At 45.1% G+C, this 72,089-nt stretch overlaps 1 pseudogene; it reads left to right on the top strand.

The window, feature by feature from the left end:
• Nucleotides 1-32,043: 32,043 nt before the first annotated feature.
• On the top strand, nt 32,044-33,850 carry LOC100349696 (60S ribosome subunit biogenesis protein NIP7 homolog pseudogene; annotated as a pseudogene).
• Nucleotides 33,851-72,089: the final 38,239 nt, after the last annotated feature.

Consider the following 72,089-nt stretch of genomic DNA (forward strand, 5'->3'; position numbering starts at 1 on the left):
TTTTTTACCCATTGACCAACACCTTCCCCCTCTCCTCCCTACTGTCCTCAGGCTCTGGTGACCACCACTCTGCTTTCTATTTCCATAAGATCAAGTTTTCACATATGAATGAAATCATTTGATATTTGTCTTCCTGTGCCTAGTTCATTGCACTTAACATAATGTCCTTGAGGTTAATCCATGTTGTTGAAAATGAACAGATCTCCTTTTTGTAGTTGGATAGTATTACATCTTACACCATGTGTTTTTAAAATTCATGCATCCGTTGATGGACCCTTAGGTGGTTTCCATATCTTAGCTAGTGTGCACAATGCTGCAATGAACGTGGGAACGTGGGAGTGCAGGCATCTCTTTGGCCCACCAGTTCCTATCCCTTCAGATACATACCTAATAGTGGGGTTCAAGGGTATTCAATTTCCGAAACTGTGTCCATGACCACCATGAGATCCTGCTTCCACGCCAATATATTAGAGAGACACACAGAGTATGGTGTGGCCCTAAAGTTTTCTACTACTTTCCATTGCCCTATTTCAACCAAGGTATGGGTTAAGTAAGAATTCGGAGCTAGCGGGGTTCCTTAACTGCCATTTATAATATTATTTCTATGGAAAGAAATCATTGCACATTCCAAACAACTGACCTTCAAGTGAAATTTCTGAATCGTCTATTTGCAAGTTGGAGGTTGTCTGTATATTTCACGAGGAAATTGTTGCCAAGGGAAAGACATGTGTTTCCATCCAAAATAAATGTCTGGAACTTATTTGGCCTTTGAATAAACTCAGGCCATCCATCTTCAGCCAGGAGTTTACTCTGAGGGCTCTTCATCAAGTACTAACAACATGAATAAAGACTTTTCAGGATGCTAACAGCAAGTCACAGACGTGGCTCTGGAAGCCTCAGAATTTTCACAGGGGTACACACGTGCTTCTGGAAAGAGTCCTTGTTGGCTGCAGGAAAGGGAAAAGCGGAACATTTCCCAGCCCTTTTAGAAAGAGATGAAAACTGTGGATGGAGAAAAAGAAGGCTGCAGGTTGCATAATTGTTATCGTTTCAAAATATTCTAATATGCGCTTGGAGTTGCCGGCTGGAAGTAGACTACGCAATCAGCGGCTTCCTGAGCTCTTGCAATCCAATTTCTTACTGCAACAGACAGAATCCAAGTTTGACCAAAGGTAAAGCTGTCAGAGAAGTTTATAATTATATAGAAGCAAGAGAGTAATATTATATTGCATCTGTGGAAAAATGCATATTTGATTGACACATGCTCTCTCGCTCTCTCTCTCTCTCTCCTCTGGTAAAAGGGACTAAGGAGGCTCAGAGATAATAGAAGTCTCTCTGAGAATAAAACCAGGAAAACTAAAGATGCCTTTTAAAATTCGATTGCAGCCGGCGCCGTGGCTCAATAGGCTAATCCTCCACCTTGCGGCGCCGGCACACCGGGTTCTAGTCCCGGTCGGGGCGCCGGATTCTGTCCCGGTTGCCCCTCTTCCAGGCCAGCTCTCTGCTATGGCCAGGGAGTGCAGTGGAGGATGGCCCAGGTGCTTGGGCCTTGCACCCCATGGGAGACCAGGAAAAAGCACCTGGCTCCTGGCTCCTGCCATCGGATCAGCGCGGTGTGCCAGCTGCAGCGGCGGCCATTGGAGGGTGAACCAACGGCAAAGGAAGACCTTTCTCTCTGTCTCTCTCTCTCACTGTCCACTCTGCCTGTCAAAAATAAAAAAAAAATAAAAAATAAATAAAAAAAAATTCGATTGCGCAAGGGTCATTGGTGTGGCATAGAGGGTGAAGCCGCCACTTGAGATACCCGCGTCATCTATCTGAGCACTGGTTAGAGTCCTGGTTGCTCCACTTCTGACCCAGCTCCCTGCTGATGTTCCTGGGAAAGCAGGTGAAGATGACCCTGCCACCCACATGGGAGACCCAGATGGAGTTCCAGGTTCCTGGTTAGGTCTGGGTTAGATTTGGCTGTTGTGACTACTGCAAAGGGAGCCAACAGATGGAAGATCAATCTCTCTCTCTCTCTCTTTCTCTCTCTCTCTCTCTCTTCCTCTTTGTTTCTGTGTCTTTCAAATAAATAACTATATCTTTAAAAACATTTTTGTTATGAAAAACTACTTCATGGGGAAAACCCAAGCAAGCTACTGACTCTCCCAAATTGTAAGCCACATTGTTCCAAAACAGAAGTTTTACAAGATTGGGGAAGAACAAAATCAGAATCTGTACTTATGAAAAAAAGCAGTCCCAGTCCTCTGAATTTCCACAGAGAACCCAATCCAGTTTTATTACCCTAAGAAAAAATTCTGAATTAGAAAATAGTAGGGGCCAACATTGTGATACAATGGTTAAACCTCCTCCTACCAACTACGGCATCCCATACAAACACCCATCCAAGTCCCAGCTGCTTCACTTCTGATCCAGCTCCCTGCTAGTGTGCCTGGGAAAGCAGCCAAAGATGGTTCAAGTGCTTGGGTCCCTGCCACCCACGTGGGAGACCCGGATGGAGTTCCAGACTCCTGGATTTGGCCTGGCCCAGTCCCAGGTATTGTGGCCATTTGGGGGAGTGACCTAGCAGATAGAAGATCTCGGTCTCCACCCCCCCTTTCTGTAATTCTGTCTTTCAAATAATAAAATAAATCTTCAAAAAAACAAAAAACACAATGACCTTTTCTGGCCATGAGGAAGCAGCTCATTGTTTATCTGTTGGGAAACGGCTCACTGCAATATAGACATGCCACTTTGTACACGCTTTTATCACGGGTTTGTCTTTTACACATGACATCGGCTGTGGCTGCATCTGTTTCTTAAAGCAGAGAGGTACACAGACAATCTGCCTGCTGTTATCTTCACAATGGGTAACTGGCTCCTTGTGTTCTAGTGAATGAAAAGAAATTGTGTTCTTTTTTAGAAAGAGAAAAAGATCTTTCGGTCACTGATGATTTCCTGAAATATACACTCTAAGTCCAAGAACAGGGCTTAGATTTCCTGGCTACTCTGATGGTGTATCCATGCACAGTTATTCTCTCCCAGTCCATTACTGTATTGCATTGAATTTTTTTATTTCAGCTTCTCTGCTTCATGATACTGATAACAGTGTTACACCTTCCACTAGAATAGCCACCAATCACACCAAGCAAATGAGCACTTGGAATGTAACTGGCCCAAATGGAGATGTACTGGGAATGTAAAACACACATTAGATTCGAAGATTCCTTATCAAAAAAAAAAAAAAGGGTGCAAATTAGGGACTGCTATTGTGGTGCCCCAGGTTAAGACACAGCCTGAAACGCTCTCATCTCATATCGGAGTACAGGTTTGAATCCCAGCTGCTCTGCTCCCTGCTAATGTTCTTGAGAAAACAGTAGAAGGGGACCCCAGTGCTTAGGCCCCTGTTACCCATGTGGGAGACCTGGAAGGAGTTCCAGGCTCCTAGTTGTAGCCTGGCCCAGCCCTGGCTGTTGTGGCCATTTGGGGACTGAACCAGTAGATGGAAGATCTCTCTCTCTCTCTCTCTCTCTCTCTCTCTCTCTCTCTCCCCCTCTCTCTTCCTCTCTCTCCCTCTCTCTCCCTCTCCCTCTCTCCTTTTTCTGTCTCTCCCTCTGTCACTGCCATTGTGCCTTTCAAATAAATAATTCTAAAAAGAATGCAAATCATCATCATAATTTTCATATTGCTCACATGTTGAAATGACACTGTTGAGGGTCTATACGTATTTTTCAAATCAGTTTTGTCCATTTTCTGCTTTGTCCTGTCCCATGCTCCAGGAGCCTGGCCTTAAGAACTGAGCCACTCAGGGTGCCTGGATGGCTGAGTCCAGCCAGTGGGCGGTTCTGAACGAAGATCGAGCTTGAAGATCCGTTCTTTCCTCTTCTCCCTCCCCTGCCTGAGGTCCCCATTTCTAGGAGAAGCTGAGTGTGTCCACGATGGCAGCTTCAGCCTGATGTCTTCCTCCTCCACCACCCACCATCGCTGCTCTCTGACAACACAATGGCCTCACTTAGTCACTCCGGCCCGAGCAAGGTTAAGGGCTTCCTGTTGTGACTGGTCTTCGGGTGCCTTACTATCCCGTGTTGATCCCCTTAGCCTTGCGTCTCTGAAGTTCATGCCTTCACTAATGCTTATTCTCCTCGGGTGAGTTCTGTGTTTTGCTGGGACTCTACCAGATGTACTAGACCCTTATTTTTCTCCCATGTGATAACATAAAAAGCCCAAACCTGGCACCTGCTAGCAAGATGTCTTATGTAAAGACGCACTTGAGGCATTAAAATCAGCATACTCTCCTTTGCTGTATCTGCCTTCCAAGATGACACATTCTGTTCAGTATGATTGAAACCCTGCTTGCAACTGTGAAGGCACTGTGCTGAGCTCTTTGGAGACAAGGAATACTCAAGCCCCCAGTCTCACCTCAAGAATGTGTGCAAATGAGGAAACCCCACAGAAAACAAAAATACACAGCTGGAAGAGTAAGTATTCATAACTCTACAAATATAGCATTTGAGAATTCAGAGGAAGAAGCAATGTGTAAGTGTGGTGTGGGTTTCTCACCCAGTCCTGCAAACATTTCTCTAGCCAAGGGAGCAAATGTAGACGTTGGCTGGAATACAACATCTGGGTAAGGCAGTAGTAAATGGGCATAACAATAAAGACAGCTAATGTGAATCTAGTAGTTCTGACATGCCTGAATTCTGCTAACTATGTAATAATTGCAGCCATCATTTCCACATAGTTTTTTTAAATATTCCAGGGATGTTCCAAGCACTTGATCTATAGTAACTTGCTTAATCTTCATAACAACCTTTGTGGTAGATCCCACTTTACAGCTGTGGAAACTGATGTACAGATTGATTTGGTTAATCTTCTCCAAGGTCCCACAGCCAGTAACTGGTAGAGCTGGGAACCGAGCAACCCAACCCTGAGTCAGCATTCTTAGTTCTGGTGTTCCGCACCCTCTCGCAAGCTGAGTTAATGCATTGGTCCCTATTCAGTTATTATAATGAAAGACCTGAGGCAGTCTCCTTTATATTGAACGGAGATTTATTTTGTCACAGTTTGGCACATCCAAGTTGGCCTGTTGCTGACAGAGTCCCAAGGCAGTGCAGAACATCCCATACAAGGGAAAGGAGATGTGGACATCTGTTTGTATCTGTCTCCCTCTTCTTATAAAGCCACCAGAATCCAATCATGGGACTCCTCTGTAGCGCACTAATCCACGTCCGGTGGCCTCCCCAAGGTCCCACTCTAAACACAATAGTCAGAATAAAGGTCCACCTCCTGGATACCATCAACTATGACTTTGGGGATGAAACTCCTGCAGGAGTTTGGAGGAACAGACCATATTCAAACCATAGAAGCTGCCCTTCACAACACCCAATGGAGTTCTGAGGCAGATAGAGGATCAGAACAGCTCCCGTAACTTGCCCAACATCACATGACTATCCACCAGGACCCTACACTGCCTCCCAGATAGTCCTGGGAGGTAAAGAAGGGCCACACCATGGAGAGCTTTCAGGACAAGGGATTCTGGGGAATCTGTCACTACCCCCCACTGAACCCTTTTCCTTTTCCTGCCCTGGACTTCGAGTTCTGAGCATACCACCCACTCATCATATCTGAGTCCTTTTCCACACTGAATCCCACTTTGCCTTCTTCCTTCTTCCCTCTTTTCTCCTCTTCTACCCCTAACTTTAACAATACTAGACTTTGGACAGTTGTCCTACTGTTACCTATTTCCCCACCCCTATCTTACCTGTGGGGGGATGGAATGGACCCTAACAACTTCAGAGCTCGCCTTCGTAGTCCTGAGCCAATCAGCACAGCTTATCAACCTGTTTACAATAATTGGTTCAGGGATAGGTAGCAGCAGGGTCCTGGAGCCAGTCCCCATGGTCTTTAGGGAGTACTTGGTGTACCTCTTCCTAACTCTAGGTTCAATGACATCACATTGGTAGCTTGAAATCAGCCATAGGAAATCAATGAAATTTTCAATCAATCGATCAATCAATTTTCACCATGAAAATCAAACGCTATAATTAGAGATTTTTTCTTTCTTCTTTCCTCCTTTTTTTTTTTACCTTTTTTGAAAGAGAACAAGGGAGAACCAGTTCTTAAACGTTCACACTCACACTACTTGATGGGCATGGCCTAATTTAAGTCCATGAGCTGTGAAGAGACATTTAATCAGGTTCTGGGGAAACAATTAAAGGAAATTCTATTACTTTGAGTAGAGGGACATAAAGAAATGAAATGTCAGAATACTGAAGCCATTTGGCCCATCAGGAAAGGAGCTCACCAGAAGACAAAGTTGAGGCACAGAGAAGAACAGCTCTGAAAGGACCTCAGAAATCTGGAGTCAGAGCCCTGATGGTGTGGACTTCTGAATCTACCACCTGAAACCCATCTACTTCTTCACTCTTCCTTTAAATGAGCCTTTGAAGTCTATGTTCTCAAACCAGTTTGGGAACTTTTCTTTATCGATCATCAGTTGAAAGATTTTGAGTTGAAACAAACGTAGAGTTATGACATATGAACAGGGCCCCCCATATTGCCCAACCCTAGGGGAGCCATTCACATGGAAGTCTTTGCAAAGAGAAATCCATAGAGAAGGGACAGCCTGTGCATTCAGGTGTAGCAAATGTGGTGACATGCCCAAGAAACAAGCTCACCCCTTCCCCATCATTCAGCAAGAAAGCAACCGTCCCTGCAAGTTCCCCACTGATTTCTTTCGCTGCCCGTTTTCATTAATCTTTTCTTGCTACCCTGCCACCATTGCCCTGTATTTATTTCCTGTATTTATTTCCTGACTTCCTCCAACAGCCAACCTTTCCCACTTTCTACCTTTTTTTTTTTTCATGTTTTCCATGGCCTCTGGGAATTCCTAAAATGAATGAATAGACTCTCTAATCCTGGCTGACTCCATCAATTAATCAAAGTTTTCTTTCCCACAAATCTTGAAAACATTTATCCTATTATTTTGTGTTCTATTCACCCTCTGTTGGCCGAACTAGCATATTCATCATCCTCTGAACACATTCTACAAACACGTGTTTCAGCACCTCCGTGTGTGAGGCTCTTCTTGCCGGGAATTCTACAGCTTCTCTTGATATCCTGTATGTTCAACAACTCCAAGTTCAAATCCCTCTCTTTACAAATAGTCCAATAGTATTATAAGAAACAGGCCTCTTTAGCCCAAAGAGCTAAAAATACGGGATAAAAAAAAACACAGGACCAATTTACAAAACCTAAAGTATCAAATGCAACTAGTTTTCATGTGATACTGGAGTTGGAAGAACCAGAAAATCAAACATGGGAGTTACTCTTCTCCACCTCTGAGGCCCCAAGTTTTCTATTTGTCTCCTTCTCCCTCCATATTCTGTCTCTCTTCACATTGGCCCTCTGTGTTTTATATGTGTTTGATGGTTTGTTTGCCCCCATTAATTCTAGAGTTCAATGGACTCTGGGCACATTCTTGCTGTGTCCCAAGGAATTCCACAGGAGAATCCCAGCTGAGCCAATGGGATGACTTCCCTTTGACCTCATGTCCACCTCGATGTGTGGAGAGCAGGAAGAAGGTACATGATTATGTGGCACCTTTGGCTCTTACCTCCAGGAATATGGGAAGACCTGATTTTCCAAAGAGTAGATTGTCAACATGGAAGAAGTGATTGGCATTTCTAATATACTAATCATTTCACAAAGAGTGACATGAATGCCCACATTGCTTGTGCTTCTTCTTATATCTATCAATACTGTCAAACTGCATTCATATTTCAGTTGCCCAAATAGGGAATGTAGATTATTTTATTTGCATCATATGTAAGAACCACCATTGTTGTTAAATTCTCCAGAATGCAGACTCTGAGGCAAAACAAGTAAAGAATATCCTTGGTGGGCTGGGTGTTTGGGCCTAACAGCTTTGTGCAGGTTAAGACACCCACAACCCATGTCAGAGTTCAGGGGTCCAATTCCAGGCCTCAGTTCCAGATTCCAACTTCCTTCTGATACAAACCCCAGAAGACAACAGATGATGGCTCAAGCCAATGGGTCCCTGCCACCCATGTGAGAGACCTGGATTGAGTTCCCAGATACCAGCTTTGACTCCAGTCCAGCCCTGATCATTGCAGGCATTTAGGGAGTGAACCAAGGAAGGGAATGTATGTCATTCTCTCTCTCTCTCTCTCTCTCTCTCTTTCTCTCTCTACCTCTTGAATAAATTTTAAAAATGTATACCCTTGGTGTCAAGAATCGTGGAAAGCAAGAGATTCATCAAAGGGAAACAAAGAGTTGTCATGATGACCAAATGACAGCCCTGGAGGCTCCTACAGGGAACTCTGCAGCAACCTCACCATTGCCTTAGTTGGACTGAGCTATCCAGGTCTCTACACTCTGCGTCCATCAGTATCTACCAATCATTGTAATGTGAGCTTCCCTGGGAAGGGGTATATCTTGGTGTGAGGGGCTTTTTGCAGCTGAGCTAATCCTAGAGTGGCCAAGAGCTGGAGGCTGTGTGCTGACTACACATCCACAGCTACAACAATAGCTGTTTTATTGAAGGAGGACCTGATGGCCCAGCACGGGGACCACCATGTTGACTGTGGTCGCCGTTGTACCTCACACAATGCATGTGCTTGTCTATCTGACAGCTGCTTCAAAGCACAGAAAGAGACAGAGGGGATAATTGCTGGATGAAATATTAGATGAAGGTACAAAAATAAATCGATTTCCTACAGATCCTATTGGGAAAAAAAAAACAGAATATTTTAAAATCTCAAGACTTGGAATCAGCACATGTGCATAACCCACATCAGCCTCTTACTACAACTTTAAGGGACTCACTAAGCATTTCTTTCTCCCCCTCAGGTGAGAGTAAATATGTTCCATACATGTCTGTACCTAATGTTTGAGTGGAGAAGGGTGAGGAATGGAGGTCCCCACAACATACTTCAGTGTCAGAACCTCAAAACATGCCACTAAGTTCTGTCTACACGTCTTCCCCAACCCTCTCACCAACAGCAGCCCCTTGGTCCAGCAGGAGGCCCTACAGGCTCTGGGAGCAAGCTTGAAGCTATTTGGTTGGGAATTCAGCATCCCAGGTGCCTAAAATGTGCTTGAGAATGGACAGCACAGGCTCTGGGTGATTCTGCCATAGCACCTCCACATCTTTCCACTTCATAAGGAGGATCCTGGAATGAGGAGGTAAAACAGATCTTGAGTTCAGGGTCTGAGGAAGTAGTCTTGATTGCATCAGTCAAATAGTACAAGTGGCCAAGTAGATCATCCCATCTGCCTGTACAATACTGATCCCATGTTGGCCAGCTGTCTGTGTTCCTTGAGTTTTATACAACATATATTAAGACATCCCCATAAGAATCCTCCCTTAAAATCTTTCCTTTCTTTCTCCTCCTTAGGCCTCTATTCTACACATTGCTCCTAGTTGGTGGTTATTGAGATTTTTGAATCACTGAATGGATTCGTTTCACCCAACATGGGGAATTATCGACCACCCCTTCTATGACGCTACAGGAAGTATGAACTGACATAAGCTAAATCATATTACCAGGAATCTAAAGTCATACTGTGGTGTTTTTTATTGAGGGTGCTTGGAGGGGACACCCTAAGGCAAATTTCAGTTATTTCAATCTTTCCTTTGTCCCTAACAAAACACAGGACGTGGTTCCTCCAGCACTCTCTTGACTTTAGGCGACCATGTTGGTATTTTTTCAATGACTCAATGACTCCTTCAAGTTGTCCTCACCCATCGTTGCCATTAAAAAAAGGAGACCTCCCTTCATCTCTTGCTAAAACACGCAGGAAACTGAGCTGTGAGATAGTCCCATGCCACTCCCTGCCCCAGCAGGCTGCATCTGTGCTCAAACACAGACAAGGAGTCCCAGTTTTCATGCATTGGAGGTACACGGAAGTGCATATCCCATTGCTGAGCGCTCAGTGCTTCTCTGTGGCCCCTGTGCAAATGTGCAGACTCCTACAAATCCTGAAGACTGGCAGGAGTTTGAGGTTTTTCTGGAGTTGGTAGGAAGCATTGTATAGCAGCCCATCCTGTAAGGATACTTTAGAATTCAAAGCTCCTTTCATCCACTCCCTGAATCAGAAACTGTGCTTCTACTCAAAATCTCCTGCCTGCTGCGGATGAGGGAAGCCAGTGTCTTGGTTCATTTTATGCTGCTATACCATAATACCACAGACTGGGCAATTTTTAACGAACAGAAATGCATTGGCTCACAGTTATGGAGACTGGAAAGTACAACATCAAGGATCTGGGATCTACCAAGGGCCTTCGTGCTACATCACCACATACAGAAGGCAACGCATGACTGAGGGGTAAAGAGAGAAAGCAGAAAGGTGTAAACCCAGTCCCAAGACAATGAGCCCATAGTTGTGAGAATGGCAGAGCCCTCATAACCTAAGAACCTCTTAGCAATCCCACCTTGCAATACAGTCACATAGGCAATTAAATTTCAACATCGCTTTGGGAGAGGACATCCAAACCATAGCCCCCAAGTAGCCCACTGACCCTCGCACACAGCAGATTCAAATGTGATCAGCACACACAGGCTACACGCACACATACACTCAAGAAAATGCCCAAGCCTGGACGCCCTTGCCCGGGAGGTCTTCAGAATGAGGACGTAAGGATTGATACAGGGCAATCGCAAGTGAGATCAAGAAACCGGGGTCTCCTGGAGAACCAGGATTCATGCTTGGAAACAGCCAGCAGCAAAACCAGGCACCCAGCGCAGCAAAGGCACCCCAGATCCCTTTGTCCCATGGGCCTCCTGTCCTGTGAGTGAAATGGGCTGAACACTTCGGCTTGTCCAGCCTCCCAGGATTGGGACAACTGCCCAACAAAAGCGAATGTGGAAGCAATTTGTGAATTCAAAAGAACTTTGTGATAGCCAACACTATTCATTCCTTATTTTCTCCTCAAAGAGGCGCTTGAGTCATCATGACATCCCGTTTTCAGCAACTCCAGGTCTCTGGTCCTCATTTCCTTGTGCTCTTATCTCACTGAAGACTAAGAACAAATCCACTTACTCGCTGGTGTGAATGCACTCTCCATTTGTCGTCCCCTGGATGCTTTGGAAACAGATGTGAAGTCAGCTCGTAAGCACTGCTTTATAAACCCTTGGAAAATTTAATCTTTATGGTAATTGTACCATTTGATCTTATACAGAAGGAAAGAAGAGAGAGGAAGAAGACAGAGAGGGAAAAGAAGGAGGGAGAAAGAAAAATCCCACCATATCTACTTCCTGTTGTCTTTGACTCCCCATCTGATAATGGAATATGCTTTTTGAAAAAGGTTTTATTTAATAAATATAAATTTCATAGGTACAGCTTTTTGGAGTATAGTGGTTCTTCCTCCCATAGCCACCCTCCCACCCCCACTCCTGTCCCACCTCCTACTCCCTCTCCCACTCGGAATACATTTTAAAATTTGGCTCCTATCCTTATATATGAGGATACTTCAAAAAGTTCGTGGAAAATATGGAATTAAAAAGACGAGTTTATTTTGGCACAAAAATTGTTGAAATGAACACAACATCTCTTCATAATAATAATTTCTCACACACACTTTGAAGATCCCTCTTGTAGAAAAATGAGATTCTGGCTTCCATAAAAGAGTGTTTGTCTTTCTCCATGAAGTCACTGAGACTGTCTCCACAGGACTGTGCTCCTCCAATGATTTCAAGGATGTTGACTGTGTCCCTACTATGGACCGGTGCTATGCTTGACCAATAAGACTGTCCTCAACTTGCATTGGTTCAACTTAGAATTTTTCAGTATTATGGTGGTACAAAAGCTCTATGCCTTCATTGAAATCATACTTCAAATTTTGAATCTGGATATTTTCCCTGGACTAGCACTATGCTGTCCTATCCTCTCTGGTGACACTGGGCAGCAGCCGTGAGCCAGTTGCAGCCCCATGGTCACAGCAGGAATAACCAATGCCCTACAGAGAGTTGTGCCAGCATGTGCAGATGGTCAAGTGGATTCAACGTGTTTTTAAGCCACAGTGGGTTTACTGGGATGTGGCCCCATTATTAAGTCAAGGAGCATCTGCGCTTGATGACCTCAGTCAGTCAACTTGACTCATGCTTTTCTGAGTTTGTCTTCTCTCCAGCTCCCAGGAAAAGCTCCTGGAAAGCATTAAATCCCCGTGAATCCACCAGAATGGCACAGATACCAGAATGCAAGTCAACTGGCTTTGTCACTACCTAGAATGAAGCCCACGTGCCTGATTAGTCTGCACCTCTGCACCACCACACCACATGTGCACAGACTTCGAGAACCATTGCATCCCTTCCTGAGAGCCTCAGGATCTGAGGAGTCTGGGGCCCACAGACAGGTGACTAACCCTGAGCTCATTTAGCAGAGGCTAAAATAATATGGTAGATAGGAAAATAAAATATTAATGTTTACTCTACATTCAACAATTTAAGTTAAAATTACAGCAGTGATCTAAGGAACAAAAAATGAATAGAGTATTGATTAGAAGATTTGGGGGTTAATTTTTCATCAAAAAATCTCAAAGGTATTATGCTAAGACTTCTCAACTCCATGTTTAGCTTTTGCACTTGATTATAAAAGGTTTGGGTTTTATTTGCAAACATTTTCAAGGGCTTCATCAGTTTTCTCAATGATCTACCTCTTCAAATGATTCTCTTATAAAGTCCTTCCATGTTGGGGGCTGGTGCTGTGGTGTAGCAAGTAAAGCTGCCACCTGCAGTGCTGCCATCCCATATGGGCGCCGGTTCGAGTCCCAGCTTATCCACTTCTGATCCAGTTCTCTGCTATGGCCTGGGAAAGCTGTAGAAGATGGCCCAAGTCCTTGGGCCCCTGCACTTGCATGGGAGACCCAGAGGAAGCTCCTGGCTCCTGGCTTCAGATTGGCGCGGCTCTGGCCATTGCAGCCAATTGGGGAGTGAACCAGCAGATGGAAGACCTCTCTCTGCCTTTGCCCTCCTTCTCTCTCTGTGTAACTCTGACTTGCAAATAAATAAATAAATAAAAATCTTTTTTAAAAAGTCCTTCCATGTTAACATCTTTTTTTCCCCATTTTTTCAATTGTTAGCTGTTATAAACCTTGTAGATCCTTGTTTGTCAATGGATTTGCTAGACTCTAACAGTTCTGCATTGATAAAGCCCTGGATATTTTATAAGACTTGCAACTGTGCTTCAGAATACATTTTTTAAAATATTTATTTATTTGAAATACTTATAGAGAGAGACAGAGTTGGAGAGATCTTCCATCCACGGGTCAGTCCCCAAGGCCAAGGCCAAGCCACGCAGAATTCAGGAGCCAGGAGCTTCATCTGGGTCTCCCACATGGGTGGCAGGAGCCCAAACACATGAATCATCTCCTGCTGCTTTTCCAAGGCCATTAGCAAGGAGCTGGGTTGGAAGTGGAGCAGCCGGTACATGAACCAGCACCCATATAGGATGCTGGAGTTGCAGGTGGCAACTTTGCCCACTGTGCCACAATGCCAGCCCCTCAAAATACATTTGTAGAACCTATGACTACAATGTGTTTGATGAGTTATCCCTAATGGATGGGGAGACAGGGTTCGCAGGGTGTGAGTCCATTCCCAAAATTAAAGAGGGAGGAATGCTGGAATGAGAATCGGTCTTACTCGACATAGTAAATGAGTGAAATGTTCTTGTCTTGTGGCCCAATTTTATTTTGTCTTGTGACACATGTAAAGGGCTCCCTCATGGTCCCTTTACATACAGAATCTTGAATATATTCTTCCAGAAGTAGGGAATCTTTTTTTCTGCCAAGGGCCATTTGGATATTTATAATATCATGAATGCATGAGCCATATAAAATTATCAACTTAAAAATTAGCCTGCTAGAGATTTATTGAATGCTGAGTCCTACCTGTAGTTGCCTTGACAGGGCCAGACCAAATGATTTCACCAAGCCTTATATGGGACTTACAGCCTGACATTCCCCACCCCCATGGGCACTTGTGATGCTACCTTTATATGGAGAAACTGGCACTTGGATCAGGACACCCATTCTGGTCCTAAAGACAGAAATTGAATCTCCTTGCGTTAGTTCTAATCAGCTGTCTTTTTTTTTTAAGATTCATTTATTTATTTATTTGAAAGTCAGAGTTACACAGAGAGAGAAGGAGGGCAGAGGGAAAGCGAGGTCTTCCATCTGCTGTTGTTGGCCACAACAGCCAGAGCTGCACTGATCCCGCTGATCTGATGCCAGGATCCAGGAGCTTCCTCCAGATCTCCCACATGGGTGCAGGGGCCCAAGGACTTGGTCCACCTTCTACTGCTTTCCCAGGCCATAGCAGAGAGCTGTACCAGAAGTGGAGCAGCCAGGACATGAACCGGCGCCCATATGGGATGCCAGCACTGCAGGCGACAGCTTTACCCACTATGCCACAGTGCCAGCCCCTCTGCCTGCCTTTTCCAAATAAAGCAGTCATCTGAGATCTTACTGTGTAATCTCTCTCTGGCAGTTTGTCGCTGAGTTTCTCATTCATGGGGGTGCTGGTTCTCCTGTCTATCACCTTAATGATTCTCCTTCATAGTCCGTTGCTTCCTTGTCCGGATTGTGATTCTTCCTCCTGTGACTTCTTCCTGGATGGAGTTGTCATTGCTAAAAATTCCATGTATAACCTAAGTGGTCCCATAGAACAGTCTTCTTTTGTACCAGGATCCCTGGCCCACTTTACGCTACCTTCTCAGCTTGGGATTCTTGAACCTGGCACAGAAATTTAGAAGAAACCAGGAGCTTTTTCTGGGTCTCCCAAGTGAGTGCAGGGACCCAAGAACTTGAGCCATCTTCTACTGCTTTCCTAGGCCACAGCAGAGAGCTGGATCGGAAGTGGAGCAGCCAGGACTCAAACCAGTGCCCATATGGGATGCCGGCACTGCAGGCAGCAGCTTTACCTGTTATGCCACAGCACTGGCCCAAGAAATCAATTTATATCAACTTTGCTGTCATTGGATTAGAAGAAAATCGGTATTGAGATGAAAGTTAGCCCTCCCTATGAGGAATCAAGCATTGATGTTGGTCAGGTACAAGTTTACCGGGCGTCGTTAATTTTCATAGTCAGATACTTCCAGAAATGTTTTCTTGGTTCTTCCGGCGAAGCATTTTTGGACATCTCTCGTTGAGACAGTGCCCTTTCAGGTATTCTCATGCAGTCACTTTCAGAAACCATCTCCAGAAAGCTCCTGCTGCCTATGGCTTTTTGTCTCAGGATCCTAGGCCAACTGCTTTCTAAGTACAATCAGTGACCTACGGGTTGTCCCTGCATCTAAATAGATTAAATACACAAATTCTCCCCCGGAGGTCAGTCTTCTTTCATTCTCAATTTCCAGATCTCTTCATCCAGCCGCAGGACCTCGGACCATCAAGTGGAGATGAGATTGACAGATGTTGATGCTTATTACAACTGCTGCTAAACACTGGGTAGCTTAGAAAAGGAGAGGAAAAACAAACATTGGCATTCCAGGGAACCTCGTGGGGACAGCTTCCCCCACCCCGGGGTTTCTCAAAAATAGTAGAGTAAAAACATCGCCAGTCCTACCCCACTTATCCAGCTGATGTTGCAGCTGCATTTACTGGCAACAGCAAAATAAAGCAGACAATCTCTGCAGAGAAACAAAAGCCAGTGGTTACCAACAGCTCAGAGACCGGAAGCTCCCAGGGTCCTTTAAGAAGCTTTGATTAATGGTTCCCTGATATTAGGTACAAGGACACCCACAACCCACCGTGTTTTCTGTCTTGACCTGTGAAAAATAAATCCATTAACCCTAATTAATCTCCCAGTCTGCAGAGCCGCCTGAAATTCAGCAAGCAAAAGAGCTAACCATTGTCTTTGGTAAGCCGCAGTGGCAAAGAGGGGGACAGATTACTGTCCCGAGTCCCCCGGTGGGGGAGGGGCTGACATCTTTTAATGAGAAAATGCAGGATTGTTTTTGTTTTTAATTGCTGGAGCTAATTAAGGCCTGGGGCTCCTCTGCAGACCTGGAGCCTTGAGGGTTGGTGTTCCCAGCCACCTCTGCCCCGGCATCACACCAGCTGCGGGTAAATCACCTGCCCTGGCTTCCTGCTATAATTAGTAAGGATGTCTATTCCGATGAAGTGCTTTATCAGAGAAGCTAATTATGAAATCTGTAGCTGGTTTGCTGTGCCTGAGGACGGATTTCCTTGTGTTGTATGAAAGGAATTCTAAGGGTGGCTCTTGTTTCACCCTTTAGACACGGAAGAGAATTGGCACATCACACAGATGGTCATGTGTCAACACATCCACAGAAAATAGAAATATTTAAAGTGCACACCAGGAAAACCAAGCAAACAAAGCTTCTTTTTAACTGAGATTCGGAGCAGGGATTGGAGAGAGAATAAATGCTATCATTCTAGGATTTCCCACACAAACCTCAAGTTGAGGAATTAGAATTTTGCCTGACACATGAATCTAGGATGAAATTGTGTAGTAGAAGGTTTTCGGTGGGAACCACATGTTTCTTCCTGTTCATGTGTGTTTTCCCAGAATTTAGTGCGGCATTCCGAAAAACCAACAAACAACAACAACCAAAACGGCAAGTGCTGGGGTAGAATGTAGAAAGATCAGCAACTTGTGACATGTTGAGTTGTCTATTGCATCACTAATCTAAAAGCCCTTTTTATAAAGAGAATTCCCAAGAACATAATCTCTGTAGAGATGAAAGTAGAGGCAGGGGTAGCAATAAGAGTAGACATGGAGATAGAAATAGAGATCGAGATACAGATCAAGAATTGGAGTTAGAGCTACAGCTAGAGATATTAGGGATTGTTGAGATTTTGTGGTGTGTGTGTACATCATATTGAGCACTGAGTCTAACTCCAAACAATAAAAATGTGTGAGTGTAGTTGGGCCATGGGGGTGGGGAGAGTAAGTGATTGACATAACCCAGATGGTCCCTAACATTGACCAGACTTTGGGCAAGAGTAGATTGGAGACTCCTGGACTTCCTTCTCCTGCACTCCTGTGAGCAGCCAGGCTTCAGGCCTGGGATGGGCATGTCTCTAGCACAGCACACCTCTGCAAGGAGGAATCTATGTGGGCCCTGGGCACAGACTCGAGGCTGTTTGAGCAAGTTATTTCCCAATTTCAGGTACTGGGAAATGGTGGGCTGGCAATGAGGCAGGGTTGTCTAGGAGGACACGAACTATCTAGCAGAACGCCTCATTCCAGGAGGAGAATATGAACAAGGGGGTGGACAGACCAAGCCCTTTGTATCCTAGGATTCAAGGCAAGCTCCCAGGTACCCTCCTCTAAGGCAATCCTAGAAATGACGTTAAGCATTATGTGATATAGGTTCAATCATTTATTCATCAAATACAGCCTGACTTTCTACAATGACTTATGAACTTTGCTGGACACCAAGGATATGATGGTGGGTAATTTGCAAGATAATGCAATTGTTTCTTAAATAAATGTATCAGAACTTATACACCCAGTTGAATAGAGCTTTTGTTATTCTGGTTGAAGTAGAATTCTCTGGACTCTTGGGGACTTTTGCTTTATAGTCGAGAATACAGATAAGAAGACTGTATAGCTACGTATTTGTATATATGTCCATGTGAAACTACACTCCTACAAGCAGATAGAAGGTTCAGAGATTGCAAGGGTCTACATCTTCTTGTCACAGATGAAAGAACGCAAGTTCAAGAATGCTGAGTCTCAGATCAAGAGGGGTCAACTGGAGGGGTGACCCAGCCCAAGCATGCAGCCAGTTCATTGGCAACAGAATTGATTGGTTTGCTTGAGTTTCTTGGCTGGGTGTATACAGTGGCCTCCCTCTAACACTGTGCATACAACCTGGTATTCAGGGAAACAACTCCACAAACTGTTTTGTGATTTTGATTGTGTTCAAATCAACCTGGTATAAATCCAAATGTCATCCATGCTGTGGGTTCCAACTTTCTGAGTCTGGGTATTCCATGCCTGAGAAGGGTCCCGTGCCAGGAGGTTTATATCCTCACTGGCTCAAGCTCCAACCTCTCACAAACACCCTCGCAAATGAGTCTGATTTGTATGAGAGAACACTTTCTTTTAAAAAGTGAAAATCATAGACTTCAGTACATCTTTGCAAGTTCAGAACAAGCATGAATAAATAAATCTAGCTTTGCTGGTGACCTCAGTATGGAAAATGACCCATGTAAGCACCGTCATTGAAAAGTGAATAAAACTAGGAGAAATTGCGGCCAGATTTAGTGCACAATGAGTCTGATTTAAGGAAGTACATTTTTTTGATTGATGCCTCCCCCACTGGAAAGCAGGCCTCCCAACGTGGCAAAGAACCTGTCAAAACTTCCCTGGCACATCCTAACCCAGAGCGGGAAGATGGAAGGGAAAGCAAGGAGCCTCAGAACACAAGGTAGAAACCATTGCCCACACCCTACCCCAGCCCAATCCACTATGGAAGTGTCCATTCACTTCAGCCCAGACAGATAACCTCTACACATTGGAGAATTTTCTAGCTGTAGTCACCTAAACTGATCTCTCCATTGACTCGCACTCCTAAGCTACTGAATTCCCAACATAAATGCACAACAAAGCATACGTTTTCTGCTTTCTTGTCATCTGGAACTACAGAAGTTGGATAGGGACCCTCTACCACCACCATTACCAATGTTTGACAGAACATAGTATCATTCTTCATATTTAAATAAGTGCTTAAAACTCCCTCTAAGACAATGAACCTCAAAAGGAACGATCTCAGGACTTAGAAAAAACACTACTTTTCAAAGAAGGGCACTCTGCTGGAAAATTAGAGAAATTCCCTCTCTGTTACGTCAGTTTGCTACAAGAAATTACAAAAGGTTGTGGGAAATTGCATATCAGTCTCTTTAATTTTCAACTGGGTCATCACATTTATCAGTCTTCATTAAGCATTTCTGCTTTTTTATGATTTATTTGTTTATTTGAAAGGCAATTATGTAGAGAGACAGAGACAGAGAGAGACAGAGAGTTCTTCCATGTGCTGTTTCACTCTTCAAATGGCCACAACATCTGGGGCTGGGTGGGTTGGCAGGGCCCCAAGTACTTGGGCCACCTTTCACTGTTTTCCCAAGTCCATTAGTAAAGAACTGGATCAGGTGTGGAGCAGCCAGGACTTGAACTGGCAGTCATATGTGATGCTGGCATCACAGGATGAGGCTGAACCTGCTGCACCACAATGCTGGCCCCTCATTAAGCATTTCAGAGGAGAAAATCACCCATGAGTAAGAGATGATCGTTGGAAGACATCATTTCTGGAACCCCATACAGACACTGCTAGACTTATAAAAGGATTATATCCCAATCAATCCATCCTAAGTTGAAAGCTTTGTAAGTTAACACTGCATTTAATATCCTGATAAACCCATCATAAAGTCAAAAAATAATAAGTTGAACCATCCTAATCTCCATGGTTTATGACAGAGCTATGCCCAGATAAATCCATGGTAAATTAAGCCAAAAGTTGAACCATCCTAAGCCAGAGCCCATTTATATATGCTATGTTTTTCCCCCACATATATACCTATAATAAAGTTTAATTTACAGAGTAGGCACAGGAAGACACTAATAACAATTAACAACACAATAGAACAGTTCTAACAATGTACCATAACAAATGTTACGTGACTATCATCTCTCCCTTGAAAGAATTAGCATAACTGTTAATATGTTTGTAAAGCAGTTGACCACGGGTAATTGAAACCACAGACAGAAAAATCAGAGAGAAGAGGGAACTACTCCACATGACATAGGTCAGACACACCTCCATTTCCTTGTTCTTTCAGCCGAGAGAGTCTAGAAGCACTAACCTCCAGCACCCAGGTCTTGGTTTTTAATCTCATTCACCAATAAAAGAAACAAGGGCTCCTGGAGGAAGCAGCTGATTCTGGGAGTGGGCACAAAACATCCAAGATGAACCTGGAGCATCTGATGGTAGAAGAGAGTAAGGAGGAACAAAAATAAATGAGGGGCCGGTGCTGTGGCGCAGCGGGTTAAAGCCCTGGCCTGAAATACCAGCATCCCATATGGGCGCTGGTTTGAGTCCCAGCTGCTCCTCTTCCAATCCAGCTCTCTGCTATGGCCTGGGATAGCAGTGGAAGATGGCCCAAGTCCTTGAGCCCCTGCACCCATGTGGGAGACCCGGAAGAAGCTCCTGGCTCCTGACTTCAGATCGGCGCAGCTCTGGCCATTGCAGCAGTCTCGGGAATGAACCAGCAAATGGAAGACCTCTCTCTCTGTCACGACCTCTCTCTGTAACTCTGTCTTTCAAAAAATAAATCTTTTTAAAAAAAAATGAAAACACAACAGTGGGAGTTGTATCAGAGGGGAAGTGGAAAGTTCCTTGTAATCAAAGCTGGGGAAATATGAGTAACAAAATAAATAGTAGATCAGAAATCAAAGTATAAGAATGAACACTCATCAGTGCTCATCAGGAAAACTAAGTGATTTGGGAACAATATGGTCTCGTGTGCATAACGGCTTCCAGGAAATTTTGAGGAATTCTCCACCCTAAGGTGGTAAATCCCCCTTTGCTGAACTATGAACCGTGTACAGTGACTGCTCTCCAAAGAGTACAGTATGGAAAAGGAGAAAAAGGAGATAATTTACAATGGAGAAATCAGACAGCTGCTGCCTTAGGCCAGTGATCAAAGCCAATGTCAAGGGGCTGGTGTAGTAGCACAGTAGGTTAATCTTCCACCTGCAGTGCCAGCATCCTCTATGGAGCTCCAGTTCGAGAACCAGCTGCTCCTCTCAGATCCAGCTCTCTGCTGTGGCCTGGGAAAGCAGTAGAAGATGGCCCAAGTGCTTGGGTCCCTGCACCCATACGGGAGATCCAAAAGAAGCTCCTGGCTCTTGGCTTTGGATCGGCCCAACTCTGGCCGTTGTGGTCACTTGGGGAGTGAACCAACAGATGGGAGACCTTTCTCTCTGTCTCTCCCTCTCTCCATCTGCCTCTCGCATACATTGAAAATAAAAATCAATGTCAACAGTGGTCTGACATGATGACAATGGCACTTTCCCTCTGCATTCTTCCTACCTTAATTGCATAACCCCAGTTTGGTAATGACAGAAGTAAAAAAAGTCCAGTTGGAGACCATTCTACAAAATACCAGGACCCTACTCCTCAAGGCAATGAAAACAAGGAAAGCAGGAGAAACTGTCACAGCCAAGATGAGCCCAAGGAGTCAGCCCAGGTAAGGGCAGTGGGGCGCCCTGGATGAGCTCCAACAGCAAAAGACGGGCATTGGGCAAAAGTTAAGGAAATTCAAACACGAGATCGATTTCAGTTAATAATAATGCCCCAGTATTGGTTCATTAATTGTAACAAATATATGCTATTGATGCATGAGGTTAATAACAGAGTGAACACACTGTAAATGTTAGTTAATAATAATGCACCAGTCTTGGTTCATTAATTGTAACGAATATACTATAGTAACGTGAGACATTAATAAGAGAGCAAACTGCGTGCAGGGCATATGGGGACCTAGCAAAATCATCACATTTTAAAGGAAACCTAAAGCTGTTGGAAAATTTCATTTTAAGCTCTTAATTTCATTTTTAATTGAATAAAATAGAAATTAATAAATTGTAAGATTTAAAATATTAATTTAATAAATGTTTTTAATTTTAATTTAACTTTAAGGAAATTGAAAACACTTTAAGTGTTTCAAAAAGAACATATTCTGCAAGGCTCAAAAAAATACTTGCACATAGAATAGCAGAATGAGGGCCAGCACTGTGGCATAGTAGGCTAAGCTTCTGCCAGCTGCACTGGCATCCCATTTGGCTGCTGGTTCGAGTCCCAGCTGCTCCTCTTCCGATCCAGCTCTCTGCTATGGCCTGGGAAAGCAGTGGAGGATGGTCCAAGTGCTTGGGCTCCTGCACCCATGTGGGAGATCCATAAGAAGCTCCTGGCTCCTGGCTTCAGATCGGCACAGCTCCAGCCACTGTGGACACTTGGGGAGTGAACCAGCAAATGGAAGACCTTTCTCTCTGTCTCTCCCTCTGTCTGTAACTCTGTCTCTCAAATAAATAAATAAAATCTTTTAAAATAAAAAAGAATAACAGAATGAGAATAACTCCAATGTGATGTCTGCCTTTTCACAATCATTGTGTGATCATTAATTCAACATGTAAAAAAATGCTATTCAAAAGGGAGAATGAGAGACTGGCACTGGGGCACAGCAAGTTAAGCCGCCCTCGTGACACTAGTCTCCCATGTCAGAGCAGTGGTTCAAGACCTGGTTGCTCTGCGTCTGATCCAGCTCCCTGCTAATGTGACTGGGAAAACAAACAGAAGATGGCCCAAGTCCTTGGGCCCCTGTACCCAATGGGAGACCTGGAAGCAGCTCCTGGCTCCTGGCTTCAGATCAGCTCAGCTCTGGTCGTTCTAGCCATTTGGGGAGAGTCTCTCTCTCTCTCTCTCTCTCTCTCTCTCTCTCTCTCTTTCTCTCTCCCTCCCTCCCTCCCTCCCTCCCTCCCTTCGTCACTCCCTTCCTCCCTCCTCCTTCTCCTCTTCTCTCTGCAACCCTGTCTTTCAGATTTTTTAAAATCTTAAAATAAAATAAAAAATAATCTGCATGACTATCATCATACCTGTTAAAAGAATGAAATTTAAATGAAATCTTTGCACACACATGTGCACACACATTCTAGGCCTAGTTGGCTTCACTGATGAAGTCTACTCAATGCTTAAGGAAGAAATGAGACCATCTCTTTCAGAAAAGAGAGAGAAGTGACTACATCACAACTAATTTTACAAGGATAGTTTTACCTTGATACCAAGACCTAACAAAAGTGCATTGCAAAGTAAAATTAGATAGCAGAATCTTAATAGATACAGATTCTTTAACAGAATACAAACAATTTGAATATGGTAATGTATAAACAATATAATAGATCACTATCGAGTAGGACTTTTATCCCAGAAATTGTAAGTCAGTTTAACATTTAAACATCCATACACTGAAAGCAACACAGATTACTGTCAGTGAGTGGATGAATAAACAAACTGTGATGCACTTATATAGCAGAAAATTACTCAGCAAAAGAAACGAAGAACAATTTGATGTAGGTGGATCTTAAGAAAATTATGGTGAGTGAGAAAGATCTCAAAAAGGTGCATATTTTAAATCCTATTTATAAAATGTTCAAGTGGCAAAATTATAAGGATGGAGTACTGACCATGGGTTGGCAAGTGTTAGGTTGGAGGAGTGTATAACTAGTAGGTGGTAGCACATGACAGGACAGTGTGCATGCCATATGCAGTGATGGTTACAACAAATCTATGTAAGTGATAAAATGTCATAGACCTACATCCCCTCCCACACATACAGAGAGATAATATAAAAATGAGGGAAATACAAAGAAGGCATGCAATTGAATTAGTGTTATTGTACAAATCTCAATTTTGCTGGTTTGGATAATACATTGTGGATGTAACCATTGAGGAAAGTTGGGTAAACGTGACTGTGAATTCTTCTATGTATCCTTTCCTTAAGCTATTCCAAAATATTAAAATACTGAAAAAAGTAGAATTCACAGGGTTAAAATTGAAATGAGTTACAGTAAAATACAGGTAGAAAATATTAATATCAAGTTTGTGATGAAACGTCTCAAAATCAATCAGTATACTTTATGTATTCATTAATATAATGAATTAATATAATCATTATAAAATCAGATTAATTGAAACTATTCAAAATTCATTATGTTTTTTTTTAAAAGAAATCTTCCCAGTGAGCTACAAATAGAAAACTCTCAAAGCCATGAATAAACATCTATGAAAGATCTGTAGTTAACATATTTTATTGCGGAGACTGGAGAGTATCTCCAAAGACTGCCCATAAGGTGAGATCTACACTTTGCTCACTACATCAAGGCCATAAGTACACTTCTGATACACAATATACTGCAGTCATAAGCTGGTACAAGAAGGCTAGAAAAGGGAAAATAAAGTGATCAGAATGGAAGAAGTAATAATGTCTGTTTTGCAAAAGACATGATTGTGTATGGAATCCTGAGGAATCAAAAATCCTACCAGAACTAGTTAAGCTGAAGAATGCAAGACCAATGTACAAAAAAAAAAAAATCTGTTGTAGTTCTACATGCTAACAATACACTAGAAGAAATTGAAATGTAGAAAAAAAATTGTTCACGAACATATCATAAAAACAAAAATACTTAGCAATAAACTGAAAGTAATTCCACAAGGCTGGCATTAAAAAGAAATCTCAAAATATTGCTGAGATAGATTTAACATGATCTAAATAAATGGAGAGATATACCATATTCATGAATCAGAAAATTCATGATTGTTAAGATGTTAATTTTCCCCAAACTGTAGTAAACATGCAACATAGTCCTCAAAGTCACAGGGGTTCTAAAGAAATTGATTCACTGGTTGTAAAATGTGTGTGGAACTGTGAAGACAAAGCATAGCCAAAATAATTTTACACTGAGAACAAAGTTCAAAGGCAAAAATCAAGAAGGATATAAAATACTTGAATCTGGTTGTAAATCAACTTGATGTCCTTGCCTTCTAATGAACACTCCACTATCACAGCGGAAAGCGCTTCCTTTGCAAGTATACATAGAAAATGGACAAGACAGACTGAGTTCTAGGTTAACAACAAGTGTCGGCCGGTGCCGCAGCTCAATAGGCTAATCCTCCGCCTTGCGGCACCAGTACACCTGATTCTAGTCCCGGTCGGGGCACCGGATTCTGTCCCGGTTGCCCCTCTTCCAGGCCAGCTCTCTGCTGTGGCCCAGGAGTGCAGTGGAGGATGGCCCAAGTGCTTGGGCCCTGCACCCGCATGGGAGACCAGGAGAAGCACCTGGCTCCTGGCTTTGGATCAGCGTGGTGCACCGGCCACAGCACGTCAGTCATGGTGGCCATTGGCGGGTGAACCAACAGCAAAGGAAGACCTTTCTCTCTGTCTCTCTCTCTCTCTGTCCACTCTGCCTGTCAAAAAAAAAAAAAAACAAAAAAACAAAACAAAACAAAAAAAAAACAACAACAACAAGTGTTAACCAGTTTGCAAGGATTCAAGTCATGAGGATCAATCACTAGAAAGTTCTCGAACATCTTAAAACAAATAAACACTTGTCAACAAGTCACGATTCACACAAGAAATCAAAAAAAGAAATTTAACTATATTAAAGATTTTATGAAACTAAGGTGGTGATCCCTATCGTACAGGTGAGGAAACCAGTTCTGAGAATGTAAGTGTTCTTTAAAGCCACACAACTGGAGTTTGCCACTGTTAAAATTCGTACCCAAGCCGTGGTATACGTGAGGTGGAAGAAATTTTGTTTTCAATGCAACTAGTGTATTATTTATCAAAAAATTAAATATGTAAGAATTTTAAATGTTAAAAATAAGTGAATTTAAAAATAGGTAAGTTCAAATTTCCATATGTGTGTGATAGGTGTTATTCTAGCAGTTAAGATGCTTGTATCCCACGTAGGCATACCTGGGCTTGGTTTCCATTTTGGACTCTTAACTCCAGATTCCTGCCAGTGCTGACCCTGGGAGGCAGCAGTGATGGCTCAGCCTGTGGGTTCCTGCCACTCTCAAGAGAGACCAGGATTGCAATCAGGACTCTGAGCTTCAGCTTTGGCTGCTGTAGGCATTTGGAGAGTAAACCAGAGGATGGAATCTCTCCCTCCCTCTCCTTCTCCCTCTCTCTCTTCCTCCCTCTCCCTCTCCCTCTCCCTCTCCCTCTCTCTCTTCCTCTCTTTCTCTCCCTCTCCCTCTCCCTCTCCTTCTCTCTTTGTAGTTCCTTCTATCAAATAAATAAATAAATCTTTAAAAAATAAGTCATGGATTTCAAAAGAGAAAAGGACAGAAAAGCCAGAAGAAAGAAGAAACCCTACTAGTAAAGAAAGAAATGCAACTTTTAAGCCAGATTTCCTCTTGTTGATTTTCATGGGACAAAGCTACTTTTGTTGGAGTAATTCCTTTTGCCTTCTTTTGTGTGTTCAAATAATTCTTTGATAGAGGAAGGAAGAAAGTCTTTCTGTATGTACTGTGAAACTGAATAATATCATTTCCCTGGTGTTAAAACTGGCGTCATGTGTTTTGAAAGTCTCAAAAATATGTATATTCTTCATTTTGGTAATAATAATGTTTCAGATTTATCATGAATAATGAAATTTGTATACCAACAGAGATGTTCTTAGTATAAAATAATAGAAAAAGTAGGAAGAAAGCTATATATTGAAAAGTTAGTTAAACATTGTTGAATACATAGGCATTAAAAATTATATTTTAAAAGATTTTATTTATTGATTGATTGATTGATTGATAAGCAGAGTGGACAGTGAGAGAGACAGAGAGAAAGGTCTTCCTTTTGCCATTGGTTCACCCTCCAATGGCCGCCGCAGCCGGCACGCTGGGGTGCAGGGCCCAAGGACTTGGGCCATCCTCCACTGCACTTCCCTGGCCACAGCAGAGAGCTGGCCTGGAAGAGGGGCAACCGGGACAGAATCCGGTGCCCCGACCAGGACTAAAACCCAGTGTGCCGGCACCGCAAGGCGGAGGATTAGCCTAGTGAGCTGCGGAGCCAAGAGCTTCTTCTGGTTCTCCCATGTGGGTACAGGGGCCCAAGGAATTGGGCCATCTTTCGCTGCTTTCCCAGGCCATAGCAGAGAGCTAGATCAGAAGTGGAGCGGCCTGGACTTGAACTGGTGCCCATATGGGATGCTGTCACTGCAGGCGACAGCTTTACCCGCCACACCACAACGTCAGTCCCTCTGTAAACATCAGATGTACCCACATGGGAGAACCAAAAGAAGCTCTTGGCTCCTGGTTTCAGATCAGTGCAGCTCTGGCCATTGCGGCCAATTGGAGAGTGAATCAGCAGGTGGAAGACCTCTCTCTCTGCCTCTCCTTCTCTCTCTATGTAACCCTGACTTTAAAATACATAAATAAAATAAATATTTGAAAAACAAAAGATGTTTACAGGAGCTGGCAATGTGGTAAACCAGAGTACGCCACCATTTGCCACGCCGGCATCCCCTATGGGTGCCTGTTCTAGTCCAGGCTGCCCACTTCCAATCCAGCTTCCTGCCGAAGCACCTGAGAAATCAGCTGATGATGGCCCAAGTCCTTGGATCCTTGACACCCATGTTGGGAGACCTGGACGGAGTTCCAGGTTCTTACAGGCCTAGTCCAGCCATGCTGGTGTGGTCATTTGGGGGAATGAACCAGCAGATGAATGATTCTCTCTTTCTCTCTCCCTCCCCTCTCTTTATTTCTGCCTGTGTCACTTTACTTTCAAATAAATAAATCTTTTTAAAAAAACTAGAACTTAGGCCGGCGCCACGGCTCAATAGGCTAATCCTCCACCTAGTGGCACCGGCACACGGGGTTCTAGTCCCGGTAGGGGCGCCAGATTCTTTCCCGGTTGCCACTCTTCCAGGCCAGCTCTCTGCTGTGGCCCGGGAAGGCAGTGGAGGATGGCCCAAGTGCTTGGGCCCTGCACCCCATGGGAGACCAGGAGAAGCACCTGGCTTCTGGCTTCGGATCAGCGCCGTGTGCTGGCTGCAGCGTCCATTGGGGGGTGAGCCAACGGTAAAGGAAGACCTTTCTCTCTGTCTCTCTCTCACTATCCACTCTGCCTGTCAAAAAAAAAAAAAAAAAAAAAAAAAAAAAAAAAAAAAAAAAAAAACTAGAACTTAGACTTCAAAAAAAAAAAAAAGATTTTATTTTTTTGGACAGGCAGAGTGGACCGTGAGAGAGAGAGACAGAGAGAAAGGTCTTCCTTTTGCCGTTGGTTCACCCCCCTAATGGCCACTGCAGCTGGCATACCACGCTGATTCGAAGCCAGGAGCCAGGTGCTTCTCCTGGTCTCCCATGGGGTGCAGGGACCAAGGACCTGGGCCATCCTCCACTGCACTCCCGGGCCACAGCAGAGAGCTGGCCTGGAAGAGGGGCAACCGGGACAGAATCCGGCGCCCCGACCGGGACTAGAACCCAGGGTACCAGCACCACAGGTGGAGGATTAGCCCATTGAGCCACGACGCCAGCAAAGAAGATTTTTATGAACTGTTAAGGAATGGTGAAATGCCAATATCGGGGGGCATAGCTACTCAGTGTACACAGAGCACAACACAATTGTTTATTAGTAAAGCATTAAGGAAGCCCACTTGCACAGGGAAAGACAGGCAGAATTCTACACTATGTTAACCACACTTATCTCTGCACTGTAATATTGCATAGCAATATTATTTTCCAACGTTCCTGCCATAACCCTTTATTATAGTCAGAAAAGAAGAAGATAAGTTCTTGCTTCAAATGTCTCCACAGCCACACCCTCCACCTGGGACGGCCTGGGACTCTGCTCCTTATCACATCAGCTGAGAATGCAGAAATATGTATGAATCCGTTATTTTTGCCACTCCTGGCTGCAGCCGGATGGAACCTGACCTTAAACTCACAATGATCGCGGAGGAGTAAGCTATCGCCTGCATCCCCTGACACAGAGCCAACAGCTTTGCGGAAGAATTTCGGAGAAACTGAAAAAGGAGACAATTAAAGACCTGTTCAGGCCTGGGCCTTTGTTTGGGAGGACAGGTGAGGAAGGCTGGGTGCTGTGGTCACCCCATGGATTAAGTGTGCCTTGGCACAGGGGTGCTGAGGGCAACTCCGATGCTACAGTGGGGAGCAAAATGTGGCTGTCTCCAGCAGGAGTTTCCAGTACAGCCCTGTGTCAGTCCAGGAAGGAAACGTACCTGGGTTTGAAAATGCAAGTCTTTCTGGATGACATGAAAACAGAAGGGGCACATGGGTGGTATAACTGGATCTCAGAGGGCAGAGTGTGACCACAAGGTCTCCATCGATTTGCTCGGTGCGTGGCGTGGCAAGCCTTCCGGCAACCAATCCAGATGAGAAATGGAATCTATTAGTGGACTTGTTAAATCCCCCTGATCTCTGCGGATGACAGCCCAGTGTCTGCCTTTCTCTGCAAATGTTAAATCATTTTCACATGGAGGGGAGGGGGAGCAGGGCAGAGAGGGAGAGAATACACATGGTATTAGGGGGGAAAAAAAACCCGAACAGTGATTGCTTTATTTTGCAGATGACATTGAGAACACCAGAAGTTCTAGTTAGAAACACATGGAGATTTATTTTTACGAGTTTTCAGCCTCACGAATTATTTATAGGACAACTCCTGAGACAAAGTCATAATTCACCATGGGCCACAGGACCGTGTCTACGTTTCGGAGCCTTGAGAATAAAGTATTCATTTTTTATTATGTCTATGGACATGAATGCTTTAAAAGTTAGTGCTCAGCAGGGACTCCATCATGTTAATTCACGGGCTTGCCAAACCCCAAATGAATACCCCTTTACCTGTGTGCCTAGAGCTTCCGGGATTCACCCATCACACTTGGTGGCGCTGCTCCTCGCTTGCACGACACAGCACGTCTAGCAGAAAACAGATTTTGTATTGGATGGAAAAGAAGAATGTGGTCCTCCCAGTAATTAAGTTAGTGCCACTGATCCTTGCAACAAGCCAGAGTGATGAAGCATGGCCAATCCGTAAATTAGGCTTACAGGCAATCAGCAAATCCACAGTTAGTTAGTCATGCCGAGACAGGCTTTGACTATGATGGAGACACCTTACTACCAGACTCAGACAAAGGCATTTATCACTTGTCAGGGCTTTGGTCTCCAACTCCTGCTATCTCCAGACAGATAGGCCTATCAGAAACTTCTAGACGCTTGTCTCCTAAGTATGGTTGCGATGCTTGGCTATTTCACTTACCCAGCGGTCTTTAGATCACCCAGATTTTTCCAGGCTGAAAAAAATATATATACTATTTTGGCCACAGACACATCACAAATACAATTGTCAGATTATGATCTCCTCTGGAAACTTTCATGTTGCTGATAACCATTATTGGTGTAAAGTTTACGTCCTGGCCACAGGCATGGGCCAGCTCCCCCAGCTCATGTTCCAGATGCGTCACTTTGCTTATATGTTAGCATTGACCTTTGATAGATGCAATTTTCTGGCTCTTGTTGTTGGGTTGCATTCTATTCTCAACTCACAAGAATGAATCAGTCACTGAAAAAATCAGTCATCAATCATGAAAACAATGAAAGTAGCACTGCCCACAAAAAGTACCAGTAGCCTACTTTTTTTTAAAGATTTATTTATTTACTTGAAAGTTAGAGTTATGCAGAGAGGGGAGAGGCAGAGTGAGAGAGAGAGAGAGGCAGAGTGAGAGAGAGAGAGAGGTCCTCCATCAGATGGTTCAATCCCCCAATTGCCTACAACAGCCAGAGCTGCGCCGATCCGAAGCCAGGAGCCAGGAGCTTCTTCTGGGTCTCCCACGTGGGTGCAGGGGCCCAAGGACTTGGGCCGTCTTCCACTGTTTTCCCAGGCCACAGCAGAGAGCTGGGTTGGATGTGGAGCAGCTGGGACTTGAACCAGCGCCCAAATGGGATGCCTGTACTGCAGGCGGCAGCTTTACCCACTATGCCACAGCACCAGTTCCTTAGTAGCCTACCTTTTGAGTTTACTTCAGCCACATAAAGGAATGCTTTCTACCATCAAGTCTGGGTTTCAAATTTCTTTTCAGATAAGAGAAGTCTTGCTGTCCTTCGCCTCACTGTGAAAGCCCTTCCAAAAGTCCATGGAAAATGGAATTTAAAGATGGATATCCATACGTGATTTTTTTTTTCATCACACACAGTTTTCATGCAGTCTTTCAAGATCCCTGGTATGCGTGGATTCAACATGTTTGCATCCAAGTAGGCTTATCTTCGAATTCTATTTTAGTGTCTTTTTGAGGGCAGCTATGTTATTGCTAGATTCCAAATATGCCTACCCAGAGATCAAAAAGTGATCTCTTAGCCCCCAGGCCTTGTGGATTTCAGGTTTGTGGTGCATCTGTGCCTGCATTTGAAGATTTTTCCCTAAGATATTTCATTCAATGCAAAGCTGTGCTCTCTCCACAGGAGGGAAGAAAAAAGTATGTGTGAGTGATGAGCAGGTGGTTTCGTAAGCTCAGAGTAAGACATTTGGAAAGGTAATATCTTGGTGCATTTTGTACTCTTATAACAGAGTACCTGGAGCTGGATAGTTTATGAAGAACAGAAATTTACTTCTCTCAGCTCTGGAGCTGGGTGTTCAAGATCAAGGCACTGGAAGTTTTGTTCCTGAGGAGGGCTACTCTCTGCTTCGGAGACATCACCTGTTACCGGATTCTCTCGAAGGAAGGTGCACTGTGTGTTTGCATGATGGAAGGCAGAAGGACCAGTGAGCTAAACACTACATGAAGTCCCTCTTCTCAGAGCCTCTGTGTTCTTCATGAGGAAAGACCTCATGACCCAACGACCTGTTAGAATCCCCACCTTTACCTTGACCCTTAAGCTTCAACACCAGAACTTTGGGGGAAACACAGTTAAGCCACAGCAGGAAGGATTCAAATCAGACTTTGCCAAGAGCAGCTCCCTTTGCAGGGTGGAACTGGTAAAGAGTGCAAACATGGAAAATACCACCTTCCACTGTATTTTTGTTTGCTATCCTTGTTACAGTGCATGCATTCAATAGCAAACCTACTGAGCTCCTGCTGTATACTGTGCAGGTATAAAACAACAATCAGAAAGGCCCCAGTGCTCAGCAAGTTTACCCTCTAGTGGGAAAGAAATGGAGTGAGCACATGAACAAGCATATTCAGTAAATGCACACGGGAAACATCAGCGTTAGGATCATAAGTGGTCCCTGAGGACCTGCTTTGGAGAGAGTTGATCCAGGGCAACCTCAAGGTTTTAAGTTGATTTTGTTGGATGAGATAGCATCATCCATCATTCCAGGGCAAGAATGATATAAACAGAAGGAAGAGCAAGTGCCAAACCTGGAAGAGAAAAATGTTAGGATATGCTGAGAAGAAGACGGTCATTGTCCAGAAGGTCAGGAGTCCAGAGGCCAGACACTGAGCTGATCTTTCTGGAACACTAGCAGAGTATGCGTTTTATTTAAAGAACTCATAGACGCGGATCTGGGGCTGCAGCCCGGCGGAAAGATGCGGCCTTTGACTGAAGAGGAGACGCGGGTCATGTTTGAGAAGATGGCCAAATACATCGGGGAGAACCTGCAGCTGCTCGTCGACCGGCCCAACGGCACCTACTGTTTCAGGCTGCACAACGACCGCGTGTACTACGTGAGTGAAAAGATCCTGAAACTGGCCGCCAACATCTCCGGGGACAAGCTGGTGTCGCTGGGGACCTGCTTCGGGAAGTTCACCAAGACCCACAAGTTCCGGTTGCACATCACGGCGCTGGACTACCTGGCGCCCTACGCCAAGTACAAAGTGTGGATAAAGCCCGGCGCCAAGCAGTCCTTCCTGTATGGGAACCACGTTTTGAAGTCTGGTCTAGGGCGAATCACTGAGAACACTGCTCAGTACCAGGGAGTGGTGGTCTACTCCATGGCCGACATCCCTTTGGGTTTTGGGGTGGCAGCAAAGTCTACACAAGACTGCAGGAAAGTAGACCCCATGGCCATTGTGGTATTTCATCAAGCAGACGTTGGGGAGTATGTGCGGCATGAAGAAACGTTGACTTAAAAAGCCTTCGCCAGGACAGCCGGCCCTGAGAAGGGTCTAGTTTTGTTCCTTTGTGTGTGGTCTTTGTGTGAAGCACCGTGACCTGGTCAGGGACTTCTATGTGTAATACGGCATCGCTGACAAATGCAAGCTGGATTCTTAATGTACACAGTGGCTCAGAAATGAGGTTTCAGATCTTTGTATTTGTGACTCGGTAGAGTACCCCATTACAGATTTGAATTGGAGGGCTTCTTGTGAGTTACAGGTTCCACATTGTTGGAACTGAGGACAAGAATAGCTTGTTACTGTTATCTGTGATAACACTTTGTTTTCTAAACTCTGGCTTTTCTATGTTATTTATTAAAATCAAGAAAGATATTGCCATATCAGAGTAGTAGGCCTCAAATGGAATTTGACTAAGATAATAAGAGCAGTTTATTTAGCCATTTTTCTATACAGTAAGTGCTACGTGGTATAAAACAAAAACTTGGATTCAGACTAGTTCTGCCACCTACCAGCTAGATGGCTTTGGGAGAGTCCTTCAGCTTTAACATGTTTCATTTTCTTCTGTTTAAAAAAGAAAAACTGAAACAGCTTTAACCATCTGCTTAAGAATCATTTCAAAGTTAGAAATCAATTTTTCTTACAAACCTCTTTGCCTACTTGGCTGGCCTGGCCTGGCCTGGACCAAAAGCACTGGAGGCTCTGAAATAATAATTCAGCTTCTTCACCTTTCACATGTTTCTTAAAATTATTTTGTGAAAATATATTTTAAAAATCGGTAACACTGGGGCCAGCGCTGTGGTATAGCGGGTAAAGCCATGGCCTGCAGTGCCAGCATCCTATATGGGCACCAGTTCGAGTCAGCTGCTCCACTTCCGATCCAGCTCTCCGCTGTGTCTGGGAAAGCAGAGGAGGATGGCCCACGTCCTTGGCCCCTGCACCCGCGTGGGAGACCGAGAAGCTCCAAGCTCCTGGCTTTGGATCAGCGCAGCTCTGGCCGTTGCGGCCATTTGGGGAGTGAACCAGCAAGTGAAGACTCTCCTCTCTCTGTCTCTATAACTCTGCCTTTCAAATGAATAAATAAATTTTTTAAAAAACAATAGTTCTAAAAAAAAAAGGACAATAACGTTTCACAGGTTTTTAAGATGTGTGTTGTAAACAGTTTTTAAATGAATATACTCATTTTTAATTCCAAAGAAGATACCTCTAAAAATAAAACAGTTTTGACCACAGAAAAAAAAAAAAAAAAAAAAAAAGAACTCATAGTTCCTTTGAAGGAAAACTTTGGGGGCAGTGAGAGAGAAGCTGCCAAATCCCAGCATTGACCTTGGATGAAAGGGGAGGGGATAGAGACCACAAAACAGGAGAGAGCCAAGCCTCCATTCATTTTCTGAACCATAAGGAGATGCCATCAGCTGTCAGTCTGGGGCAGCTCCTGGGCAGGGGTTGGCTTGGTCGTCCATGCATGCCCACTCGTCACTGCTGTCCTCAGTCACAGGGTCACCTGAGCAGACCGTGAACAAGCCTTCCGATCTACTTTAAGATCCGTTCTGATGTAGACCTCAACTGGTAAGTTCTTTCATCTATTTTGTGAGGACTTTCTGCGTGGCAGGTGTTTAAACTGAACATAACGGTCTTCTCCCCTCGTGAATACCCTTGGAGACGCCAAGTATCAGCACTATTTTCCTGCTCATCCATTCATTGAATGACTATGGAGCTCAATGGGGAGACCAAACTCCAGTCTCATTGAGGAGAGCCAAAAAGGGGGGAAGCCTTCGGACTTGAGCCAACTCTATTCCCATCAGACTCAGAAAACTGGAGCATGATCAACCATCCTCACGCCTTGATGGCTTTCTCAAGTGAGCGCAGAAGTGCCCTCAGATCTTGCAGCAACCTCCACCCTCCCCCCACCTCCGAAATGAACCCTGGATAGGTTCCCAAGTGAATCCAGGAAAGTAGAAAGGTTTTCCTATCACACAAGGGAGAACTCCCCCAGTCAAGGGCAACGGAGCCAGCCAGGTTCTGCAGTCTGCCAAGTTAGGGAGTACAAGTTGCACATAAAGCAAGTGCCCCATTCTCTCCTTGAAATTGACAATAAAATGCAAAAGGCAAAGCAAACTCTTCTAAGCAAGCCAGAGCAAATGATAGATGTTGCTCCACTGTGTACAGACTCTCACGCTTGGCTAGGCTTACTGTCCCTAATCTCCCAGGTGAATTTATATAGGTCACTAAAATAGTAGAAGCATCAGCTATCAAACAAAAGAAAAATTGCCCTCTGCTCTCAAACTCCTTGGGAGAATCTTTTTAAAAATTTTTTATGTGTTTATTTATTTGAAAAGCAAAGTGACAGAGAGAGGGAGAGAGAAAAAGATCTTCCATCTGCTGGTTCATTCCCCCAAATGGTCGCAACAGTTGGGGATAGGTCAGGCTGAACAAAGCCAGGAGCCAGGAGTTCCATCTGCATGTACCACATGAGTAAGAGCGAACCAAACATTTGGGCCACCTGTTGCTGCTTTCCCAGGTGCACTGGTGGGGAACTGGATTGGAAGCAAAGCAGCTGGGACTTGAATCTTTGCTCCAATAGGGATGCCAGCCTTGCTAGCAGCACCTTAACGCACTGCACCACGACTTGGGTTCCAGCCCCCATCTTCAGATGACAACATGATAGGCAGGTTCCTGGGATCCACCAATGTGGTCCAACACATGCTTATCAGGTAGGTGAGACAGGAGTCTTGTTGCAGAGAAAAACCGAGCAGCACTGCATCCCAGGCTCCTTAGAGTATGAGGTTGGACAAAGGGCAGCTGGAACTGGTGCCTTCTAGTGAGTACTGGAGACAACTGCATCGGTGTTCACACCTGATCCCTATGCTTTCATTTATTCATGGGAACCCTGCCATGTGCTCAAAGCAAAGGGAAGAATTCTCTACCATCCTAAAGTTGACTGTGGTAGGGACCCAGGAAATGCATGCAGACGGATGAATCCCTCTACGGAGTTGCCTGCTCCAAGAGTCACAGGGAGGCAGACAAGGGAGAGCCATAAGAGTTGGCCTTGTAGAGGAGCTAACGAGGTCCAGAGACAGGCCAGGATGGGGACAAGAAGAATGGCGGTGATGGAGCTGATGCTCAGAGGGCCTGTGGAGCCACTTCTCAGGGAAGAATAGTTTAGTGGAAGCAAAAGCATCCACCGGAGAAGTTGTAAGAGCTGAGACTGGAAATATGCACGGTGACGTGAATGCAGAGGACTTGGAATGTCAGATCCAGATATTTCAATTTGATCTGTGCACTCATGTAAAGGACTGAAGGATTTGGGGTTAGAATGGGTGAAATATACAAAGTCAAGCTTTCGTGGTTGAGATAGAAAAATCTGATCACATGGAGTCCTGGTGTCTTGAGATGGCTGGATCCAGGTTCTTATCTCCAGTGCAAGAATTCTACGACAGTAGGGCTGGAGCTGTGGCCCAGTGGGTTAAAACTTCAGCTTGAAGTGCCAGCATCCCACATGGGCTCCTGTTCTAGTCCTAGCTGCTCCTCTTCTGATCCAGCTCCCTGCTGATGGCCTGGGAAAGCAGCAGAAGATGGCCCAAGTCCTTGGGCTCATGCACCCACATGGGAGATCTAGAAGAAGCTCCTGGCTCCTGATTTCAGGTCAGCTCAGCTTTGGCCATTGTGGCTAATTTGGGGAGTGAATCAGCAGATGGAAGACCTCTCTCTGTAATTCTTTCTTTCAAATAAGTAAAAAATATATATATTTAAAAAAAAAGGAACTCAAAGACAAGACATATAGGTAAAGCTCAACAGAGACAAGATTTATTTGCATGGAAGGCCGAAGTATGTACTCAAGAGGGAGTGGAGGCAGTTGCAGGAGTGAGCTGCACCCAGTATGATTCAGGGTCCTTTCTGTACGTGATCTGGAGGCATAAGGGGGTGGTGTCTGGGGCGGGGTTTAGTTGCATATTCATTAGAAGCAGAGTGTGAATACCTCCCATTTCCATGCCCCTTTTGTAAATCTAATGTCATGGTCAAGTAGGAGTATCAGCCATAGTAATTTTACTATATTGACATTATGATTAACTGAAGGCCATAGTGGAGATGCACGGTGAATTGGCCAGAGCCAGTTCTGAGCAGTGGCTTCGTGGAAGCTGTGGATTTCATCTGCACACAAAGGGCATGGGGGGTGTGTGTTTGGGTTGTACAGATAGGGGCTTCAGAGACCGGCCAGCTACCTGCTTATCTACACCACTGGTGGGGGACGATCCAGGCTGAAAGCAGATAAGAATCCAAATTAGAGAGAGTATTCAGTTGGGAAAGGGAAAGAATATTCTGTTTGCTGATGATTTAGCATGGATTTAGCTTCTTCAATGACCCTGTGCAGACCACCGTGATAGCAAGGGCTCCAAGGTCATGTTTCCCGCTAGCAGGCAGGCTCCCTGCAGGAGGGGACCTGGGTGTCTCCACCACTCCATCACCAACACGTGGAGCATGGTGCCCAGCACAAGGTGTGTTCCCTACACCACAGTGGGTCAGCTGGATGTGTTGGCCCTAGGTGGAACCGAGCAAAAGGTGTTAACTGAGAAATGACTTTCTAGGGAAGGGACAGGGCACCAACTCAGGTAGCAGACACCGAATCTGGATATGATGGGGTACAGGAAATTCTATCCCCAAAATTCAGTACCTTGGTACACAGAGTATTTTAAGCTGAAGGTCCCTCTGGCCTTCTCCCACCCCGTCTCTCCTCCATCAGGTAATGGACAAACAAATTCTTCCTTGAAACAGGATGCGACACTCAAGGTAGTCACTCTGTGACCTTCTCCCCCACTCCTTCACCAGAGACCTTCATGTGACAGGGGTCCTGTCAGTACCTGAAGGAAGGAATGCTACACAGAGAATCTAAGAAGAATCCGAATAGAAAGGTCCTTGCACTTCCTGCACTTGTCACCACCAGGCCACGCCCTTTTGTCCACCAATCATGTTTTTGCACAACTGCCCATAGTTTTCAGTGTCTTCATTTTTGAAGACCTCTGTGTCACATAAAACTTTTGCTACATAAATTTGTTATGCTTTTCTCTTCTTAACCCATCTAAGGGGTCTCAGCCACAAAGCCAACAGTAGGTAAGGAAATAGTGTTGCTTTCTTATAGATAGGTGGAAAGGAAGACAACCTTCTTGGTAAGGGATGTGACTTATGAGAAGGCACAAAAATCAGCCAATCATAAGGAACAAGAAGAGGAGGGAGGAGAGTTTTGTCAACACCTGCTCAAGATACTGGGACCTACAAGCACCCGCGACCAGGTCTTTTACCCAGAGCAGCTCCAAGAATCTCTTGTCCCTTGGGGTAGGTGCTTATTTTAAAGTCTACAGACACAAATATTGCAATGCATAGAGAAAACCTGAGTTTATTGAGCACAGAATGGTCTGCCCTCTCATCAGCTGCACACAGATCACTCTATGGAAATGCATGTGATGCGATTGTTCATCTTAACAAAACCTGGCCAGGAGAAGAGACTCCCAGATTCTTCAAAGCCCAAGGCCTGCGGCCCTGGAAAAGTCCATTCATCTCTGTTTTTCGCCAAAGACCCATAAGCAAAGAGAACGTTGGATCCATGGTGTCTGAGCTCCTCCCAGCTCTGTCCTATCCTACAGTGGCCTTTGTGGTCTGCAGGCTGAACTGCTGTGCTCAATGCAGGGAAGAAAGCCAGCCTTGAGAGGCTTGAGCTGTGGGGTTATGGATCCCGCATCTCCAGCTGATGGGTTCTGCAGCAGTGATGGGACCTACCATTTGAAGGGAGAGTGTCTCTGTCAGGTTGCTAGGTAAGTGTAAGTCATGGCCAACTAGTCAACCCAGGAGAGCTTAGAGCACTTGCCTCCTGCTAGGGTTGCACAAGAAAATGGGGTGCAGGGGTTTGATGGAAGCTTTGACAGGGGGAAGACCAGATACTAAGTCCTTAGAACTAAAGGTGCAACATCGCAACTCAATAGCTCTCTGATATTGGCAAGAAGTGAAGAAACATATCTCCTCTGGCCAACAGACCTGCCTTCTTGCATTCTTTGTACGGCTCTATAAAGTGTAGCAGGTGTGATCAGATGCGTAGTGTAGGAAGATACAGGGAAGGAAAAAAGAAGAAGCACTTCCTGCAGTCCCTCCCATCAGCTCTACAGGGACAGGTGCTTGGCCTAGCAGTTAATATGCCTGCATTCCATATAGCAGTGCCTGGGTTCAAGTCCCAGCTCTAGCTCCTGACCTCAGCTTCCTGCTAATGCAGACCCTGGGAAGGAGCAGGTGGTGGGTCAAGTAGTTGGATCTCTGCCATCCACATGGTAGACCTAAATTGAACTGTCCTGGCTTCCAACTTTGATCTGGCTTAGCCTCTATGAGGATTTGGGGAATGAACCAGCAGATTAGAGCTCTCTCTCTCTCTCTCTGTTTTTCTCTCTCTCTCTCTCTCTCTGCCTTGCAAACAAAACAAATAAAAATTTAAAATACAATAAAATAAATGCAACCATACATGAAAATATTCCAAAATGTAGAAAACAAGTATTAAGGAAAACCATGCATAGATTAATTAATTTTTGCACCAATAAACACTTATCTTTTTTTTTTTTTTTTTGACAGGCAGAGTGGACAGTGAGAGAGAGAGACAGAGAGAAAGGTCTTCCTTTGCCATTGGTTCACCCTCCAATGGTCGCCGCAGCCGGCACACCGCGCTGATCCGATGGCAGGAGCCAGGTGCTTCTCCTGGTCTCCCATGGGGTGCAGGGCCCAAGCACTTGGGCCATCCTCCACTGCACTCCCAGGCCACAGCAGAGAGCTGGCCTGGAAGGGGGCAACCGGGACATATTCTGGCGCCCCGACTGGGACTAGAACCCGGTGTGCCGGCGCTGCAAGGCGGAGGATTAGCCTAGTGAGTCACAGCGCCGGCCAACACTTATCTTTTAATCTCATTTTCTCTCAGTTTTGTCAACACTCATAGTACCTTTGGAGGAATGAATTTGACAAGCTTGATTAACCTACCAATTTCTTGCACAGTTTCCATGTAAATGATAGCTTCTGATTTTTGCCAAGATGGTTTTCCAAGTGTGAATCAATATTGTCATACAAATGGTTAACTGGAGCACTTCAGGAACACTATCCCCAAGACAGTTCTGTCCACAAGAAACAAAATGCGAGTCAAAAATGCATGCAACTGATGCCATTTATAATTTCCTAGTAGCTACACTAAAAATGGAAGTTGCATGGGGGAAGTGGTTCACTCGAAAATGTGATCTATTGAAAGTCAAACAGAGGTTAGCGCTTAGGAAGTATCCGCAGGTGAATGCAATAGTGTCATTGGCGACTGGCTTCCTCAGGGCACTGTCATTCTTGAACCCTTCTGATCCAGCTCTCTGCTATGGCCTGGGAAAGCAGTGGAAGATGGCCCAAGTCCTTGGGCCCCTGCACCTGTGTGGGAGACTCAGAGAAGCTCCTGGCCCCTGGCTTTGAATCAGCACAGCTCCAGCCATTGCAGTCAATTAGGGAGTGAACCAGTGGTTGGAAGACTCTCTCTCTCTCTCTCTCTCTCTTTCTTTCTCTCTCTCTCTCTCTCTCTCTGTAACTCTTTCAAACAAATAAATAAATCTTTTTAAAAAATTTTTTTAAAGTTCTGCTTACATCTGTGTTCATTGGAAGGAAAATAGCTGACTTACCTATTCTTAGGGATGGAGGAAAAACCTCCATCAGTGTCTCCCCAAAAAATTAACTAGGCCTGATTGGAAAGAGGACTTTGTTTTCATTGTGTTTGTTTCACATTTCTGGAGGCTTTATTTCTCTCCTTTTTGCTCCCAATAACCAAACTTCATAACCATACCACATTTGCTGTTTGCATTGTGATGTCCGTTTGCTTTCTCGCCATATGCATTACCATAAAAAGAGCTTTTCCAATTCTTTTACTATTTTCCCCCCTTTGCATTCAAAGTAGTCCTTTGTTCCAGGAATGCTAGATGAATTGATTTTAAAACATTTATCCATAAAGTTAATCGCTACATCAAATTAAATATATAGGCAGTGAAAGGCATCTGATAAATTTCAGTAATCACAGCTATTGCTGAAATAAACAGAAATATGTAGAACACCTTACACATGATAAAGACTGTTATAAAAAACAAAATCAAGCATTATATTAAACTGTGAAATAGCAATCAGTCTCATTAATAGAGAAAGAACACTATAAGATCCAAATGTATTCAGCGTTGCTTTGGAAATTCCAGCTAATAGAAAAGTAAAAGAAAATGAAACAGTGGTATCAATTTGGAATTAAAGAGAGAAAACTATCTTTCATTTACAAATTCTATAACTTTCTGCCCAGAACACCCAAGGGGGCATAATAGTTTTTTAAATTATTAGAATTAGGGGCCAGTGCAGTGGATTAGCAGGTTAAAGCCCTGGCCAAAAGCGCCAGCATCCCATATGGGCGCCGATTTGAGTCCCAGCTACTTCTCTTCCGATCCAGTTCTCTGCTGTGGCCTGGGAAAGCAGTAGAGGATGGCCCAAGTCCTTGGGCTCCTGCACCTGTTTGGGAGACCTAGAAGAAGCTCCTGGCTCCTGGCTTCGGATCTGCGCAGCTCCGGCCATTGCGGCCATCTGGGTAGTGAACCAGCGGACAGAAGACCATTCTCTCTGTCTCTACCTCTCTCTGTAACTCTGTCTTTCAAATAAATAAAACTTTAAAAAAATTATTAGAATTAAAAAGCAAATTTGAATTTCCAAAGCTTTAATAAATACACAAAAATGCAAAACCCTTTGCACTAGTAAAAGTCATTTAGAATTTAAAAGGAGTTTTAAAAATTCTACAAGCAATCAGTCACATTAAAAACCAGATTGCTGAGGGGCCAGCACTGTGGCACAGTAGGTTAATCCTCTGCCTGCGGTGCCAGCATCCCATATGGACGCTGGTTGGAGTCCCAGCTGCTCCTCTTCTGCTTCAGCTCTCTGCTGTGGCCTGGGAAAACAGTAGAAGATGGCCCAAGCGCTTGGGCCCCTGCACCTGTGTGGGAGACCCAGAGGAAGCTCCTGGCTCCTGGCTTCGAATCCGCTCAGCTCTGTCCATTGTGGCCATTTGGGAAATGAACCAGTGGATGGAAGACCTTTCTCTCTGTCTCTCCCTCTCCCTGTCTGTCTATAACTCAACCTTTCAAATAAATAAATGAAATCTTTAAAAAGAAAAAAAAGTGTCAAGGAATCACTTAACAAAAATGTTCTATGTGGGGAATACAATGAAATACATCAAATAAGATCTAAATAAATGGATGAGAAAAACTTCGCATCACAAAAAATATTAATTGTGTTTAATATAACTTCCCATAAAAATCATAAAGGGGTTTTTAAAGAAAATGGACAGTATGGTTTTAAATTTTATAATAAAAAATCAGATATTGCTAAGACATTGTAAGAAAAAAAAAAAAAGAAGAGTAAGGGACAGCCTATATGTGAATTGTGTAGTCAAATAGTATGGCGCTGGCCCAAGAATGGACAAGGAAACCAATGGAAGAGTCCAGAAATAGATCCAAGTGTATACAGGAACCTAATCTGTGATAAAGGTGGTATTTAAATTCAGGCATGAAAGAAGGGTTTATTTTATAAGTGAGACTGGAGTAATTGACTATTCATCTAGACCAGCACAACATTAGTCCCTTACTTGAGATCATATACAAAAATAAACTGCAGATGAATTAAAGATCTAAGCAAAAATTAAAACAATAAAGATTTTGGGAGAAATTTTAGAAGAATATTTATATAGCCATTGGATGGGAAAGTCCATACCAAGCAAGAAGCACACCAAAAAGCAGTTAAGAAAAGCAAAGTCAAATTAATGTTGCATTAAAAAATCAAAAATGGCACCGTACATAAAATCCTGGGGCCCGTGATAGACTGGAAAAAAATAATGTTTTCCAATATAGCTGAAAGTGAAAGTGTTGCTATATGCCCTTTGTGCAAAGACAGGCAAACCAATTGTTTCAGAATCAAAGAACTGACAGGCATGTGGACAGACCATAACGGACAGGAAATTAGTTCAAGGCAAAAGTATAAAGGACCCATAAACACGAAACGATGTTTGTGTCACTGAGCCGGGAGTTGAACCCAACCACTCCAACATGGGATGTGCATATACTAACTGTCTCTTAGCCCTTATGTCAAACACCCAGCCCCCAAAACACTATGCTATGGATTTCAAAAACATTTTACACTCACATAAACTTATCTTTTAATTCCAGTTTGCCATGAATTTTGGAAGTGCTTTCACAGGTGTTTTCTAGACTTTCTGGTGTATGTGTGTTTCCGACTGTAGACGACATGGAAGGAGCCACATCTAACTACTGAATTTGATTGTCTCTGGGGGCTGAGTGTGACAGGAGAGACAGGAGTATGACAGCTTTTCCTCATGTATCTCTTTGGTTTGGCATCCTGCAAAGAGAGTACTTTGCTTTTGGAATTATGAGCTACAATTCAAAATCTAGAACAAAATAATTTCATGACCTGCTCTGAGATAAAAAATGATTGCATCTAAGGCTTAAATGGCCCTCATTCCACATTGGAGTCCCATTTATTAAAAGAATAAATCTTCTAATTCCATATATGAAACCTACTGGGAGAAGAATAACCTGATTATGGTGTCTTCTTATTGAGGATAAGGGGCAATGAGTGTTCTCAACCAAAGTAATAATGCAATTTTGAATGAAAGGGATAGCTCTCCGTGGGCAAATATTTAAGAAGAGTTACAAAAGATGTTTACAGGACACATGTTTAATGCATTCAAATAAAGTTGCATTAATTCACTCATTCATTCAACCTGTACCTGACTTGATCTAGTTCTCCCTTTTTGGCATGCCCAAACCACTCCACCTCTTTACAGTTTGTATTTAATGGCTAAAGGTTGCTCTTATAAACCAGAAGGTTTAGTATCCCCCATAGGCCTCTATCCAACTTAACTGTTCAAGATTCCAAGGGGAGCTTATTCAGTTCAAACATCAAATAAGTCTGAATCTTTCTTCCAAAGGCTAAGAGAAAAAAAAAACCAGGTAGACTTTTCCATCCACTTCTTTGTGGTTCATCCTGACCAACACGCTTGATGAGCACTTAGCTCTTAGGTACAAACTCCTGGTTTGCCTTGCTATTAAGACTGCAATTGAACAAATGCTTGTCCAGTGCTGTGGTGATGCCTTTGCTCTCTTGAAATCTGGACTAGCCCAAGTGACTTACACAATGGACTTCGGTCCTGGCATTTTTAGTTCCACTCAAGTTCAAGTTCTTGAGCATTGTTGTCCGAAGCAGAACACTCCTGCCTCAGTGACTGAGCACAGTGAGGCTCCTAACCTCAGCCACAGGCTCTACAGGCACTCTCAGTAACCCTTGTATTAATGTCAATGTTGGACCCAGGTCACCAGCCCAACTATCTCCTCCATGGTGCGTTTCTCTTTGAGATGGCTGGGGTCCTTCTGGGGCCAAGCAACTCACATAGTGTCATTTGGGACCACTTTACTCTCTTGAACTAAGTTGAAATACAGGGTTAAGAGTTTTAGATGGTGATCTCTTGCCCTGGAATACCCCAAGTTCCTTATGCAATTGGCAAAACGCTCTGCAGGAGTTCATCAGGAGAAACAGCCTTCAATAACTCACAGTAAGTTTGGTTCTATCCTGTGTGGGCCCAGAGCCAGCTCACAGAGGCTCCTGAGAATCAACTTGTGTGCCCTCTTCCCAATGCTCCTGTTAGCTTCATCTCCACTCCAGTGATGATGTTGACACAACAGGTGTTGGCAGTTGCTACAAAGAAGAGTTTCTGGTTCTTTCTGTGGAGGCCCAGGTGGCCCAAATTTATGAGGACATACCTAACTATATCTACCTTCCTCTTTTAGGGGTCCCTGGTCCCTTAAACTTTGATAGTGAAGAGGACTCCCTAGAAGGATTCTTCCTGTAATATGGAACATTAGTCTAACTTTTCTAGTTATATGCCCTTCTGACTTAGCAATCACTGGCTTACTATTATAGAGTTCACTTCACTTGACCCTATTATAAAAGAAACTCCATTAAAGACAAAAGAACTTCCCCCCCAAAAATAGTTGGTGGAAATGGAAATAAAGCACAAGTTTATTTTGGTGCAAACAGTTTTTGAAGTTCTGCTACTTTTTTTTATAATACATTTTTCCATGAGCTTTTTCAAAGACCCCTTATACCAATGACAAGAAAATCAGACATTCTCTTTGCTTTACAGGTTCATTCAGAAGTCTAGAAGCTCAAAGATTCCTAATATTCATTTAAGATATTTTCAGTATCGTATCCCTTATTTGTCATTTCTGTTCACCTTAGCTGCCTCAGAGTTAATGAATAAATTTGTATTTCAAATATACTATATTGTTGAACAGCTATCAATCAAAGTGCTTAGGTCCCCTGCCCCAGTAGCAGACATGACTGAGGATAGATGACATAATCTACCCTCCCAGTACAGAGACTGTTCCAACCAGGCACATGGCCCAACCACAGCCAGTCAGAGTTCTCTTGCAGAGACTCAGTTGGATTCTGGAAATATCAGCTTGAGATTTAAGAACCAGATGAGGCTTGAGAAACCTATCACGTGGAGATAGTTTGTAAGAGAATGAAACCAACACAGCATAGAGAAAGCAGATTCAAGAAATGGAGAAGGAGGCAGGAATGGGGCATGATGATATCGTTCATGTAAATCTTAAATCCATCCTTGTCTGAAGTCAGGAAAATTCGTGAGCTCCTTTTGGCTTAGAATGAGGTCCAAGGAATAGGATCTTGATTGACACAGCAATACAAGGGAGAATATAGAAAACGGCATTGTCTCTACAATAAGATTCAAAGAGAGTTTACTAGGTGGCAGACCTGATGGTGGGTGTGAACAAAATCCAGGAGACCAGTCATAGGGGCTCCCAGGAGTGGAGGAGCCCCTAGGGGGTCCCCACACTTCTGAGCTCTGGTTCTTGTGCAATCCCTCCCGTTGGCTTGCATTAAGAGTGCAGAGCAACTAATGACAGAGAGTGGCATGGGGAGCGAGAAAGAGAGAGAGAGAGAGAGAGAGAGAGAGCAGTCTGGTGCGAGTGTATCCCCCAACACTTCAGGTGTTGGAAACTTAACACCTCACTGAGGAGGTGTAGGGGCTGGAATTTAGAGGGAGGTGTTCAGTTCATGGCAGTGAGGCCCTCTCGAATGGATGAATGCCTTCCTTTGGGGATAGGTTAGGTATTGTGGGAGCTTCCTCCTTCCTGGTTAGCAGGAGCACACTTGCCTTCCACTTTCTGCTATAAGTTGAACCCGCACAAGGTCCTTACCATGGGTGACTGCTCAGGACTGGGTTCCCCACTGAGAACAAAATGAACGTCTTTCTCTTAGAAACTACCCAATCTCAAGTACCCTGCTATAGCAACCAAAACAGACTAAGACACACAGAGGACACAGCTACAGAGATAGCACTCATCCCAAGCTAAAGAAAACCAGGAAAGAGGTAGAATTCTCCAAGGGCAAGGCTACCAACTAAAGTCTTCAAAAACAAGTCCTTTATCCTTTTTCTGCCATTTTCTTTGTGGGTCTCCATGGAAAGGATGGGGGCCACACAACACTCCTGCACGTTTTCCTGCCCCTGAAGGCTCTGCTTCCCTCTCTTTTCCTCACTTTTAAGCCCATAGCTTGGTTTATCTTCTCAAGCATGGGGAAACTCTCCATTAAGTATGTACCTGAGTTTCTTACCAATGTCTTTTGGCCTTCAGATTATTTTCTTTATTCCTTTCTGGTATCTCAGTGGGAAGCCTGTCTTTAATTACTCAATTTAGAGAAGAACCAGGAACTCAGATTGGAGAGCAGTGCTGTTACACAGCAGGCAAAGCCGCCGCTGGCAATGCAAGCATCCCATATCAGAGTGCTGGTTCTAGTCTAGGATGCTCTGCTTCTCACCCAACTTCCTGCTAATGCACTTGAGAAGACCACCAAAGTACTTGGGCCCCTGCTACCCACGTGGAAGAGCAATATGGAGTTCCTGCCTGCTGACATTGGACTGGCCCAAACCAGGCTGCTGCAGTCATTTGAAGAGTAAAGCAGTGGATGGAAGATCTCCGTCTCTGTCTCTCCCCTTCTCTCAGTCCCTCTGCCTTTTTTGGTTTTTGAAATATTTATTTTTATTTATTTGAAAGACTGTGTGTGTGTGTGTGTGAGAGAGAGAGAGAGAGAGAGATCCACTGCTTCACTCCCCAAATGGCCACAATGACTGGGACTGGGCCAGAGCGAAGCCAGGAGCCAGAAGCTTCATCAGGTCTCCCATGCGGGTGGCAGGGGCACAAGCACTTGGGCCATCTTCCACTGTATAAGTAGTGGAGCAGCCAGGACTCTAATCTGCACCCATATGGGATGCCAAAGTTGCAGGTGGTGGCTTAACCTACTACACCACAGTGCCAGTCCTCCCCATCCCTTTGCCTTTAAAATAAAAAAACAAAATCTTTAAAATGAAAACACATGTAATACAACAGTAAGATAAAGACATGTTTTAGTTCTAATTGTTATTTTATACAGTAATTCCGCTTTCCCAGGCATATTATTAAGCAAGTCAAAGTACAGAAGTAAGCACTGCTCATTGTACAGTGGTCACCACCTAGCAGTGGTGTAGCAGTTCCAAGAGCCCCAGTGGATCCAACACTAACAGCAGTACTAAACCCTATATATTGTATTTTTCCTGCATATAAATATCCATGCCTGTGATGAGGTTTAATCTGCACATTAGGCACAGTCAGAGATTAACAATTGATAATACAGCAGGATAATTTTAACAATACATTTGTGAGTGAACCAGAGAGTGGAAAGTCACTCTCGCTCTCTCCCTTTTTCAAATTAATTAATTAACTTTTTAAAAAGTTATTTATTTATTTCAAAGTCAGAGTTACACAGAGAGGAGAGGCAGAGAGAGAGAGAGGTCCTCCATCCGATGGTTCACTCCCCAGTTGGCTGCAATGGCCAGAGCTGCGCCAATCCGAAGCCAGGAGCCAGGAGCTTCTTCCGGGTCTCCCACATGAGTGCAGGGGCCCAAGTCCTTGGGCCATATTCTACTGCTTTCCCAGGCCATAGCCACGAGCTGGATTGGATGTGGAGCAGCCAGGTCTCGAACCAGCACCCATATGGGATGCCAGCACTTCAGGCCAAGGCATTAACCCACTGCACCACAGCACTGACCCCTAATTAATTAATTTTTACAAAGAACCCAGGTTGTTATTGGTGACCATGGGTGTAAGTTACGAAAGAGTGAGCTGAACCTAACTGCAGGAGGTTTGAGAAGAGACAAGAACTTGAGAGTAACAAAAACAGAAAGGAGGAGATGGATAGACAGAGGGGTGAGGCACGCTTTAGAAGTCCATTCTCCTCGTTTAGGGAGAGGCCCAGCTTCCTCTCATTTGAGCAATGGAAGGAACTGGGGAAGCCACGCCCCTGGACTGTTTAAGTCTCCAGAATCCTCCATCCTGGTGCAGCCGGGATGAGACGGCGCCCTCAGTAGATCCAGAAGGACTCCAGGACGCTGTCCGGGCAGGTGGCACACTTGAGAAGCTGCTGTGAAGAGTCTCTGGTGATTGCTGACGTCATAAACAAGAGTGCCAATTGTTAAATCAACAACGGGAGTCACTGGGTACAGGCTCCCCACGTAGGATCTCTGTCCTTAATGGGTTTTACTATGAAACTTAAAAACAACACTACTAGTCAAACAATGCCCTATACCTTGTGCAGTTGTGTGAGTGCAGCCTGTTGAAATCCTTGCTTAGTATATACTAAGTTGACCTTCTGTATATGAAGGTGATTGAAAATGAAACTCGATGAAGGGCGGGATGGGAGAGGGAGTGTGAGAGGGGAGGGACACGGGAGGGAGGGAGGTTGGGGGGGGAGCCACAACAATACAAAAGTTGCACTTTGTAAATTCACATTTATTAAATTAAAAAAAAAAAAAAGAGGCCGGCGCCGCGGCTCACTAGGCTAATCCTCTGCCTTGTGGTGCCGGCACACCGGGTTCTAGTCCCAGTCGGGGTGCCGGATTCTGTCCTGGTTGCCCCTCTTCCAGGCCAGCTCTCTGCTGTGGCCAGGGAGTGCAGTGGAGGATGACCCAAGTGCTTGAGCCCTGCACCCCATGGGAGACCAGGATAAGTACCTGGCTCCTGGCTTCGTATCAGCGCGGTGCGCCGGCCGCAGCGGCCATTGGAGGGTGAACCAACGGCAAAGGAAGACCTTTCTCTCTGTCTCTCTCTCTCACTGTCCATTCTGCCTGTAAAAAAAAAAAAGAAAGAAAGAAAGAAAGAAAGAAAGAAAGAAAGAAAGAAAGAAAGAAAGAAAGAAAGAAAGAAAAAAAAGAACTTATGGGGGGGGGGAAGCCATTGTAATTCATAAACTGTACTTTGGAAATTTATATTTATTAAATAAAAGTTTAAAAAAATGAAAAAATAAATAAATAAAGGGAAAGAGCTTAAAATAAAAAAAAAAAGAAGCTGCTGTGAATGCGTAGTCCCATAACTGACCTGCAGAAATACAGGCAGAACCAGGATGCTCTCCTTCTAATTCCCGTGGTCTTTTGAAATCAGAATTTCTGGCAAAGGAAGCAAGGCTGCAAATGATACCCTAGGAAAAACACACCCTGGAGATACCACGAATCCTTTGAGCTCCATGGAAGTCATCTCATTGCCAAGAGAAATTGCCTCTCTACGCTACAAGTGCCTGTGCCTCCAGGACACTGATGACGAGGGGCACAGGGCAGCCTGCAGTAACAGAAGCTCTCCTTTTGGAGAGGCTCTGGAATAGCCTTGGCTACTTGACTTAGGTGTCATTTAATTCCAGGAAGCTATGTAAGGAAAATTAGTACAAACCAGATTGCTCATTTGCTATCCATTCATTCAAGCACTTGGTAGACTCTTCCCGTGCACAGGGCATTTGACAAATATTGGATGGATGGATGGATTGATGGATAGTAAAAAGACATGAGAGAAACATAGAGATGGATGGATGGATGGATGGATGGATGGATGGATAGATAAAAGAAAGTTATGATGGAAACAGAGATAGACAGATACAAACAGATGATATAGAGTAGAAAGATATGATAGAAAGATAGTGATGGACAGATAATATATACAGATAAGAGTAGAAAGATATGATGGAGATATAGATGATATGAGGCCAACACTGGGGCACTGGTGGATAAAGCTACCATCTGCAGCACTGGCACCACATATAAGCACCAGTTCAAATCCCAACTGCTCCACTTCTGATCCAGCTCCGTGCTAATGCGCCTGGGAAAGAAGCAGAGGATGGCCCGAGTGTTTGGGCCTCTGCCACTCACACAGGAGAGAGCAGATGAAGATCCTGGATCCTGGTTTTGGCTTGACCCAGCACTTGTCATTGTGGCTATCTGGGGAATGAATCAGCAGATGGGAGATCTCTCTGTCTCTCCTTCTCTCTCCCTGTAACTGTAACTTTCAAATAAATAAATAAATCTTAAAAAGAGAGAGTGAGAACAGACTACCTAGTTTAAAAAAAGAAATACAGGCAATAAATAATAGATAGATGAAAGTTTTCATATATATATATATATTAAAATGTAGTCTCTACCATTCAGGTCCTAATGGGAGCAAGAATATAATAATAATACAGGGTAAATAAATACTATTTAAAAAATGTGCACAGCATGCAAAGGAAGTTTGGTGAAGGGAAGAAAAAATCTAACCTGTAGGCTCACGCGGCTGAAGCAGGGATAAATGCCAGTTACCAAAACTCCGTAAGATGGAGCAGGACCTGGTGTGGGACATGGGAGACCTCAGAGCTAGGTCCTGTCTGTTACTGAGTAATTGCAGGATGTTGCAGAAGTTGGCCTCAGTATCCTCACCAGAAAACTGAGCTGTGATTTGTAGAGTTCTGTGGTTTTCATGTGCGCATGTGCAAATTGTAGCCAGCAACGCATCGACTAGACAAAAAATATTTGCACCCAGTGTGGTATTGAAAGACTTCTGAGAGAAAAAAACATACACAGGCCGTCTTCATCTTTTAGACTACGTTTCCAAATACAGCACAATTTTCCTGTCTTGTCTGATTAAATTGATTTTAAACAGATTGTGATTTAGAGGAAAAGAAAACCAAGTATTTCTAGCCGTTTCAAGTCATTTATCTTGATTAAAAGACAGTCTTTATATCAAAGCGAGCCTGTCTTATTTAAACCTGGAAGAAGGAAAGGCACTTTTTCCTAAGTACGGGTGATTAGTGTGTTTAACAATCCTTTATTAAATCTTGGGTGGGAAGGATATCTCGGAAAAGCACAAAGAGATCTAGAACGGATCTATTTCTGTGTTAAAACAAAACAAGGGGGAAGCCACCAATGGCCCTAGAGCTCCTTGTGCCGGTCGCTCTCTGTCCTTCATCCTGAAGGCCACGCTCTTTCCATTTTTAACACTGCCTTTTTGTACGTCACCCACTCGCAGTCATACTTCACCTCCACTGCTCTTACAAAATTGTATCTCCCCAGGTCCACAGTCCCCTTCTCATCACCGGATCCAGTGGGTACTCTTTGTTCTTGTCCTATACAAGTGAGTTCCAGATTCACAACACAGTTCTCTCCTCCTTGGATTTCTGGGATACTAATCTCTCCAGGGTTTACTGCTTTAAAAACATTAACTAACTGTTTCTCAGGTGTTAAGAATTCTGCAAAAGGTTTTACATAATGGATACTTACAAAGGTTCATGGAAAGTGGAATCAAAAAATAAGTTTGTTCTGGCGCAAAAAAAAAAAAAATTGAAATTAAAATCCATGCTAGAAAGAGTCTTTAAAAAGTTTATTGGAGGCTGGTGCCATGGCTCATTAGGCTAATCCTCCGCCTGCGGCATCAACACCCCAGGTTCTAGTTCTGGTCGGGGCGCCAGATTCTGTCCCGGTTGCTCCTCTTCCAGTCCAGCTCTCTGCTGTGGCCAGGGAGTGCAGTGGAGGATGGCCCAGGTGCTTGGGCTCCTGCACCCGCATGGGAGACCAGGAGAAGCACCTGGCTCCTGGCTTCAGATAGGCGCAGCGCGCTGGCCATAGCAACCACTTGGGGGGTGAACCAACAAAAAAACGAAGACCTTTCTCTCTGTCTCTCTCTCTCTCTCTCACTGTCTAACTCTGCCTGTCCAAAAATATATATATATATAGTTTATTGGAAGCACCAGCACTGTGGCATAGTGTGTAAAGCTGCCACCTGCAGTTCCAGTACCCTATATGGCCGCCGGTTCAAGTCCTGGCAGCTCCAGCCGTTGTGGCTAATTGGAGAGTGAGCCAGTGGATGGAAGACCTCTCTCTCTCTCTCTCTCTGCCTCTCCTTCTCTATGTAACTCTTTCAAATAAATAAATAAATCTTTTTTAAAAAAAGTTCATTGGAAAGGCATATTATGATAAAGCTATATATGCACTCCCAAAATATTTTCAATGAAACAAACTTTATCTCTTAATTCTGTTTTTTCCATGAACTCTCTGAAGAATTCTTGTATTTAAGTATGAGAATATTTCTACAAAATATGTGTTGGTGCTCCCTTTTTTTTTTTAAGATGTATTTATCTTGGGCAGGCGCTGTGGCGCAGTCGGTTAAAGCCCTGGCCTGAAGCGCTGGCATCCCATATGGGTGCCGGTTCTGATCCCAGCTACTCCTCTTCTAATCCAGCTCTCTGCTATGACCTGGGAAAGCAGTGGAAGATGGCCCAAGTCCTTGGGCCCCTGCACCTACGTGGGAGACCCAGAAGAAGCTCCTGGCTCCTGGCTTCAGATCAGTGCAGCTCCAGCCATTGCAGCCATATGGGATGCCAGCACCACAGATGGAGGCTTAACCTACTCCACCACAGCGCCAGCCCCTGCCCTTTAACAGAGAAGAAAACACCCACAGAGTCTTTGCCCAAGGTCTCAAAGCTGGAACACAGTTTACTGTTCCCAGGAAGACACGGTCTCAGCTGCTGTAACCGTGAGGCCAAGAAGAACCAGCCCTGACCATTGCCAGACCATATATATTTTTTTTTTGGATTCTGAATTTTTTCATTTTAAATGGAAAGTTTTCATTTAGACACCTTAAGCAAGATAAAGAATTCCTGCAAATACTCAAGGTACTCGGTACTGTTCATCAGTCAGAGACAGTTGATTATTATTATATCCATTGCACAGTTAAGGAAACAGTGATTGAGAGAGGTTGCTCCAACTCAAGAAGGAGCTTGCTTCTTCTCCCTTGTAATTTCCCTTCTCCATCCGTGGTCTCCTCCCTCCATCTCTTCCTCACATGGTCCCTTCTAGGAAGACTTCAATTGTGCATACGGCTTCAACCCTGCACTGTATCCTGATCAGACCACGTTAACTCAAGGTCGTCGACAGGGAATCCCACCTGTCCATAGGCTCAAGTCTATGGTTGTGTTGCCAGAGCTCAGCTGTGTGCCTTCCTAGTAAGTCAACCAGTTCTTGCTAAATGGAAGTGGGTGACTCTATGCAGTGTCATACTGTGCTTCAAAGATAAGGCTCTTTATTTTCCTACTTTTGGGGGTTCCTTCCCTGGCGTTCCCTTATCTGCAATTCTGTAAACCTAAGAATCTCCAAAGGCCCAAAATTTTCTTTTCAGTAGAGTCTCTTCTGGTGGTCTCATGAACTCACATGGGTTGTGCACACGATACCAGCACAGATGTTTCTGCCACACTTACGTCTTAGCTACCAACTCCTCTCTCAAACTCCACCCTGAAATTTCCAGTTACCTGTAAGAACCCCTGTGTAGACATGATCTCTCTAGAGACATCTCAGGGTGGAACTGAGTCAATGTCTATTCTGCCGGCACACACATTCCCTCCAAGTATGCCCTCCTGTCACAGCCTATCTCGGCTAATCTATATCTCCCCAGGTGCAAAACCTCAAAACCTCGTCATCATCTTAACCATTTCACGGGGTCAACGTCTGTCTCTCATTCTCATTCTGTTTCCAAGCTCTCTCTGTTCCATCTCTCTGTTAAACACACTACCCATGTCCCAGTTCGCTGCCAACAGCATCTTGTCTCTTCAGCAATCCTCTATCCTGTTGCAAGGAAAACCTCCCTAAAATTCTACCATATACCTTTCCTTCTCAAAAACTTACAATGATTTTCCATTGGTGTAATGTGAATGTACTAGGTAGACATGAAGGAAAAAATTGCTCTAGATTCAAGAGGGCTCAAAATGGGGAAAATTTACTCACGGTAGACCAGCAGCAAGAGGTGAGCTTAAGCCAAATCTTGTAGGAGAACAAACAGGAACAATCTTGAGTAAACCCAGGAGAAGCAGAGATGTTGAGAGTAGAGGGGTTCTTTTTCAATGCTTCAGGAATTACTGCATCAAAATCAGAAAAAGTCATTTGTCTGATGTTCCATATCAGATGACTACGATTATAGTAGTTGATTTTGAGGTTCTACACTATCTCCATTGGGCAGTTGAGAAACAGAGCAGAAACTTGGGAAATGTAAGTTTTTTTTGACATCTTTCTAATGTCTTAGCAATACTCTTGCATTCACTTCTTCACAGAGAGTTAGAAGTAGGGACAATCTTGCTACTGAGAAGTATTTGAGGCCAAATACTTAAGACTGGAATTGGAGAGTTATTTTTGAGTACTGCAAACTTAGAACTTATTGGAGTATTTTGGTATTCTGCCAAGCAGAGTCAGATCCCCCAAGATCAAGGTAGCAAAAAAGAGCTACCATTCATCCATAGTGGGGTCATCCATCAATCAACCAGTGAAAGTACTTGGATTTATTTTGCTGCAATTCTATATCTTCACATTATACCATAGGAAGAGAATATTCTGAGTTTGAAAATATACAGACCAAAACAATGAAACCACCACATCAGTCCAATCTTACATCAACTTCCAAAGAAATTATACATAGAATAAAAATTAGAGTTTCTTTTTTTCTAGCAAGTTTGGAAATACCTGAACTGTAAAACAGCTGCTATCTTATCAGAGTTATATGAATGTATTTTTAAAGATTTATCTATTGGGGGCTGGCACGGTGGCATAGTGGGTGAACCATCACCTACAGTTCTGGCATCTCATATGGGCTCTGGTTCAAGACCTGGCTGCTCCTCTTCCAGTCCAGCTCTCTGTTATGGCCTGGAAGATGGCCCAAGTCCTTGGGTCCCTGCACCCGTGTGGGAGACCTGGGAGAAGCTCCTGACTCCTGGCTTTGGATTGGCACAGTGCCAGCCGTTGTGGCCAACTGGGGAGTGAACCAGTGGATGGAAGACCTCTCTCTCTCTCTCTCTCTCTCTGCCTCTCCTTCTCTCTCTGTGCAAACTCTGACTTTCAAGTAAATAAATAAATCTTTTTTAAAAAGGAGGACATATTTTAAAAAAGATTATCTATTTATTTGAAAAACAGAACATCAGAAAGAGAGGGAGACTGAGAAAGAGAGAGCATATATACATATATATACATATACATATATTCAGCTTTCATATATGTATAATTCAAGTAAATTCAACATATGTATAATTCAAGTATATATACTTATACTTGCATATTGCAAACATAGATACTGACACACTGGTATACATTTGGATGATCGATGGATAGATAAATTTTACACTGTAACAGCCCTAAATCCCCCCCAAAACAAGAAGGTTTTCAATAACAGAATAGGTATTTTGAACAATAATCCTTAGACCTAAAGCAAAGGAAAGGTATTAAAACAGAGTCAGAACCCACAGAATCAGGCATTCACAGCACCAGGAACAGAACAGGGATGGTCCCCGGGCAGATGCGGGATATTTCACTTGCAAAGTACATTTCCCAAAAGCTGTGATCCTCAGGACCTTTGGCCTGGCCCCCTCACCGGAAATGAGGGGCCCAGCATGCGCAGCTGGCCTTTTGCCTCCAAAATAACTCAAAAGGCGAGATCTTCTAGCTGCAGGGGAGGAGGGCACCCAGAGAGATGCTTCCAGCAACCTGGGGGCCTGCCGAAGCTCCCACAAACAGGCAAGAGGAGGATGCTGGCCAGGAATGAATTCAGCCAAGGACGCCCCTCTCCAGATTACCCATAGACACCTGGCTCTATGCCCACACCTCGACAGAGACTCTTAGCTCTCAACAAGCCAACAAGCCTGACCCAGACACGAGCTGACACTCAGCGCCTCCACTCTGGGAGCCAATAAGCAAGGAAGCAGGCAGGATGGAAGCGGCATTTTCCGAACAGGTGAGTGGGCTCAGTCACCTCCCACTCAGAAATCTGCATCCCAGGCGCACCTGGTGCCCCACCCACATCCCTCACCATTCCAGTCCACCTGGACAACTTCTTTTTTTTTTTTTTTTAAGATTGTATTTGTTTATTTGAGAGGTAGAATTACAGACAGTGAGAGGGAGAGACAGAGAGAGAGGTCTTCCTCCCGTTGGTTCACTCCCCAGATGACTGCAACAGCTGGAGCTGCACCTATCTGAAGCCAGGAACCTGGTGCTTCCTTCTGGTCTCCCATGTGGGTGCAGGGGCCCAAGCACTTGGGGATTCTCCTACCACTTTTCCAGTCCATAGCAGAGAGCTGGATTGGAAGAGGAGCAGCCGGGACTAGAACCGGCACCCGTATGGGATGCTGGCGCCGCAGGCGGAGGATTAACCTACTGCGCTATGGCACCGGCCCCACCTTCACGACTTCTCACTGCACTCCTACAACATCTGGATCCAGCTTCCTCTAGCTGAGGAAGGGTCCTGGGCTGTGCACAGGGCAAGCCGAGAGGGCTGGAGAGTGACCTCCTGTCGCTCCCCCTCTTCGTGGAGGAACGACACTAAACCCTGCGCTGTTCTTTTGTCTGCTCGGCCCTCCCCGGGTTTGCTGCTGGTTCTTCCCGGGTTGGCTACCATCCCTTCCACCTCCGTGGAAGGGCGGTTCCCCCTGGCCACTTTCCCCACTTCCGCGGGGGAGCGGCACACCACCGGCCGGCTCTCTCAGGGGCTGCACAGGTGTTCCTCAGGTGTTCCTGGTGCATGTTGTCTCTCTCCTCCTTTATAGTCCTCTTCCACCAATCCCAACTCTGCTACCCACACGCCGAGTACGCTGCTCTCCTCCAATCAGGAGCAGGTCCTGCTGTTTATTGGTTGAACTGGAGGCAGCTGTGTAGAAGCTGTTTCTCCCTTCTCAGCGCCATATTGTGGGAGAGCAGATGCATAGAATAAGTCTTAATTCCAGTAACTTAGTCTAGTCCAGAGTTGCTCCCCACAACCTCCCACAGAACCAATCACGAACGGGCATCAGTGCGAGACGTCACAGACGTCCCTCATCCGTCAGGCAGGAGGAGTGTTCCACAGACCATCAGAGCCCCAGTGGGATGAAGCCACGGTGCCTGGGGCAGGAAGCTCCAGGGCACACCTGTCACCGGGACCTGAGCTTCCTTCTCCTGCCCTTTCTCACCATCCCATCCACTCCTGGTGCCTTCCAAAGCCTCTTGCACTTATTCCTCATCTCAACGTTGCCTTCTGGGAAGAACCGAATCGAGCACTATGAGCCCCAGAGTCTCCTCAATTTATAATTTTTACTCTTACACAAATTTATAAAAGTCAGCAAGACAGATATTCATCCCAAGAGGCGTCCCTTGTCAGAAGTCTTCAGAAATTCCTTTTTATAAAGTTTCGAAACAGAAAAGTGTTTTGTGCAGCAGTTAGCTGCTGGGGAGGCCTGAATCCTTCCTCAGGGTAGCTGGGTTCAAGTTCAGCTCTGCTCCTGATTCCAGCTTCCTGCTAATGTGCACCCTGAGAGGCAGCAGTGAGGGCACAGGTAGTTGGGAGACCTGTATGGAGGTCCTGACCCCTGGTTTCAAAATATCCCAGCCGGTCATTGCAACCATCTGGGGAGTGAACCAGCAGATAGAAGACCTCTCTCTCTCTCTCTCTCTCTCTCTCTCCCTCTTTGTGTGTGTGTGTGTGTGTGATTCTGCCTTTCAAATAAATAAATCTTTTTAAAGCAATTATATCAACCATTGGAAAGAAATTCCTCTTTAACCGCACTTCAGATTAAAACTGTGTTACTCTCTGTACAAAGTCACCTAAAACTGGATGGGCGTGCCTTTAGAAATAACTTTGAAGTTGTGTTTTTTCCAACTAAGTTCAGGTTGTTTTGTGTCGTCTTCCCTAACTGTTCTGACTTTCACTGTCCCCTTCCCACACTCTAGAGCTCTACTTTCCACACCACCCACCCATGCCCACCCTCAGATGTAACGCCGGGTTCCACGGTCAACACGAGCAGTCGGGGCCACAGGGGTCACCAGCCATGCATCTACAGTCCTCCAAGTCTGCGCGACAAGTCACCTTCATCAGTGAGTGCTGCGGGCCAGGTGGGCCAGCAGGGGCTCAGAGGTCAAGGGTCAGAGGTCAGGGGTCACAGAAATCCCTGTCCCCCATATTGAAGTCCAGCTGCCAGCCTTGGAGACGTTTGCATTCAAGCATAGCACCTGACACCCCCAGGAACAGGATCCCATGTTGAATGCCCTGCTTTGGTAATGACCATCCTGATTATCTCCTTCTCTCCAGGGTGCCCCAGGAGTCCCTCTCAGTCCCAGTGGGGCTGAGAGCCACTCTCTTTGCAGTGACACAGCCGCTGTCCACAGCACTTCAGAGAAGACGGGGTGGGGAAGAAGCCGGGGAGGAAGATCTGCCCTGCTGGAGACTCTAGAAGTTACTGTTCAGAACATAGAAGCGTTGTGTAAAATGTTCTAAAACCCTTAAAGGGAACACCGCTTCGAATCTCACAGAGCGCTGCCACGTTCCGTAGCTGAGAACTGTAAATGTAGCCAGGTGAAGGCTCCATGTCAGCCTCGACGGACAGGAGGGGAGGAAGGGGCCGCCTGGTCTGGTCTTGCCGAGTCCAGGTGAGAGACAGCCTGTGTTTCCTCCACTGTGCCAAGGGGAAGCCGAGCGCTGGGTACCATCAGGCCTGAGTTATCCAAAGGCAAGAGCCCATGAGAAACAAAGATCTCTGAGTGACGACGTGCCACGGAGTCCATGCACTAATTCTGGACTCGTTCCTGTGTTGTTCTATTTGAACATTCATTTTATTTATTTAAAAAGGCAGAGTGATGGAGAAAGAGGGAGACACACACACACATACACACACACACACACAGAGAGAGAGAGAGAGAGAGAGAGAGAGAGAGAAAGAGAGAGAGAATCTTCCAACCACTGGTTCACTCCCCAGACTCAGCTATGGCCAGGGCTGGCCAGGTCAAAGCCAAGAGCTTTATCCCGGTCTCCCATGTGGGTGGCAGGGTCCAAACACTTGGGCCGTCTTCTGCTTTTCCCAGGCCAGCAGCAGGGAACTGAATGAGGAATGGAGCAGCCAGGACACAAACTGGTGCTCATAATGGGATGCCGGGATCTCAGCTGGCAGCTTAGTCTGCTGCACCACAATGCTAGCTCCTGTTTCTGATTGCTAATGAGATGTATAATCACAGTGATATCTACATGTTAGAGCAAAGATTAAAAGTTTTTTAAGAGGCTGGCACTGTGGTACAGTGGGTTAAAGCCCCAGCCTGCAGCTCCGGCATCCCATATGGGCGCCAGTTCAACTCAGCTGCTCCTCTTCTGATCCAGCTCTCTGCTATGGCCTGGGAACGCAGTGGAAGATGGCCCAAGTCCTTGGGCCCCTGCACCCATGTGGGAGACCCGGAAGAAGCTCCTGGCTCCTGGATCCAGATCAGCTCAGCTCTGGCTGCTGCGGTCATTTGGGGAGTAAACCAGCAGATGGAAGACTCTCTCTCTCTCTCTCTCTCTCTCTCTCTGCTTCTCCTTCTCTCTCTGAGTAACTCCGACTTTCAAATAAATAAAATAATTCTTTTAAAAAAAGTTTTTCAAAAGCAAGCAAGAATCTCCCAGGCAAAACAATATGGGTTTATTTATCTAGTTTTTTTTTTTTTTTTCGCAAAACTGTCTAATTTCTTCAGCCACTTCTCAAAAGACCACAATACAGGATATTCATAATGAGGGTTTTAAGTAATCAGCAGCAGGCACACACATGTTCTGAATCCTGATTAAATAAAGTGTGTTCTAGACCACTTCCCATAAAAACTGTGAAACGGGGAAAGTTGACTGCCAAGGCCACAGCTGAATATCAGGATCATGGCCATGGTCTGAATTTCAATAAAGATGGGGTTTACATGGCTGGATACCTACAGCTATCAATTCTACATCTGTCAGTCAATTCTATGTCAGTTCTCTATCTTTCAAATCTACACTTACAGAGTTGCCTCTTACTATACACAAACTATGTCTCAATGAAATTGATTTAAAAAAAAAAATAGCAGTCAACTTAAAATCTGACCCCTGTAAGACAGGAGTCTACTGAGAATCCTCTGTAAGAGGCAGTGACCGGGCCAGCACTGTGGTGCAGTGAGTTAATGCCCTGGCCTGAAGCACCTGCATCCCATGTGGGCGCTGGTTCTAGTCCCAGCTGCTCCACTTCCAGTCCAGCTCTCTACTATGGCCTGGGAAAGCAGTGGAAGATGGCCCAAGTCCTTGGGCCCTGAACCCATGTGGGAGAACTGGAGGAGGCTCCTGGCTCCTGGCTCCTGGCTTTGGATCAGCGCAGTTCCAGCTATTGCGGCCAATTGAGGAGTGAACCATCGGATGGAGGACTTCTCTTTCTCTCTCTCTCTCTCTCTCTCTCTCTCTCTGCCTCTCCTCTCTCTATGTGTAACTCTGACTTTCGAATAAATAAAAAATATTTTTAAAAAAAGCAGTGACCAGGGCCAGTGTTGTGGCTCAATAGGTTAATCCTCCACCTGCAGGGCCAGCATCCCATATAGGTGCCAGTTAGAGTCCCAGCTGCTCCACTTCTGATCCAGCTCTCTGCTATGGCCTGGGAAAGCAGTACAAGATGGCCCAAGTCCTTTGGCCCCTGAACCCACGTGGGAGACCCGGAAGAGGCTCCTGGCTCCTGGCTTCAGATTGGCTCAGCTCCAGTCACTGCAGCCATTTGGGGAGTGAATCAGTAGGTGGAAGATCTTTCTGTCTCTCCCTCTCATTGTCTGTTACTATTATCTTTTAAATAAATAAATAAAATCTTAAAAAAAAGAGAGAGGCAGTGACCTAGTTCCCTGGTGACACCAGCTACTCAACATCAATGCAAGGTGAGCCAGCCAACGTGTTGACTCCTAAGGACACCAGAATTTTGGAATTACAACCTCTGTCCTGGGAAATCCCATGGATTGGCCAATTTGGTGGCTAGAGGAAGCGTGACCTTCCCAACAGACTCAGCACATATTCAAATGTGGTGCTAGAAGAATGAAGAAGCAGGATTAGGCCCTGCAGGTGCCTCACCTCCTCTCGGGTGATGCTGCCCTACGCTATCCCCTTCATGTGGGTCAAAGCCCTTTTTTTTTTTTTTTTTTTTTTTTTTTTGACAGGCAGAGTGGACAGTGAGAGAGAGAGAGAGAGAGAGAAAGGTCTTCCTATTTGCAGTTGGTTCACCCTCCAATGGCTGCCATGGCCAGTGCATCACACTGATCCGAAGGCAGGAGCCAGGTGCTTCTCCTGGTCTCCCATGGGGTGCAGGGCCCAAGCACTTGAGCCATCCTCCACTGCACTCCCTGGCCACAGCAGAGAGCTGGCCTGGAAGAGGGGCAACCGGGACAGAATCCGGTGCCCCGACCGGGACTAGAACCTGGTGTGCTGGCGCCGCAAGGCAGAGGATTAGCCTATTGAGCCACGGTGCCAGCCCAAAGCCCTCTTTTTAAATGGACATTGTTACGGCACCTATACCACAAAAAAGACTCACGGGAGTTGTTGGCAGAGTGGAATTTTTCTCTAGCAGCTTCAACTTCTTTTTTTAAGATTTATTTATTTATTTATTTGAAAGTTAGAGTTACACAGAGAGAGGAGAGGTAGAGAGAGAGAGAGAGAGAGAGAGCGAGGTCTTCCATCTGATGGTTCACTCCCCAGCTGACTGCAATGGCTAGAGCTGTGCCAATCCAAAATCAGGAGCCAGGAGCTTCTTCAAGGTCTCCCACTGCTTTCCCAGGCCATAGCAGAGAGCTGGATTGGAAGTGGAGCAGACAGGACTCAAACCGGTGCCCATATGGGATGCCGGCACTGCAGGCGGCAGTTTTACCCGCTACGCCACAGCACTGGCCCTAGCCTCAACTTCTAATCCCCAGGATATCCAGCCAAAGAGAAAGAGAGAGAGAATGAAATGTAAAAATGCCTGAAATACACGGATTATCTTCATGAAAGCCTGCATCCCAGCTCCATTTGTCTATCAGTGTTTTATTTTTTTCACCTGCTGGCTCAACGCAATAACTTTCAGCCCTTGAAGCACCATGGTCATCGCGCAAGGTAAGACATCCAATAATCTGCACAAGCATACGAGACTTTATCTGTACCCCTTTCAGGAACAATACACACAACTGTTAGCTACCCTGAGAAGTTGGAGGAAGCATCGTTGTACTGACACTCCTCAATGTAGGATAAGGACACATCCTGATAAACCCATCATACGTTGAAATATATCCTAAATCGGTTAGTGGACACAGGGTCCACTTGGGATGTCGCAAAAAAAAAAAATCAGCCTCAAGAAAGAGTTGCTCAAAGTTTTGCTCTCTTGAGACAAGAGAAGGAGACAGTGGGAAGGAGAATCTGCCTCCCTGAAAAGAAAATTGCTAGAACTTTTCTAGCAAGAGTTAGGGGAGTGTCGAGGATGTAGGAAAGGGAGAGGAAGAGGGTCCTTCCTGCTTGTTTAAAACTTGGACACAGAGACTGGTTTCTCGCCATGTTCATTGGTTGACTGGTGGTACAGCTCTCTCTCAGCACAAGGTTACAAGACAAGCTTTCCTGGAACATCCTGAAAAAAAAAAAAAAACAAAAAAAACAAAAAAACAGGATCTGATGAGAAAACCGGCACAGATGCTCTGCCTCTGTTCCCGCATGGCCTCTTACCTAAATCTCCCAGCTCTTGGTTACAAGTGGAAAATGCATTGAATCCACCTAACCCGCTGCACACCCTGGCTCAGCAACACAGCACACTGTAGGGCATCCGCTGTTTCCCCTTGTGCTGGTGGGGCCGAGTGGGAGCTGTGCTCACTGGTGTTTTCCAGAACCCCCGGAGAATCATCAGACTGTATATCACTAGCCCGGCAAAAAGTTCTAAATTCCAAATTCAGAGCGTGGCTTCTACTCACCATGCATTGTTCTAAAACCATCGTAAGATCGAAAAATCAACAATCAGGCCATTGTATGTCAGGGACCATGTGTGCTTTGCACTGCTCCAAGGAGCTAAAAGAGACGTCTCCATTGTCTCACATTTCACAGTGCAAAGCTGATCCTCACTTTTCCATCCCGATTGAACAGTTCTCAGTCCCAAAACGCTCCACCTAGATCTCAGATGGCCCAGACCAGAAACATCCTACAGGCAGGAGCTTACCCAGATTGTGGGGTGCAGAAGATGTAGTCCCACACTAAGTTCCCCCCCCCCCGCCGAGGAAAGAGAGAGCAACAGTGGGTTCTTGTTTATGTGCTGGCCTGGAGGTGTGACCCCACAATTGAAGGGAAGGTAGAGACCGAATGATAATGAATGGACAGTGGCCCAGGACAGTGGCCATGTCCTTCAGCCTTGGAAATGCACAAGGAATCTGAGAATCCAGCTGAAGTGTCCATGGGTCAGCGGCGAGGACCACTCCCCACTCCGGACTCTGTGAATGGTGGGGTGCTAGAGGCTTTTGTCCTTGGTCCCCATCTGTATAATCCCCCCATGCAAGGGGACAGCTGCTCTTACGCATCGCGTGGAGCAGGACGTGGGGTTGCCTTGGGCCGGCTTGCCCCGCAGTCAGTCTGATGAGAAATGCAGTTGAAAGAACATTCTGGAATAGTCAAATACCTGCCAGACTCTTTTGCACTCCGGTGTTGCCAGAAGGTCTATAAAAATGTCATTGTTTCTCAGTGGCCGGTGATTATATTACCCTTTACATGGGCTGTCGGTAATAAAAAAAAAAAAAAGCAAATATCATTTTTTTTGCACCACTCTGGCCTTCCTCTGGCCTTTTTCAAACAATAATAGACTAAATATAAAGAGACAGGAGTCATGACTTGGCTCTTTAACTAGTGCCAAGGAAAATGAATAATTAAGGAAACATTACTTGAAAGAAATTTACACAATTGCTTTTAAGTTAGAACCAAATAAGAACTCTTTAAAAATACATCATTTCCCCTTTATCTTAACATGGCGTCATAGTCCAGCCTAATATATTACGCTGGCTACTGTTTAGATCTTGGGAGGGGGGAAAATGCTTTTAGTTTCCATTATCCTATTATAAGTCCCAAATCAAACAGAGACGCAGGCGAGAGATGAAGAGGGCAGGGAGGCAGCCACTGCTCCGTTGGCACCGATTTCTTTCACATCTGGCCTCGCAGGCAATATTTAATTTTGCGCATGTAGGACAGCAAATTTTTAAACACCATTTTCTGATTTTTACACCTCCACTTCCACTGCTGGAAGCCTCACTGACTAATTAGACGCTCAATTCCTTTACAGTCGCCAACAAACACACACAGGTAGCCTCCTGAAAAGGAGACTTCGAAAAGGACTCTGGAAAAAAAATGGAATTAAAAAGATAAGCTGATCTTGCTGCAAACCCAATGTTGAAATACATGAGCAGGCTTTTTTCCTTAATATATATTTTGCTTTTTTCTGAAATGTCGTTTATTTCTTTTCGCCGGGAGCTAGGAACTCAATCCAGGTCTTGCCCGGTGGATGGCAGGAACCGAGTCACTTGAGCTGATACCTGCTGCCTCCCGCAGTGTGCACCAGCAGGAAGCTGGAGCCCGGCGTCAGAGCCCGGCATTGAACCCAGGTATGCTGTCTGAACATCTCTCTCGTGCATGGATTTTAAAATATTTTGGCTCCAAAATAAATGTTTAATTCCATAGATGCTCTCACAGAAGTTCACACTCTCATGGTGGTTATCAGAGGTTGGAGAGGGAAGGGGGGAGGGAAGGTTGGGAAGAGTTTGATTGCTGGGTATAGGCTCTAGCTAGAACAAGTAAGAAGTCCTGGGGCCCTATTGCACAGTAGGGTAACTATAGATAATGCTGATGCACTGTATGTTTAACTATTTAAAAAAAAAAAAAACTGGAAAAGGGAGGCTGTCTTGGGTTGAAGGTTGATCGAATGGCTTCTTTTAAGAAGAAGAGATACGGGGTCAGTGCTGTGACGTAGTGTGTCATATGGGCGCCAGTTCATGTCCCGGATGAGCCTCTTCCAATCCCTCTCTCTGCTAAGTAATTATTAAAAGATGGCCCAAGTCCTTGGGCCCCACATGGCAGACCTAGAAGAAGCTCCTGGCTCCTGGCTTCGGATCAGCTCAGCTCCGGCCATTTGGGGAGTGAACCAGCAGATGGAAGACCTCTCTCTCTCTTTCTCTCCCTGTCTCTGTAACTCTGCCTCTCAAATAAATAAATAAAATATTTTTAAAAAAAGAAAAGGGAGGGGGGAGGGGAAAGAGACAACAGGGACACAGCCAGGCGAGAGGCAGCAATAGCAAAGCCACAAGCAAGCCAGGGAGCGAGGACTTAGGTGACACCTGTCAATCAGCTTTTCCCCATCCCTTCCTCCAGGCCTTGCCAACACTTTGACCTTGGACTTCTGTGAGACTGTGAATTCCTGTAGTGTAGGTCACCCAGTGTGTGGCCGCCCCACTGAACGCTCTCTCTGCAGAGGTCCATCCAATGCTCCATCCCAGAAAGTTACCAAATTTGTTTCTCTGGGCTGCCAGAGCCAAATACTGCAAGCCAGGTTGCTTAAAAGAACGAGAATTTAATATCTCACTGATCTGGAAGTCCGTAGACCAAAGCCAAGGTTCCCACAGGGTAGTTCCTTCTCCTGAAGGTCCTGAGGGAGACACGTCCCAGGCCCCTATCCTAGATCCTGGTGGTAGAAGCATCACCCTTCATCCCCATCTCTGCATTAATTTATTTATTTGAAAGGCACACAGAGAGAGACAGAGACAGAGGGAGGGGGAGAGACAGAGAGTCTGTCTTCCATCCACTAGTTCACTCCCCCAAATGCCCACAACAACCAAAGCTGAGCCAAGCCAGAGCCAGGAGCCAGGAGCTTCTTCTGGGTCTCCCACATGGGTAGCAGGAGCCTAAGGGCTTGAGCCTTCGTCTGCCAGCTCCCAGGCACACGAGCAGGGAGCTGGCTTGGAACCACAGAGGAGCCAGGACTTAAACCATGCACTGTGATATGGGATGCGTGCATCTGGAATGGTGGCCTCACCCCATGTGCCACAAGCCCCCACCCTGCCCCTACATCTCTGTTTTTATCTTCACCTGATATTTGCCCTGAGTGCTTGTGTCTCTCTCGTTTTTATAGGGACACAAGTCATATCGGAGGAGGGCCCACTCTAACACCTTCCTCTTTTTTAAAACCAGGTGATTATCGCTAAAAATTGTATGCCGGGGCAGGTGCCACATGACAATATTTTCGTCCACAGCTCACTGAGTTTGCTGGAACAGAAACAGAGCTGAAGAAGCAAAAACAGGGGTTGCAGGAGAGGAGAAAGAGGAACCCCCAAGAAAATGCACAGTAGAGCGTGTAGCAAAAGTGTTTGCAGCTCCCAACAAGCTGCTTAAAATATTTGAAAACGTGGACCCCAACGCTGAGGGGTCTCCACAGCAGAGAGCAAGGCCCAGGCACATCTGTGATGAAAACACACACACACACACACACACACACACACACGCACAAGCCAAGCAAAATGCCACGGACGTCTTTCCGAGCAAGGGACCCCCTCCTCCTCCTGCAGAGCCGCAGGCAAGCCCTTCCGGAGGTGTCCAGGAGGAGGCGCTGTTGCCAGGCGAGGCGGGAGCTCTGTGCCTGCCTGTCACTGCCCCCGACCTCCCAGTGGGACCAGAGGCGGACGTGGAAGGCGGGGATTCTGAGTATCCTGGTCCTCTGTAGACCCAGGCTAATGTGTGTGTCCCTGTCTTCGTTTTTAACCACAGACTTTAAAAGGGAAAATAAGTGGTAAAGATAGAAAAGAGCTTAAAGAACAGGCTGTAAAGAGAATACTTTCATGCATCATACGAGGAGTTTGTCTTTGAAGCTAAGTGCTGTTACAGAAGACCAGAAAGGTTTTTTTAATGTGCTTATATAGACACGGGGGAATATTATTCAGCTATGAAAAAGAACGACACTCTATCATTTGCGTTAAGGTGAATAGAACTGGAAGGAAATAAGCAAGACAACAAAAGACAAATACTGTGTATTCTACCTTATAGGTAGGAGCTAAAACTTCCAAAATAAGGAAGAAAGAGAAGGAAGGAAGGAAAAAGAAATGTTGGTGCATATCAGTTTTGCCACAAGTACAGTGTTTTATCCGACTGTGTTGTAAATCTTTGCTAAACAAATTGATAGGAATTATATACTACTACAATTTCAATGATGTTGTGACTATTTTCGAATTTGAAGATAACCATTTTTTTTCATCTGCTTAATATTTATAGTCCTTGCCTGTTTTCCTAATGGACTGTGGTCTTCTTACTTTTTATTTGTTGAGCTCTTTACTGAAGGAAGCCGTTAAGCTTTTGACTATAAATTAAAAATATGTAAGAGGGGCCGGCATGGTGGCGCAGTGGGTTAACGCCCTGGCCTAAAGCGCCGGAATCCCATATGGGCGCTGGTTCGAGACCCAGCTGCTCCGCTTCCTGTTCAGCTCTCTGCTATGGCCTGGGAAAGCAGTGGAAGATGGCCCAAGGACTTGGGCCCCTGCACCCATGTGGGAGACCCGGAAGAAGCTCCTGGCTCCTGGCTTTGGATCGGCACAGCTCCAACTGTTGCAGCCATCTGGGGAGTGAACCATCTGATGGAAGACCTCTCTCTCTCTCTCTGCCTCTCCTCTCTCTGTGTAACTCTTTCAAATAAATAAATAAATCTGGAAAAAAAAGAACAGTTTTTTTATACTATTTGTTGAACCCTTTACTTAGTATAGAGGTAATCATATGTGAATAAAGTCAACTGAAAATAGATCTTAGTAAAAACTAAGAATGGGAACAGGAGAGGGAGGAGGAAGAAGGGCGGGAAGAATCACTATGTTCCTAATGTTGTACTTATGAAACGCATGAAGTTTGTATTTCTTAAATAAAAGAATTTTCTGGGGAAATAAATAAATTAAATAAACATAAAAAGATATGTTATCTCAAAAGTAAATGAAGTTGAAAAAAATCTAAAAGTTTACTAAGTAAAAAAAGTCATGGTAAGCTAAGGTTAGTTTATTACTGAAGAAGGAAAATCAATTTGCTATCAATTCCAAGTGGGTACCGTGGTTGGCTGCAAGGTCTTTGGCCTTCACGGTCACTTTCACTGCCTCCCCCAGAGCCACTTCCGGTCCTGCAAGCTCCCTTGGCGGGAAGTGCCCTACACTACACAGGGGCACCATCGTGTGTCCTGTGCACCTGATGGTATTGCACCTTCTCTGTGCTCAGGCACACAAGAACTCACCACGGTGTCTCAGCTGTCTACAGTGTTCTGTGTTGTCCAGGGCCGTAAAGGGGAACAAGGGTGTGTGTCATATGGCCTGGGTGTGAGGAAGCCACACTAACCCAGGGGGAGCAGCCGCTAGGGGGAGCTGAGGTCAGCCAGCCATGCTGAGCATAGCCCCAGCCCATGGGGCATCCTGGTCTATACTGCTCACTACTCCCCTTCCCTGCACCACCCCAAACCCACTTCCATGCTCTGCCTATCAATCCCCTCCCCATTCCAGGAAGTGGCAAACCACAAATTCTGCAAAGTTGCAACTCAGAAGCAGCCCCAGAGAGAACTATCCAAAAAGACTGCAGGCTGTGGCCCTGTGATGACCTTAGCCATTATAATATTATTATAATGACATTACCATGCCGATATTCCCACTCCCATCACACACCTGATGCCAGGACACTGTTGGGATTTCAAAAAAAGAGGGGGCCAGTACTCAAGCCCTGCCCCAAACTCCACCCCCTTTGAATGCTCTAGAAAGCCTGCCCCAGACCCCGCCCCCTCTGCCTCCAGGTTATATAAAAGACTCCGGGATGTTGTTGCGCTTTCTCTCAGAAGTTTGTTTGCACTCCCTCCTGGGTGTGTGTGCTTTCGCTTAGCATGTACATAAATCTTGCTTTTCTGCTAACCTTCATCTACATCTCCTCCTTGAATTCCTCCTTGCAATGAAGAGAAGAACCTGGACCCCGTCTAGCCAGGGGCCCACCCCGCAACACTACAGCTAGGTTTGTGGTCTGGACACATTTCTCAGCGCGTGTCCTATTATGAAGCAATGCCTGACCTTATTGACCACGCTCAATGCAATGTCTTGAGGCACGCACATGCTGTGAGCTAACTACATCCTAATGACCTCAACTTGACCATCTACAAAGACCCCATTTCCAAATGGGGCCGCATTCACGGAGAGCTGGGATTAGGACTTCAATATCAGTAGCCACTACCTACAGAGAGCATGTCTATGCCCCAAATGCCAACACAGTTACTTGTGCGTGAACGAAGGTGGAGAGCCGTCATCCCCGATTCTAAATCATCCCAGTCCCGCTTATGTTTTGAGTTCTTTACATTTTTATTTATTTAATTTAAAAGGCAAAGAGACAGAGCTACCATCCGCTGGTTCACTCCCCAAATGCCTGCAACAGCCAGGACTGGGCAAGGCTGAAACCAGAAACTGAGAATTCAATCCAAGTCTTCCACAAGGGGGACAGGGACCCACATACTTGAGCCATTCATCACCTGCTGCCTCCCAGGGTCTGCATTAGCAGGAAGCTGGAATCAAGGGAAGAGCTGAGAATCCAACCCAGGCGCCCCTACTGGGGATGTGGCGTCTGGAACAGCGGTGCCAAACACCTACCACTGTTTTGACTTCTTGTAACAGGGGATAATATTTTTCCAGGCCCAAGAAGAAAGACGGCGTCCTGAAAACTCCTTGCCACGATGCACATACCCAGGAGTGCAGCATTTCTGGGCCAGAGGTGGCATGGCCAGGTAGGTACAAGACAACACTACAGCGTAAAACCCTCCACCATTGGCTAGAGCTGGGAGGAGGAGGAGGCAGGGAATTGAAAGAACTTGGGAGTTGCAGAGTCTGTGTGTGTGTTGACTGGGGACACCGCATATGTATATATATATATATATATACACATATATATTTTAATCTGTGTATATTTGCCCTGTGGACTTGGCTTCTGCACCCAGGGGAGAGAAGAGTGTTTAGAAGGAGCCTCTCAAATGTGCTCACTTGATCACCTAATAGTGAGAGCAGAGGAAATCAGACAAGAGCTGCAGATTCTTCTGACAACAGCAAGACAGGAAGACAAGAACAAAGACAGAACGGATCTCTAAAAGCCACCTTGGCTGGTTTGCCTTGCCCAGGAGTGATTAATTTTACATCAGCACAGGGGGGAAAAAAGTCCCATGTTAGGGAAGTGCACTTCAGTGAGCTACAGCCATTTATGTTTGTACCGAGTCAATCCAGGTGATTAAGGTAGAGGCAGGACCTGTAAGAAGGTGGGGAAATCTACAAAGCAGTTTCAGTCCCCACACTTATTTGCTCTTGCAAAGCCCACTCGGCAGGAAAACCAAATTTCTGATGCAAACCTTAGCAGTCCTCTTGTTCCCAAGGCATTCTGGGGGCCATCGTCCCAGAAGCTCATGTGTGAAACTCCCATGAGTTGAAATCTCTCTATTGTATTCCTGTTAACTCCAGGCCATGCACTTAGAAGTTAACAAGCAAATAGGGAGAGAGCCAAGGGTGATGGGAGGTGATGCCAACTGGAAAGACACCAATTTGGCAGCACCAAGAGGCTGCCATCATGAGAACTGGTTTTGTGGATGTTTTGCTCCCGATGGCAGCATCCTGTATCAGAGCACAGGTTCGAGTCCTGGCTCCTCTGCTTCTGATCCAGCTCCCTACTAATGCACCTGGGAAAGCAGCAGGTGATGGCTCAAGTACAGGGGTCCCTGCCACCCATATGGGAGACCAGAACGGGGACGTCTGGGCTCTTGGTTTTGGCTTGGCCCAGCCCTGGCTGTTGCAGCCCTGTGAAGAGTGAACCAAGGAAGATGTCTCTCTGCCTCTCCGTTTCTCTCTGCTCTCCCTCTCACTATCTCTGTCACTCTGCCTTTCCAATAAATAAATAAAACTTTATTTAAAAAAAATCACATGTGGATGCAGAGGGAGTTTGGCACAGTGGTTAAGATGCAGCTGCCCACATCCTATATCCGAGTGCCTGGGTTCGAGTCCCGGCTCCTCCTTCTCTTCCTCCTCCTCTCTCTCTTCCTCTCCCCTCCCTCTTTCCTTCCCTCCCTTCCTCCTCTCTCTCTGACTTTCAAATAAATAAAACAAATGAATAAAATTTAAAAAAAAGAAGAAATCCCATGTGACAGCAAGTCATAAACTGGTGTGTGTGTGTGTGTGTGTGTGTGCGTGTGCGTGTACGTGTGTGAACTGACTTATGTGCACTGGTGCTTTGGGCAGTGCTGGCCCACAAAGTCTCCATCACTGGCCACTCTGCAATTCTGAAGTTGTGTCTCTCTCTCAGGAGAATCCACCGTGGATGACCACACTGAACTTTCGCAGTCTGCACAGGCAGGCGCCCAGCTGCACATCAGCACTGTAGGAAAAGGAGGTAGCGTACAGCAAGAGAATTCTTTTGCAGGCAGCCAGGCACCGTGTCTCTCCAGCCTGCGCCCCTGGAATGCCTTGGCCTTCACAGCCACCTGCCCCACGCTCTCCCTGGTGATGGTGCATACCAGATACAGTCCCTTGTCCTTGGACTGATCCAGCAGCTCCATCTGTGCTCACCCCCTCTTTCCTGCCGCCTCATCTCTGGTTCATCAGAGAACCTCAGTGTAGTATGAATTGCACTCTACCCCACACATGACGCACGCTGTTTTCTGCAAAAGTTCCATTCTGGGGCCGGTGCTGTGGCATAGCAGGTAAAGCCACCGCCTGCAGTGCTGGCATCCCATATGGGCACTGGTTCTAGTCCTGGCTGCTCCACTTCTGATCCAGCTCTCTGCTATGGCCTAGGAACACAGTGGAAGACGCTCCAAGTGCTTGGGCCCCTGCACCCACGTGGGAGACCCGGAAGAAGCTCCTGGCTCCTGGATTCCGCCTGGCCCAGCCCTGGCCATTGTGGCCATTTGGGGAGTGAACCAGCAGAATGGAAGACTTCTCTCTCCCTCTTTCTCTCTCTCCCTCCTTCTTTCTCTGTATTTCTGCCCTTCAACCAAAATCCATAAAATCTTTTGTAAAAAAAAAATCAAAATGAAGCAAAGAAGAAAAGGACAGAGAATATTATTAATTAATAAAATATATAACTATATAAATGTATATATAAAATATAATTAATATGATTAATTAAATATGATTAATGGCTGTGGTCGTTTGCTGATCACCCATTCTCTCACTCCAGCAATGACAATGGCTTTGACCAGAAGCCCATTGATTCTGCATTTCTACCATCTTTC

The sequence above is a fragment of the Oryctolagus cuniculus genome, chromosome 17, assembly GCF_964237555.1.
Source record: "Oryctolagus cuniculus chromosome 17, mOryCun1.1, whole genome shotgun sequence".
In the NCBI taxonomy this organism is placed as follows: domain Eukaryota; kingdom Metazoa; phylum Chordata; class Mammalia; order Lagomorpha; family Leporidae; genus Oryctolagus; species Oryctolagus cuniculus.